Source organism: Tasmannia lanceolata, unplaced genomic scaffold (genome assembly GCF_043159265.1).
Source record: "Tasmannia lanceolata isolate RefF3 unplaced genomic scaffold, GAP_Taslan_0.1 ptg000007l, whole genome shotgun sequence".
NCBI classification, from domain to species: Eukaryota; Viridiplantae; Streptophyta; class Magnoliopsida; order Canellales; family Winteraceae; genus Tasmannia; species Tasmannia lanceolata.
In genome coordinates, this window is record NW_027518684.1 from 9,734,656 (window position 1) to 9,798,198 (window position 63,543).

The 63,543-nt window shown below is 39.3% G+C and overlaps 6 protein-coding genes and 1 non-coding gene across 8 annotated transcripts in view; 4 read left to right on the top strand and 3 right to left on the bottom strand.

Moving 5' to 3' along the window:
* Positions 1-11,084, top strand: part of LOC143881799 (aldehyde dehydrogenase family 3 member F1-like) — a 12,344-nt gene extending 1,260 nt beyond the window's left edge. Inside the window, exons 3-10 of one of the 2 annotated variants that reach the window (XM_077385086.1) lie at positions 5,020-5,116; positions 6,116-6,322; positions 6,667-6,791; positions 7,559-7,663; positions 7,975-8,144; positions 9,907-9,997; positions 10,184-10,333; positions 10,433-11,084. In XM_077385086.1, the coding sequence (XP_077241201.1) occupies positions 5,020-5,116; positions 6,116-6,322; positions 6,667-6,791; positions 7,559-7,663; positions 7,975-8,144; positions 9,907-9,997; positions 10,184-10,333; positions 10,433-10,672 (1,185 nt within the window). In that variant the 3' untranslated portion in view covers positions 10,673-11,084. The remainder of the gene's footprint in view (positions 1-5,019; positions 5,117-6,115; positions 6,323-6,666; positions 6,792-7,558; positions 7,664-7,974; positions 8,145-9,906; positions 9,998-10,183; positions 10,334-10,432) is intronic. The other variant, XM_077385087.1, reaches the window with a different exon arrangement.
* Positions 11,085-11,390: 306 nt separating this feature from the next.
* On the bottom strand, positions 11,391-12,808 carry LOC143880941 (putative homeobox-leucine zipper protein ATHB-51). The gene is made up of 2 exons (XM_077383921.1): positions 12,486-12,808; positions 11,391-11,678 (listed from the first exon to the last, which is right to left on the bottom strand). The coding sequence occupies exons 1-2, from the start codon at positions 12,786-12,788 to the stop codon at positions 11,448-11,450; spliced, it is 534 nt and encodes a 177-aa protein (XP_077240036.1). The 5' UTR covers positions 12,789-12,808; the 3' UTR covers positions 11,391-11,447.
* A 2,750-nt stretch (positions 12,809-15,558) lies between these two features.
* Positions 15,559-24,535, bottom strand: LOC143881800 (F-box protein PP2-A15-like). The gene is made up of 3 exons (XM_077385088.1): positions 24,046-24,535; positions 23,185-23,303; positions 15,559-16,250 (listed from the first exon to the last, which is right to left on the bottom strand). The coding sequence occupies exons 1-3, from the start codon at positions 24,361-24,363 to the stop codon at positions 15,800-15,802; spliced, it is 888 nt and encodes a 295-aa protein (XP_077241203.1). The 5' UTR covers positions 24,364-24,535; the 3' UTR covers positions 15,559-15,799.
* A 6,722-nt stretch (positions 24,536-31,257) lies between these two features.
* LOC143880559 (protein ANTAGONIST OF LIKE HETEROCHROMATIN PROTEIN 1-like) lies at positions 31,258-32,163 on the top strand. Its single transcript, XM_077383557.1, has 3 exons — positions 31,258-31,554; positions 31,647-31,872; positions 31,964-32,163. Exons 1-3 carry the CDS (start codon positions 31,258-31,260, stop codon positions 32,161-32,163), a joined length of 723 nt encoding a protein of 240 aa, XP_077239672.1.
* Positions 32,164-34,390: 2,227 nt separating this feature from the next.
* LOC143881801 (uncharacterized) lies at positions 34,391-51,728 on the top strand. Its single transcript, XM_077385089.1, has 7 exons — positions 34,391-34,564; positions 38,253-38,384; positions 39,393-39,634; positions 40,697-40,779; positions 42,340-42,451; positions 51,028-51,102; positions 51,195-51,728. The coding sequence occupies exons 2-7, from the start codon at positions 38,264-38,266 to the stop codon at positions 51,369-51,371; spliced, it is 810 nt and encodes a 269-aa protein (XP_077241204.1). The 5' UTR covers positions 34,391-34,564; positions 38,253-38,263; the 3' UTR covers positions 51,372-51,728.
* Positions 51,729-54,948: 3,220 nt separating this feature from the next.
* On the top strand, positions 54,949-60,257 carry LOC143881802 (UDP-D-apiose/UDP-D-xylose synthase 2-like). Its single transcript, XM_077385090.1, has 9 exons — positions 54,949-55,365; positions 55,786-55,878; positions 56,002-56,109; positions 57,996-58,110; positions 58,345-58,478; positions 58,565-58,666; positions 58,753-58,845; positions 58,931-59,066; positions 59,931-60,257. Exons 1-9 carry the CDS (start codon positions 55,081-55,083, stop codon positions 60,044-60,046), a joined length of 1,182 nt encoding a protein of 393 aa, XP_077241205.1. The 5' UTR covers positions 54,949-55,080; the 3' UTR covers positions 60,047-60,257.
* Positions 60,258-61,605: 1,348 nt separating this feature from the next.
* TRNAR-UCU (transfer RNA arginine (anticodon UCU)) lies at positions 61,606-61,678 on the bottom strand. The gene has a single exon. It is a non-coding gene; the product is annotated as a tRNA-Arg (tRNA).
* Positions 61,679-63,543: the final 1,865 nt, after the last annotated feature.

Genomic DNA, 63,543 nt, shown 5'->3' on the forward strand with positions numbered 1-63,543 from the left:
GGGATGTGAAAATCTAATTAAGAAAGTATATAAAAAGTGACTAGTGCCATTATAAAAAAAAAGTCATAGTGAGGATATCAGTCTCTTAAAGAAATTTTCATTTCTGAAGTAATCAATAGCTAAAGAAAAGATTGTGTTTTAATTAACTAGGAGATTTGTCTATACACACCCAAGTTTTTCCATTATATCTAGGGAGTTTCTATGCAGTTTAGCAGGAAGTCATTTCAAGGCTCACTTTTATAGAGTTGCTAGGCAAAGTTTTTCACTTTTTCATTTGGATGTTCTCTCCTAATAAAGTGAGTAGGGAAATCCATGAAATGTCACCCAAACTAACTTACAGAATTCTTGTGATTTCTTTTAAAAGGTCTCCTTGACTTTTTAAGAACTGAAAAAAAAAAAAAAAAGGCATGGATATTTTGGTAATCTATAAATTAGATGCAAATCAAAATAATGAATAATTAAATTAGGAAATAAAATAAATTAGGTCGTTTTATTTTGTAATAAGTATTCATGTCGAAGGACTTGCCCGATGCACGTGGTTTACGGGCGATTGCATGCATCCGTAGGGAATAGTCCTACTCCCGAAGGGCGTGGGGACACCCTACGTTATCAAAAAAAAAAAAAAAAAAAGAAGAAAAAAAAAAGTATTCATGTCGATGCTTAGAATCAAACATGAAAGGATCACTAGATGGGGCCCACTTGGATCAATGCAACAACAAATGGTCACAATCACAATCAATTGAACCTACACCCAATTAAATACAATAGATCTTCAATAACTAGGTTATTAATGAGTATATAGGACCCAGGACCCAAAAGTCATTTAAACAAAGAGTTTTTATATGGTGCCAGATTGTCAAGTCCCGTGAAGCCAGGACCACCCTTGATATTTGATAGACCTGGCAAATGGGTGTGCCAAGCCAGGTTTGACCCGAACCATACGGGTTCGGGTCAAAATGACCCGGAAAAATTTATGGGTCGGCCAGGTCAACCTGCAGGTGACCTGTGTTTTTAGTAAATTTTTGTTTTTTCTGTTTTTTTTTTTATGTTTTTATAGTTATTTGCTGGCCAGCTTCGCCAAAGGCTACTTCTCACCCATCCTTTGCAATTGTATGTGTTAAGAGATTTGTCTTATTAGGCGTGGTGAAAACTGCACGGAAATAGTATTTCTGGAAAGGTGGCTAGCTACTAAAGTTTTGGAGGAAAATTACAGAAAACTGTTGTAAAGTAGAAAAATTACGGAAAAAAGTACCGAAAAGGCACATTTATATGACAACTGCGGAAAAAACTACAAAGAAGAGGTGTAGAAATATGACAATTACATAAAAACTACTTTGTTTCGCTTCTACCGGCATCCACGGATCCACCCAGACCCGCCCAGTTTTGACGGGCCGGGTTGACCCGCGGCTCAACTTAGAAACGGGTCACAAAATGTTAACCCGAACCCGGAAATTATGGGAGGGCCGGGTCGACCCGCGGGTCCAAGTCAATTCTTGCCGGGTCTAATATTTGATCAAATCCCACATTGGATAGGTGAATGGATGTGGATGTGCTCATAAGGGATAGAGCACCCTCCCTCTAACAGCTAGCTTTTAGGTGTGAGTTCTACCTGGTTAAATTCCCTATAAATGATATCAAAGCTCAGGGTGTGGTAACCCCGGTTTGCCTCCGAGGGCAGAAATGTCCCTTGGGGAAGATCTCGGAAACTCCGGTGTATATCTCATGGTTCCCATGTTGCCGATGTGTGAAGGGGTGAGATTGTCCACGGTGCTTCCACGTGAAGGGGGAGATTGTTGGGAGTTCCACGTGAAAGCAAAAATCCCACATCGGGTAGGTGAATGGATGTGGATGTGCTAATAAGGGAATGGCACCCTCCCTCTGATGGCTAGCTTTTATGCTCTGTTTGGTTGGCTATTTTTAAGGAGATTGAGGGGAGAACATCTTCTTGAGATCTTCTTGAGATTGTTTGGTTGCCTTTTAAGGTCTTTGACCACTAGTACTGTCCGGCGACGGTCAGGTGATGTGGCGCGCTCGAGATCTTCTCTCCAAATTTCTTAAAATCAAAGAAATTTGTGGAGAAGATCTTGGGGAGATCTTTTTTTCCTTATCCCAAACCCCCCCCCCCCCCCTCCCAATATTTGCAAGACAAACCAAACAATGTTTCTTTCTTCCACCCTTAATCTCCCCGTTGACTGATCTGCTTTAGATCTCCCCTTTAATCTCCCCTTTGACAGCTGGGATATAGATCTCTCAACGAATTAATGGCATCCAAACAGAGCATTAGGGGTGAGTTCTACATGGTTAAATTCCCTATAATTTTCTTCTCTCCCTCTTTTGTTCTCTCCCTATTTTTCTTCACCTACGCAAATTGTCACCGCCCTGTGTCTTTACTCACGAAAAACGTTAAACCGGGGAATTTTATCCATTTGGGGGGGGTGAGGATATCACTGCCCTAAACATATGCTAAAATTCGAGGTAAGGATATATAGACTAAAAGTTACGATAAATTAGTTAGAAGTAGGGATAAATTGGCTACCAGTCAAGATAAATCGACCAAAATTCTACTTATGGTCCGTCACATGTAGAGCCCACTTAAATAATTTTTTGGAGCCCCTTAATAAGATGGTATGAGGTGTACCATATGTAGGTCTCATTATAGACGTTTGGAAGGCTCCTATCACATGTGGGCCTACACAAGGTATACCTCATATATATCGTACTGTGAGGATCCAAAATAATGGACCCTCAACTATAGAAAGACTTTCAAACAATTATTGTGATACCCCACAGAAAGTATACCCTCATACATATGTAGGGCCCAAAAATAATAGACCATCAATAATAGTCCCCACACGAGATGAACGCTCATCTAAAGCTCTTCATAGGCATACTGGATACATTTATGGGACCCCTTATGCATCATGCTGTGGTAATAGACCCTCAGCTAAAGTGGGCCACACGTGACAAAAGCTCATATAAAGACTTCAAACACCTAAGCAGGCCTTTTTTGCCTATCTTTAGTATTATATTAAAAGGAGATGATATTTTCACCCCTCTGCAGTACACAGTCGCCCCTTTATAGCTGAACATTGGGCTACTTTAACCTTTTTTTTACGTCAAATCACGTTAAAAGCGGGGCGAATGCGTACAGCAGGGGATGAAAATATCATCGCCCATATTCAAACACGCTCTTTTCGTCTCTTTATTATATTCCACACAGGCTCACTATTTAGTAGATTTTGTCTTCATTGGCGAGGTGGCTGCTGTCACATGCAAGCATGGTTTTAAATTTCGACCGAATTCTGAAATTTCGGGTTTCGGTGGAGACCGAAACCGAAATGGTACCTACCTGAAACGTGTTAATATTTCGTACGAAATTTTGATTTTGAAATTTTGGTCCTGCGAAATTTTAGGGATTTCGACCTATTTTTTCAACTTTTTAATTATTTTATAATTATCCCAAATTTTCAACCCAAATTACCAAAATTTCTGGGATTTCAACCAAAATTTCTGGGATTTCAACCGAAATTTCTGGGATTTCGATAACGAATAAAATATTCTTTTCATTAGTCGTCGGATTTCAACCAAAATTTCAATTTTTGTGGTGTCCGAAACCTGTACCGAAACCGAAATTTAAAACCTTGCATGCAAGCAGACCATCCGCGAAATGCCTTCTACACTAGGGGAGGCATTTATAATAGGGATATGATTTTTTCATCACCCATATGTAGGATTAGGCGCCCCCGTTTTACTGTGAATTGTGGGCAGACTTTAACGCTTTTTACCATCAAATCACTTTAAGAGTGGGATGCATAATCCTTAGGGGGGGGGGGGGAGGGGTGTGAAAAAACCATCTCCCTTATAATAGCACCAAAAAATGATAAAAGTCAAAGATATTAAATGCACTTTTGTGACTTTAGACCAATGGTCGGGGGGGGGGGGGGGGGGGGGCGCGGCTGAGCTTAGCATTCCTCTAATTACAATTGTCTTAGCAACGGTTCGGTTTCGGTTTGATCCTCAAACCAAACTGAACCGAACCGAAATTTGAATATGTTTGGTTCTAGTGAACTGAAACCAAACCAAACTGAACCAAATTTTCGGTTTCGGTTTGGGTTCAGTTCGGCCAATTTTGCCACCCCTTACTCATACTAATTGAAAATCAGGGGCAACTATTGGGTTTCGGTTCGGTTTTGAGCCCAAACTGAACCAAACCGAAATTTGAATCGGTTTGGTTTACCCAAACCGAAACGGAACTTTCGGTTCGGTTTCAGTTCAGTTCGTCCAATTTTACCACGTACACCTAATTGTCTTATCAATACAAATGGTAAAATTCATAGATGGTCTGTTGCATGTGACAGCTGCTACCTCGTGAATGAAAACAAAATCTACTAAAAAGTGAGCCTGTGTGGCTGCACTCACATGCAACAGACCATCCACGAAATGCCTTCTGCGATGGATGCTAGCAAATCCAATTATTAAAAAGGATTCTACTACCCAAAAATTTAAGGTTCTGTTTGTTTTACAAGGCTCTGTTTGTTTTTCAAGGCTCTGTTTATTTTGTCTCAGATTATTAAACAGATTATAAGGCTCTGTTTGTTTTGGATTCTAATTCCCTAATCGGCTAATCCCTATTTGTTAAGACGTTAAAAAAATATAAAAGACCCAAATATAAAAGAAGGATATTGATGTTGGCAGTGGCACTTCCATGTTTTGATGTTGGCAGTGGCACTTCCATATTCATCACTAGCCTAAAAGAAATGTTTACTGTTCACAGAAAAAAAAACAACCAAACACATTACTGAAATAAGATGAGACTGGCCGGGCCAAGCCCAGCTCCATTCCCGTCCCCAGCCCGAGGAATATTTTAAATCCCCGCCCCCACCTAACACGGGGTGGGACAAGGCGGATCCCCGTTTTCACTGGTGAAACAGACCTACACAACATATAAAAACTCATATATTGTTGATAGAAAAACTGCTTGAACTTTCATAATGTTGATTGTAAGAATCCGGTTGGCAGGTTCGGGTGCCCATCATCGCATTCCCAACAAGTGGTGAAGTTGTGCCTGAACCTCTTGGTGTGGTTCTCATAATCTCCTCCTGGAATTGCCCATTTGGTAAGTCAAAAGTATCTTTGTTTATTACATTTTCTTTTTATCAATAATATCTATTGTTATTCAACAAATTACAAATACCATAGTAAGACTACAACAAATTCGACCTTCAATGAGCCAAATCTGATCCAATCATATGTAAAGCAATGGAAAAATAATGCAAACACACGAGTACAGAAAGATTACATGGTTTGGTATAAAATTCCGACTACGAGAAAGATCACGATCATCCACTATGAAAGAATATACGAAGATTACAGTAGGATTCAACCAAATTCTAAACACAATCCTCTCCTTCTCTTTACTAAGAAGCTTTGTGAGTTCTTGATTTAACTTGATATTCAAAAGAAACCTTTTATATTTGGTTTTCACTAAAAATCTAACTACCCACTCTCTCCCTCTAGTTTAACGAGTAGATAAGTGAGAAACCCCACAAGCAGTGTGAAACTAAACACAAAACCCGACGGGTGGAAATGTTGAGAAAGGGGTTGGAAGTATCATATTTTCCTATTGGATTGATATTAGAATTGTTATATCAAATGGACGGCCTGATCCACCAAAGGTGGGACCTACAATGTAAATATTGGCTTTGTTTCATTATATTACAATCAGGTAGGTCCCTAATGAAGGATTCCTCCCAATATCCCGAAAATAAACAAAATAAACAGAGAAGATCCTGTTTTTGCTAAAATGGGATGACTAGGGAGACGGGCTTTGTGTTGGGGTTCCACACAAAAAGCAAATAGACACACATCGGATAAAGTGAAATGAATGTGGTCGGGTTATAAGGGAATGGTGGCACCCTCCCTCTAATGGCTAGCTTTTAGGGGTGAGTTCTACCCGTTAAATTCGATCCCCTACACTTTGGACCTTCTAACAATAAGATGATCAAGTTGGGGCTACATGTGAGGGGGAGTGTTGAAGTATAAATGATTAAATAATACCGACTCTAACAGCTTTAGCTTTTGGAGTAACTTGAATTGTGTATGGGTGTGTGTGCAGGGTTGTCCTTGGATCCATTGGTAGGAGCAATAGCTGCAGGAAATGCAGCAGTGGTTAAACCTTCAGAGCTCGCTCCTGCAAGCTCTGCTTTTATGGCAAACAACCTCCCCAACTACTTGGACAATAAGGCTGTGAAGGTCATCCAAGGTGGGGTGTCTGTAACAGAACAACTCCTTGACAAGAAATGGGACAAGATCTTGTTCACAGGTAACTTCATTGCTATGTTCTTCTATCCAACATCCAAACAATTCATTTTATTTTCGTTCTCCTTGTAGTATCATGTAGAACGTTTGGTTTTTTATTTGGTGGTTACTTCTTTCGAACTCCAAAACGGTTGTTGTGAAAAAACCAAATTACTCCAAAAGCTTAAGCTCTCATGGGTTTGCTGTACATGTGAATTTTTATTGAACCCAGGACCTACCGTAAGGCAATAGCTCTATACCATGTGAAACAACCAATTACTCTAAAAGCTTAAGCTATTAGAGTTGTGTTATTTAATCATTTATACTTCAACTGTTATTAATCAAATACTAATTCATTGATAACTTCAGGTAGTGCAAGAGTTGGGCGTATCGTTATGACTGCAGCGGCGAAGCATCTCACGCCTGTTATTTTGGAGTTAGGGGGGAAATGCCCAGCTATCTACGATACCCTTTCCAGTTCGATGGATACAAGGGTAGGTAGTTCATCGTCGTTTCTTACTCATGAATTTGGTCATATGAACTGAAGCACCTATATATATATATATATATATATATATATATATATATATATATATATATATATATATATATATATGATATCGGCACTCCCTTGTTCTAATTGGGGCACTTTGAGCACGGGGATAGCAATCGATGGATGATTCCAGAGGATTGGGGTGTTTGGGAGATCGTGACATGGAGATTTCTGAAATTGGGTGTTGCCGCTAAAATCTGACCTAAGGTTGGATGTGGTCGCAGCTGGAATCACTCCTGAGGTGATGGCCTGCACTCACGAAAGCACCTGGAGTTAAGATTAAGACTCAAATGGGCTCTCCGATGCTTAAGTCAAAACCGACAACAATAATTATGTGCGCATGAGCTGAGCCCTCATATGAGAATTCTAGAATTGAATAAATGCAAAATTAATTAAGTGCGTACCTTGGAGATTGTGTCCCTATTTATAGAAAGGATTAGAGCCCTTGCTTGTTAGTGTTTGGGCGCCCACTACATGTCTATTTCTGACTGGGTATCAATTTTTACACCCAACAATGGATATTTGGGGGAGATGGAGCGCGAGCCTACAGAACAAAATAATCTATGACTGGATATTGAAAACATGGGGCTGAACTACGATACCAATCCACCCTACTATTCCAATATCCCCTTCTCTTTTCTTCTACTTTCGACCTTTCTTACCTCTTTCCCCTTCTCATAATTGTCACAAACTTTTTTCTATGTGAAGGTTGCCATGAACAGGATAGCGTTGGGGAAATGGGGGCTTTGCAGCGGCCAAATATGCATAGGAATCGATTATCTGCTAGTGGAGGAAAGAAATGCTTCTTCTTTGGTATTACTCCTTTTACAGAACATGAGCCCTTTTGGTCTCTTTGGATACCTCTAAAAGTTATTTCTTTATGGTCCTATATGCAAATGGCTTGAAATTAAGTATGATTATTTACAAATAATAGTTTCAATAATTGATTATCTACTTGCAAACAAGTACTAATTTGGGTGGCATTCAAAGAGGCCTTTAACTTACTAATAGAATAACAGCCTAATAGCAAACACACATCATTCAGCTTTCTTATGGCTTCTTTTAATCTGGATGTAATTAACAACAGTAATCTACAGCTTAATCTCCCTTTTCTCCTTTCACAGGTCAATTTGTTGAAGGATCAGATCAAGAAGAGCTATGGCGATAATCCACGAGAAATCAGCATGACAAGGATTATCAACAAGCACCATTTTCAGAGACTCAGAAGTATCCTAAAAGATCCAAAGGTGGCAGCTTCTGTTGTCCATGGCGGTTCCATGGATGAGGACAATCTGTAAGTCTAAGCTTTTCTTCTTCTGCCTTCATGGAGGAAATGATATAAAGTGAGACGGATTTTGCAACACCGGAATATCCTCTTCTCAATTAGTGAAACCAAAGTTTATACTATCCACAATCAAAATAAAAGAAGAAAAAAATACCAACATGATGTACTACACAATATGATAGAAGAACAATAATACAAGGTAAGAACAATAAAACGAAGCCTTCAAAACTTAGAAAAAATGGGGGCAAGTTGACACTTTGCTTTAAAGACAAGCTTGAACACAATGGAGCTTCAATGGAGGTCTTTCTAGTTGCGAATCACTAGAAAAAATCCCAACAAAAAGAAGTAAATGAAGCCTTGGTCAATGAAAAATAGAAAGTCGGTAGCTTAGAAAAGTGGTAGTGGTTATGGAAAAATGAAGACTTGATAGTTTAGGAAAGTGGTGGTGGGTTTAGAGCTTCAAGGGTTTGAATTTGAAATAGGAGGGAAGAAGGTAGGGAAAAGATGGAGCGATGCACGTTAGGCTAACAAAATGACCAAAATGCCCTTGTAAACAAAAATACATTTTTGTCAAAAAAATAAAATTAAAATAAATATGCTTTCAAAAAGTACACTTTAGAATTTAACACGATATAGCGAGACATCTCATTGGATATTTAGAAAGACGGCCACGATGTATTCACCATTGTATGGAAGTTGCTTTGATCAAATGTTCCAAACAGTCAACCCATTTGCAATCTAGAGTTGAATAATGTAATTAATTAGAAAACAGGTTAACTTTCAAGAAAAAAAAATTATAAAACGGGTTGGCTCGATCTCGATGTAAGTTGAGTTGACCCCAGTTGATTGCATTGGATGACTCAGTGGATAGTTTTCTAATGAAAATTATCAGGAAAGAGATGTCAATTTCTCTATTTAAATGGCAAAACTCCTTGAGAGTTTCTAATTTTCTTTTGAGTATTGAATGAGGGTAGCGCTGACCCACTCTCGAGTCAACAAAGTTTTTGAATTATGCTTATTAATCATTTAATTAATGTGATTTTTGTGTCACCAGCATTTTTTTTTTTTTGGATGGTAAAGATTTCATTAAAGAAGGAGACCATGATAGTCCAAACAATTCAAGATACAGGCATACGAGAAAGGGAGAAGGAAAAGAATCCCAAAGGGGAGAAATACAAAAATTAAGGGGGAAGAAAATCAAAAAGCTCCAACTCCTCTTTCGAGGCCCCTCCCATAGCTAACCTATCGGCCACTTTGTTAGTTGACCTACTCACATGACATAAAAGAGGAGGAGCCAAACCCTCTCAGTCTTGAACTTCCTCAGAGAATCTAGCGAACCTCCAAGGATAACGGTGGGCACCACTATGCCATCTTTTACCGTTGAGAGAGTCCCCTTCTACTATTACCCTAAGATTATTTAACATTTCTCTAATTTACCACTAATATGAAAAGAATTCAGAACAATTCAAAAATTGAAGATTGGATTGGCGATTCCTCAATCATCTTCAACTATATTAGGACATCGGCCAATTATGTGGCAGATAGTCTAGCTCGTGGGGGTGTGGGGAGCCCGGCCTGGAAATGTTCGATTTCCTCCCCCCGTGATTGATTGTATTTTTTTATTCTGCTGTATCTCTTTTGCTTTTTATCTTGTACATTTGGGGTCGAGTTGTTGACTGTCTTGGTCTCCCCCTTTCTTCTCTAAATGAAATTGCAACCATTCAAAAAAAAATTCAGAACTTTTATGAATCCCTCTAATTCTGTTTTGTAGGTTCATAGAACCGACAATCTTGATGAATCCACCTCTTGATTCAGATATCATGACCGAGGAGATCTTCGGTCCCCTTCTTCCCATAATCACAGTGAGAAATCTTCTAACATCCACTGTTTTTACATCATTCAAAGTATCCATATCTATATGGCAATTTTTATTTTTAATTTTATAGTATCTTTTTCCTCTTGATCAAGTGAAGTGTAAATGCAACAAAAGCACAATTGAATGCTAAGCCTGTTAAGTATAACATAGAAATTTTTCCTTGTTTTCACAGTTGGAGAAAATTGAAGATAGTATAGAGTTTATAAGCTCGAGGCCTCAGCCTCTTGCCATCTATGTCTTCACGAAAAATGAAACTCTGAAGAAAAGAGTCATATCGGAGACATCTTCAGGAAGCGTCACGTTTAATGATTGTATTATTCAAGTAATTCTCCAATTATCCTTTTCATTTTCCATATTTTTATTTTACTGGTTCTTACAGAATTGTCTGAATCGTTTCTACATTGTCTTCTCAAACTTGTAGTATGTGTTGGATACGTTACCATTTGGAGGTGTTGGTCAGAGTGGTTTTGGTAAGTACCATGGAAAATTCTCCTTCGACGCATTTAGCCATGAAAAGGCAGTGCTTAGAAGAAGCTTCATTACTGAGTTTAGCTTTGGTTATCCACCATGGAATGATTACAAGCTCCGATTCATCAGAGCAGCTTTCAGTTTCGATTATATTGCACTGTTCCTACTGTTTGTGGGCTTGAAGAGATCATAAACAGATTGCCTTCCTTGTGTATAACTTCTTGTATTATTGCAAAATAAAATGCTTGGCATTCGCGAAGGATCAAGATGGGATCAAAAGTTGGAATAAGATGTGCTTTGTGCTTGCCCAAGGTTACCGTCAAGAAGCTCTTTGCACCTGTTTTCCTTTTTCTTTCTTCTTCTTTTTTTCATTCTGGTTACAGCATAGTTTCATGTGTTGTGAGACCTGTTTAATGTATCTGTTAGAACGTTTTCTTGTCGTAAAGGTGTGTATGTTATTTCTGTTAGAACGTTCTTCTCTTGGGCCCCAATAATCGGAATGCGTTGTAGAGAAGGTTCCAATGGAAAAGCTCTATTAGAGGTCCGAATCTATTTTATATGTATGACTCAATTTTCATAATTATAGGTCTTGCTTGTAGACTGTATCTCTTGAACTTAGTAATCTTTGCATATAGTGGAGTCACGCTCTTGAATTGTCTCCGCTCAGGGATGTAGTCAAAGAATGTGGCGAACCATGTGAATCTTTTGTGTTGTTTGGTTAATGTCTTTTTATTTGCACTTCCATCAAACCATAGATTTGATGTTTTGAGGGCATATCATTGTCCTGCAAAGCCAAGGTAATCAATCTTAAAAGAAAAAAGAACATAAGCACAAACACACAGATGTAAAGTACAAAATTCCCTTTCTTTTTTACTCCCATGTCATAATCCATGCATTAGCTAACTTAAAAATCGTAATCAACTCACTGATGACTGAAATAGTCTATGAAAAGGTGTAATTAAGTAAACCTAGGGGAAACCTGGCAAAATGCCCCAATAAGGTGGAGTGGGGGGGTTGTAGTTATAATCTTCCACGTTGATGGTATAGTTACAGTCGGCAATGTGCTGGTAACTGCTTCCTTGTAACTTGTTACAATTGTTGCGGATGACAACTGAGCTTTCAACAGTCTCTTCGGCGGAGGCCTCCATCAAGCCTTGTTTATCAACTTTTTCTTTGAGCTGGGCTTTCAGCTTCATCACCTGAAACAGCATATAGAACACAAATTACTTGCTGAAAGTTGGAGATGGAGTCAAGCTGATTTTATCACTTGTTCTTCGCATGAATGTTATATGAAATTTACTACAAGAAAAAACCCCTTTGGGCAATGGATTTACAATGCATTGCATACGGTTGCAACGGAATTTCCTTTTCCCTTCCATCGAAGAAAGAGAGACAAATAGAATCCATCAGACCCAGATCGCTAAATGATCCATTTACCTTGGTTTCTTTATGATCCCATCAAATAAGGATTAAATGATCTTTCTTTTTTTCATTTTCGTCTTCCTCATAAATCCGTCCCAAGAAAAAAAAATTAACAACAGAAATCATGTCTATCTCCATTAATGGAATATTAGTGATGGACTCTTAAAATCAGTCGCCTAAAATAAACAGATTTTCAGAATGCGAAACAACAAAAAAAAGTCTCTATATTCGCCCAATCATAGCATCGCCAGGCATTGCATTTTCACTACCGGTATTAATCCGTTGTTAATAATATTTTATTTTTTAAAACTTTTTTAATATATTCAAAAATTATGATTTTAGCCACGGAAATTGAAATCATGGATGTCTACTAGAATTCAAAGAAATTTGTTGCCGTTGCACTACTTATGAAATTGATATTTACAACCCTTCCTACTTTTGAGGGTTTTGTTAAAGTTGCTAAAATTCTTAATTTGCACGTTGGGAGGCTCTGAAAATCTTTAAGATAGCCGCAATATTGCACAAAGCCTCTACGGTAGTTACACCACAAGTGTCTTTTTTTAGACTGGGCAATGGTTTCTGACCTCATCTTGGAGCTTCTGCTTTTCTTTGTATACAGCATCAAACTCTTGCTTCAAGGCACCATAGACGCACTCGAGTTGCTTGGCCTTCCATCTTGCACGCCTGTTCTGGAACCACACAGCCACTTGGCGTGGTTGGAGGCCTAGATCCTGAGCCAGCTTCATCTTTCTCTCTGGTTCGAGCTTAATCTCTTCTTGGAAGCTCCTCTCCAGTAAGTCGATTTGGTCTGTTGTTAACCTTCTCTTTCTCTCCTGATTTTGACTCGTGTTGCTTGTTGTAGTGATGGGCTCGTCTGGGCTTTCCATCGCCGGAAAATACTTGAGCTCCATCCCTGATAAAAAGGACCAAAGGATTAGAGAATCAAGTCCATGTTGTTATATACACCCAGAGTAAAAAATACTCAAAACTCAACTCGAAAGTTGGTCGAGTGATCTCGAACGGGTCAGTAGCGAGTTGATAATAAAAAATTCTACTCAACTCAACAAAGCCTTTGTCCCAACTCCGCCTGTGTTTTTCACAGCCTCTCCCAAGCCAGGATAAAGGAGGAGGGTTGGTATCAGGTTGGCAGCCGGCCATAAAATTTACCACTCTTCTATGAGTTGATAATAAAAACTTATATTCTACTAATAATATGCATCTATTCTTTCTTTTTTGAAATAGCATAATATGCATCTATTCTGTATATAATTAGTTATTTTTCATATATATCAAGATTCAGGTTGTGGTTTGGTGTGGTGTTGTTGAAAATGGAAACCGAAGAAATTAGGTTGTGTACGTGTTCTCAAGTCTTAAAGGCATAGGTTCAAAACTCCCCCCCATCATTTTGGACTCCCTTGAGTCGACTCCCTTTTACATTGGCTGCATTATGCTCTAAGTCCGCATTTTTCCCTACAAAATCATTCAAAACTCTTTCGACTCTTCAGAGTTATGACTGTGTCAATCGAGTACTCGGCCGCGTCAACCAAGTATTTGACCCTGTCATGCCTAGTCGACTAGGAATTGCTTTGGCCGCATTCTGACCAGCATCCACTTTTCTTGAAACGCTGCTTAGAGGTTTGTTTTTCGTTTTTTTAACACCTGACAAGTTATATGCGAGTTCACTCATTTTGCTCGCGAGTGGAAAAGTTTTAATATATATATATTCGCGAGTGGAAAAGTTTTAATATATATATATATATTAGAGAGAGAGAGAGAGAGAGAGAGAGAGACCTGGAAAAGGGTCGAAGTCATAGTAGATAGTAAAGTTGCTATTCCAAGCCATGCCTGATGCTTCTCCTTCTTCTGCTACTACTACAAGTAGCAAAAAAAGTAGAAGAAAATGCAGTCTATTTAACAGTGCTCTCCTTGGTCCAGGAAATGGTAGTAGTAGTAGTAGTACTGTAGTAGGTTAGGAAGCGAAACCATCTTCTTATATACAATACTTGATAAGAAAATTAATAGAGAGAAAGAGAAAGCAAATGACAGTGTAGCTGTGTTTGTCGAGTTGTGGGGCGTAGTAGTAGTAGTAGTAGTAGTAGTAGTAGTAGTAGTAGTTAATAGAGGTCTGAAGAAGCAGACAGAAAATAAGAAGACTTTTGAGTTGTAAGCTTTTTGTATCCACGCGAGACGAAGGGGGGAGTTGGAATATATACGCACGCTGTCTCGTGTACGTGGTGTGTTTGAATGATGGAGAGAGATGCCTAAGCTTTGATCTGAACCGTCGCTTTCTGGTCCCATCCATCTGCCAAAAATTCCTTTCTACGTACTCCTTCCTAAACAAGTCTACTCTAGGCACGTCCAAGGACTAGAAGCAATGCATATCTCATGTGGGGTTAACCAAATCAAAGAAAGGACGAACTTCTCTGCAAAATTAATATCTTTTCTCTCTGAATTTGGCAGCAAGAGGAAGATAAAAAAAGCTTATAATTTTTAATTGAAAACAAAAGCTGGGGAAGGAAGAAGAGGAACCTTCTCTATCTCTCTCTACGTGGTCCTTCACTGTTCTCGCTAAAACCACAGCATTTAATGATCTCTCTATTCGAAAGGGATAAGGGCTCAGGCCTTTAAGCCGCAAATTTCAGAAGAGAGAGACTGAGATGTCAACCTCGTTTGTTAGGCTTGCATTAATTAAACATACAAATCGCCACGCTAGCTATTCTCGTTTAATTCCTGCTCAGTCAAAAACAAAAGGAATTGATGATATATCCACCCTATTTTCTTACCTGGGCCACCACCCTGTAGGCTTGTAGTGTAGTTATGTCACTATTTTTTTTACATTTTTAATAGCGGATGGCCCAGGGAAGAAAGAGGGGCAAATATATAACATAGCTAGGACCTAAGGATGCTCCGATAGATATTCGGATTCAAAATGCATTGTGAGCCAAAAAGCACTTGGAAAAAGATCCAGCCGATAAGAAATCCGAACGGACTGTGACCGAGACATAGGTGGAACCGATCCAAAGTGGATCCATGACACCCTAGCAATTAGGCAATCTTAGCAGCCTCATCTTAACCATCCGAAGATCAGTGAAATTTATTGCTCCAGGGAGCACTGAATGGATGGACGGTCCAGATCGCAGAGTGTGGCCAGGTGTATAACGGAGACAGCAATATTGAAGTGGTCTTGGCACGAATAACATGTTTGGTGTCAAACTAATGTCTCATTGAACTTACAGGATTAGTGATAAGGTATATGAGAGCTGCAGGGAAAATTGGAACCATTTTTGCCTGAAGATGCAGCAACAGTACATGAAGACAAGAAAAAGGACCATCATCCTGGTTTTGGCTTCCAACAAAATGACTAAAATACCCATATTGAATGAGCAAATTTCCAAAATATAGTTTAGAGTTTAGACTTTAGAGTTTAGACCTGCGTATTGATCCGATATCTCTACCTAACCAATAAGCCAAAAGCCCCAGATGGAACGCCTTAGGCCAGGCCATTAAAACAACTTAAGATCATAACAAATTGACTCATGTGCATAAGCTAATTATGAAAGGCCAAAAGCATCTCAGTTAATATAGAGACAAAAGAATTTTGAGCATCTTAGAGAGATTGGTAGATACAAAAGGGAGATTACAATATCTATGACAATATACGAAACAAAAATGGCTCATATATTGGGAGAAACAAAAATAAATTACAGAATGATTACAACACATTTGAAGGCAGCAATTCATAATGTGAAATTAACAAAGACCCAAAAACAGCTAAACCCTTCATCGACAAAATGACGCAAAATCCTTGTACAGGCAAGACATGTATCACATTCACAAATCAGTATTCCTGGATTACAAGTTTACAACTCATGACTAACAGCGGTATACATTGCTGTGGCTACTTCAGAACTGCTTTCTTTTTTAAGTTGCTGGGTATAATAGATACAGAGTCTACACAGAGTCCTCCTTTAGAATGTGTGCAATCAATTTGTTTCATGGAAAATCTTATTTCTGTCTCTGTGTCTGAGTTAGTGACGATAAAATCACCTACCTGGTACTCTATCCAGCACCCACGTCTATAGTTGCCGACAGCATCATTTTCGGGTTCATCCAAACATAACTCCCACGATGCTTGCTGACCATCTGAAGTAGAGAGATCGAACCGAACGGGTTTTATATCCCAACCATGAACATGTTCAAAATTACAGACACGGCGACCTAGTCTTTTCGAGAATTTTCCAAGATGAAGCCTGAATGACAGCGTGTACACACCGGCAGGGAAGCGAAACTTCACCGACCCGTCTACTTCAAACCACCATATTTGATGCAAATAAGCTACCACAGGGAACCTGCAAAGAAAGAAGAACATAGGTGTAGCTAAGGTCATGTTTATATGCATTAGATATGCCATGAAGAAACAAAAGAGAACTAATATTTAATCTCGTTGATAACAATGGATGGTCAACAATTTCAGTGGAACAACCTCTATAAAAGCCACAGCCGGTAGAAAGTTCAGCAAAAAAGAAATCAGAAGCTCTCCTATCATACTGTAGGCTGTAGGTTTCATAGGAAACCATGATGGAATGTAATATGTACTTCGACAAAAGTTCCACAAGCAGAAAGACAGCTGAGTTCAAACCAGTTGAACATAAATCAGAAAATAAAAAATGTGAATTTTTATTTTTATCTTTTTTATTACGAAGATAACAAAGATTAATAACAAGGAAAAAGATTACAAATGCACATTGGAGGGCAGAGAATGAACAGAATACAGGGAACCTCTAGAAGCACCAAGTTCGGACAAACGATCGCCAAATAGTTAGCACTTCTGGGGATAAGGGCAAAAGATAATTCCCTATACTTACACATTTCTCTGGCATCACAATAAATTCGGCTAACCTCCATGGACACTGTTACCCATGGCGTGCGGCATGACAATAGAAAAGTCACCTTCCACTTCACAATTTCCTTCCATCTAGCTGAGGAAGATAATGATGCCCCAGTGGAGAGCATGAACCTCAGCCTCCATCAAATATGTAGAGCCAATCAGGCCAGAGAAAAAGTAGACGACAGTACCCCTGAATTCACAGAAAACACCTTCATAATCCACGATGTCGGAACTGCCAAGAGAGTAACCATCAAAATTGAGTCTCAGAACGATAGCAGGTGGGGGCTTCCATCTGGCGACCACCTTCATTTTAGGAGTTGTCCCTGTCCACGCAATATCCCCAAATGGCACTGTGTTGCAGGGCCCAACTAGCCATTTTGATCCTGATTTTCCACGCCACCCAATCTGGGTGAGAGCACATATCCTCAAAAGTCCGTAAATTCCTCTTCCTCAAAATTTCTCACATATACTTCATGCCCTTATTTAAGATCCAGGTGGTTGTGGAAAAAATGTAACTTTAAGGGGCCGTTTGGATAAGTGGATTTTAGAATCCAGGTTTTAGTTTGAAAGCGATGTAGAATTCTGGATTTTAAAATCCGTTATCCTGGATTTTAAGTAAGAAATCCAAGTTTTAGAAATCTCTCCCCAATACTAAGATTTCTAAAACCTGGAAACACGGGACGATCTCCTACTCTCTCTCTCAACGGAAAGAAGGGCGAGAAATCAGAAAACGGCGGACGGTCCCCTTCTTCTCTTGTCTCCCATCCAAGAATTTGAGGAAATCCAAGATTCTAATTTCTGCGTATACAAACGGGCCCCTAAAGGGATTTCCTTTGGGAAGGCAGAGATGAAGGGAATAAAGTGAAGCACTTAGTTAGATGGGAGATGGGAGACGGGAGGAGGTGTGTGACACATTGTTACCTAAGAGGGGCATCATTATCTTCTATCATGGAGTGCATGAACCTCAGCCTCAAAAGTCAGCAAATTCCTACCATCATGGACTGTCACTGTTACCTAAGAGGGAAGGTGATGAACTACAACTTCACATTGTGGTTGAGGAGGAAGTGGAGCAACATGTGCAACAATTAGAACACTCTAAGATCGTTAACACACATACAATAAGAGGTAAACAAGGGACTGATCGTGACCAAAAGTTGGACCAACGACATTAGCCCAAGAAGAGAAAAGAAGTGGTTGCTCGTGAGGAGGATCTTTATGATGATGGGGCCCACTACAAGGCTACTGTTCATGAGGAGGCTATTTGATGCCACTGGGGCCCACTCTTAAGTGTCACAGCTTTAGTTTATTGCTTTATTTATTTTTTATTTTTTATTTTTGTCATTAAGTTTTATGTTACATTCTCAGTGTGGACTAACTGTTACGTTTTATGTTTTATTTTTAGTCGGGACCATCAGTCCTGAAAGTTGTGGGTTTTGGTTTTTATTTTTTTTTATGTGTGAAGTTATAACTATATTAGAACACTGGAAAGCTCTAAGAGAGGTTATGGTTATATACGTAATTGTGACTGGGTTTTTTAAATGGTATAATTGGGACTGGGTTTTAGAGGCATTTTTCAAGACTTTTGGAATAAGAGAAGGAAAAAAAAGTTTCACACATGTTTTGTGGGCTGTTTCTGATTGTTTGTGGGGTCTTCTTAGAAAAAAAAAATTACATACGAATTGCAGTAGTATTTTGTAGGATTTTCATCAGATATGACTATGGTTGTAAATTTGTAATCAACCAAACTTGTGATTTATTTTTGCAACAGTTCATCTCCTCGATCTGTTAACGACAAAAGGTGAATGGTGTAATTTTTTTCTGTTGAGAATTATTTCCTAATTAAATCAAGACTGGGTTATCTTGTTAAATTCTGAAACCAAAAGCTACCCATCACCTTTTGGACCTTATTCTTGGTAAAGTTTCATCATAATTCATATCGGAGTTAAGATGACTCCTCCAAAGTCCTCCAGTCCTAACTCTAGTAAAGAGATTCAAGAAAACAAGAATCTAGAGGAGGTTAGGAAATTAATTCAAAGGGGGATTTAATCTGACAACACGGGTAGAAGCATGACCGGGAGATGAGAGAGCAATTTGCTCTTACTCAACTCATATGTAATCGAGAGATGAATCAAACTCAAGGTGTGTTAGAATATGTCAAGACCAATTTGGGAGGAATTAAAAAGAGACAAACCCTAAATATCAAGCCCCACGCAAGAATTATCTCCCTCAACAACAATTTCAGCCCATGAATAGAGTTCCACACAAAAATAATCGATTGGAGTAAGGAATTAAGATTTAAATTCTCAAATTATGAGGAGCCAGCAATTAAGATTGGAATTAAGAGTATCTTGATTGGGTAACCACGGTGAAGGAAGTTCTTGATTTCAAAGAAGCGCCAATGGATGAGAGGGTGTCGTGTGGTGGCATAGTGTCAATCAATAAAATTTCAAAGGGCTCAATTGATCCAACCGACAATCACTACTTGGGTGAGATGAAACGATTAATGGGAGAGGAGTTCCTACTCTTCAATTATCAGGATAACTTAAATGAAGCACTCCATAAGGTACGAAAATGGTTGCTCAATATATGAAGTCCTATAAATTGTTTGTTAGAAATCAGTTGGGAGTCACCCAAGAGCAATTAATTGCGAGGCACTTGAGCAGGTTGAAGCCATCTACTCATGATGCTTTACACATCCATACTTTTGGGACCATTTCTGGGGCCCAATAAAAAGCTCAAGCTGTTGAGGAAAATCAAAAGAAGACATTGTTTTGATTGATATTCCCGGACAGCAGTAGGCCATCCTTCTCATCGACCTCTAATGTGGGTTAACATGGTCTTAATGAAGGTAAGTTTTAATCCGCTAACCTTACACTATTGCTTCCATGGCTCCACAAATGACTCCATCCGAAACAACCCAAATAAAGCCAACCTGAAGTTTTTTCGGCGTGGAAAAATGGGACACATTTCATCTGAAGTCCTCAAGCACAAGAACAGCTCCTATTACAAGAAGAAATGAGACAACAAGATTATGAGGAAGGATTTGATAAAGGAAATGGAGGGGTTCCAAAAGAGGAGGGTGATATTCTTTATGAAGACTCTAATAGCCCTTGCTTGGTTAGTAAAAGACTATACTCCTAAGCATGAGGAAGGACACCGATTGAGACATAATACATTCACTACCTTGTGTTATATTGCAGGATATAGAGCCAAGCTAATCATCGACTCATGAAGTTGCGAGAATGTGATATCCCATGAAGCGGTAAAAAAGCCCAAGTTGAAGACGGAAGCACGCCCTCAACCTTACGAACTAGCATTGCATTGATGTGACAGACATGATGTTGACAAAGGTCCTGTTGCAGCCAGTTGTTCTTGGAAACAGCAACCCAACCTCAATAAGCATGTTTGAATTTGAATACCCAACAGCACTGCTAGTGGGCCGCGCTGATGCCATCCAAGCGTCTGAAGAGGATGCACCGCTTGGAAAACCACCAGAAAAGGCTGGTTGGCCCCACCATCATCGAACAACCATGTGGGGCCGCCTCAATCTGAAGAGGATGGGTCCCACAGCTTGGGAAACTGCAAAAGTTGGCTGGTTGGCCCCACCATCATTGAACAATCATCTTGACGTCAAAGTTGCAGGGCTGCCTCCATAGAAACTGCGAAAGGAGCATGAACCCCTGCAACCAGATAATCGTCGTCTCTTGCCGCCAAACCACAGATCGGAAAAGCACCCAACAAAAATTGTTTGTAATCCCCACCGACGTTGCCCAAATGATCAAACAACGATTAAGAACCGTGATGCCGCATCCTGTCCATCTGAGCAGGAGACGAAAGGATCCGTCCACCACCCTCTTCAGTCGTGGCCCAAAAAGCCAACTCCTTACATCAAAGCCTTCTTCAATAGTGTGAATTTTAAATACCTTCCACCACAAAGATCGGCATGGAATACTCCAATGGATTGGCCCATATGTACAAATGCATAATCTACCCACCTCGCAGCCCTAGCCAGAGCCATAAGAACAATTGAAGAACACAATCTTCTCCAAACAGCTTCCAAACTCCAAAAAGGCATCCACCAACCAAGCGTGAGGAAATACTCCTCTGATTTGTCACCAAAACTCTCCAGAAGACCTGCCACATTTATCATTCCACGAAGCAAGTTCTGAGAAAGGGATCCAGGTTTATCCTTTCATATCCGAACGATGTCCAACCTATTAATCTCCCATGGCAGTTCGATGGTAACTTCTCTCTTACTGACCCGGCGCACTTGAGCCTTTACCCTCATCACACTGGTTCTCTCGAGCAACACCTCTAGCATCTTGGAGGAAGTTTGTACAATCTATCTTCAACGACGCCACAAATGCTATTTTAAAAGTGGCTAAATGATCGGAGGTAAACACCTCCTCCATCAGACCCAAGGTCGGCTCGATTTGTTATCGATGATGATGAACCCAGGGGACAGCAAAGTACGGCCTGGAAACCACTTGATGATTGGCTGACAGAATCCAACTTATCCCCGTCTAATATTGCTTGTCCTTCACTGGTCCGCCTTCCAATCTACGCAACTAAGAAGGAATGTTTATATCCCAGTTGTTCCAAATCTTGTTGCATATTCTACAAGCCACCTATCTCCTGAAGTTTAGAAAATTGCATTTGCAACCCAACTGGTCACAAAGCAATCATTATTGTCTCTCTTCTACTGCTTTGGCATACCTCTGGCCTTCTTTGTTTCTTTGCACACCCCACCAGTCAACTTTGTTATCCTCAGCATGTCCATTTTCAACTGTGGCCCCGCCTCTCTCCACAACCAACGAGCTGCGTAACAATGGGCCTCTAGGTCTAGAAGCCATTAATCCATGTACTAATCGACATTTGCTCTTGCAAATCTACCAAGCTCCTAACCAGACTTCGTCTATTAGAATAAATGAGAGAAGGACTGCTTGTTCAACTAGATCTATTCATGGATGAACTCTTTTTCTCAAAGGGTTTTGTTTCCCCGTCGATTCTCAATGGTCTCTCCATTGTTTTCGAATCACCTCCCCTTTGTTTCCAACTTTCCCTATCATCTCTTCCTAATTTCTTGTTCTTTTCAGCATGGCCTCAATATCGTTTTATATGCAGCACGGATCCATGTCACAAATGTTTCTGATTCATATTTCAGAAAAATTGCAAACGTTTTCATACAGTATTTTGAAAAAGTTGGGAACATTTCCACATGTTTCCGAAATGTTTCCCAAAAACAATTTCCCCCAAATTGTTTTCACTAAAATACATCCCCCTCCAGGCGTTTCCAATAACTAAGGGGTAGACTGAACAAGGCAGACTTGGCCCGCCTGACATAGTTTAAGATTACTTGTCTTAGGTAAGTGTTGACCCATTATGTCTAAAGGAAAACAAACCATTATACATATACATAATCTACAAAACTCAGCTAGGAAGCCCACTGTGACAATAAATCTAGTCAAAATTATGTTCCTAACAAGAACAAAGTTGGTCCGACTTCAGAAATTCAACTCAAGTTGACTAGGACCCGAGATCAGCTCGAACATAAACTCATTTTAGCTCAACACTTTCACTTAACAGCTAGACCAGATTCAAGATCAATACACCCAAGTTCGAGGTAAACAAGTTGATTTGCACGTGTAACATTTAGATATTGAATAATCTACACAATTGATCTACCAAGAAACTGGGAAAATAATCCAAATGAACTTATGTTTATAACAAGGCCAAGTAAAAACTGAGTTGGCAACCAACTCAACAAGAACCAAGGTTTTTGAATTTTCCTTTTCCTATTTTCAAAATTCAATAAGAACCAAATGCAGTTTTGAGAAGGAAATTAGACCGATAGCTCAAAATGCAGTCCAAAGATTGTCAAGATTGACATAAGTAATGAGGTGTCAGCACACATAAAAAAAATTGCAACTGCAACTCAGAAGACTTGGTTACCCGTGCAATATGACCTCAAGAATCCAATAATAGGGGCTCCAAACTCAGAGACAATGATTTGCAATGCATGAGCAATTTGGTCAGGCATGAGTAATTTGACCAGAGATTATCATCATAACTAGGAAAAAACAATAAAGCACAAGCATAAAAAACACTCCGCATTTCAAGAAAATTATTAAGCAATGCAATCAAAATCTACAGTTAAACAATCTAACAACCAAAATAAGCTAGCACAAACATCTCCAATAGAAAACAACGGCATATGAATATGTTACATCGATGATAAGCAATGCCCCCAAAACACAGAATTCTGTCATGGAGTCTCTAAGATAAATGAGTATACATCCACCAAGTACAAAAGATATTCAGTGTCGCTCTTGTGTTGCTCGCTAAGAATGCCAAAATACAATTCTTTGGCAAAACTGAGAAACTGAGAAATATACCTAGATTCTTCTGTAGGAATCCAATTCCAGTATCTCCTATCTTCAATCCCTGTTATCAACATAGCTTTTGCCGAAATACACATGCAAATCCCACCTGTAACTCTGTCCAGCCAAACCTCCTGAACAAGCAATGCATCAACCTAACTGCCATATAGAAAAAAGCAAAAGCTAATTCTAACTCAACAACTTCTAAAACCAAAACCTAATCCTAACTCAACAACCACCAAGAAACAAATTCACATAAGCTGGACATCTCGCAAGTTAGGGATTTAAAACTACACAATGTTGTACTTCTATTTCAGTTTTCCTCCAATAAAATCAATTGATTCGCCAAAAAATAACAAAAAGTAAAAAAGGCATATTGCTTGAAAATTCAAGAGGTAGAGCCAAACAACAGCATATGGCAAGCGCAAAAGAAAACAGAACGAAGTAAGGCTGTGTTTGGATTGCAAGAAAAAACATTCTTGGAATTTTTTTTCTTTACAAGATATAGAGGGAAATGATATGATTATGGTCAATTTGGTGGGATATTATCATAAATTGAAAGTCTCTCAAAATAAAATAAAATAAATTATAAAGTGTTTGTTCTAAATTTCTAATTAGCTTTTTTAGTGTACAAAAAGTAGTAAATTTAAGAAATATTTTTCCTTTCCAAACTTTTCCAAAAAAATTCTTACTTCAGTACCAATGTCGAAGAAAAACATAGGGTTCTACAGAGATAGATCCTTGGTCGCCTAATTAGTAAGCTAGGGTTATAAATAAAATAACATGAAATTAAGATTCTTGTTCTGATGCAAATCTAAAACAGTCATTGATCTACGGAAGAATAACCTAATTTTGATGATCCAATGCAAAAATTACCTTGGTGCCATCCTCAAAGGGAACTGGACGAGAGAGGAGGGCAAAGATGTCTTTTTTAGAGAGGTTTTGGTAACGATGGGGTGGGAATTTATCGAGCAAATCTTGGTAATTTGGGGGGAGCTTCGAAACCCAAACGGAGTCAGAAGAGGAGGCACCACGGAAGGACCTATTGAGTCGAGCCAAGTTGCATATTTCAGGAGGGGTCAGGTGTAAGAAGACACAAGCCACGCAGTTTTCTGGTATGTCTCCAAGCCCTGGTCCAATCGAACAAATGTTGTTCCCTCCATTATCTGTAAGGTTCGAGAGCGAAACCCCCATCTTACTCCTCTTTCTACCTCTCTCTCTATGTAACTCCCTCCTTTTCTTATTCCCCCATTCATTCGCAATAACACTTTTTTTTCTATACCTCTCTGCGTGAGGGATGAAACGAATCCACTTTCTTTCTGGTAACCGCAGACTGAAGAAAAAAGCAATCTCTCTCTCTCTTGTCTGAAACATTCCGGTTATTTAAAAATGTAGTAATTTATCATGGGCGGTGATGAATTCGCCCCTTTCTAGGATGAATTCACCCAGTATTTTTTAAAATGGCCTGTACAGTCCACACCATAGGATGATCGACACCGCTCATTTGATGGGGCCACAACGTAAATATGTTGTGGTCCAGAAATCATTTCCATAGGATGATTCTAACACTCCGATCTAAAGAGGGATTCAGATAATGGAAACTTATATAGATAGGATGGTTTGGATCATCCTATGGAAATGATTTTTGGGGAGGAACCTATTTACGTTGTGGGCCATCAAATGGACGGTTCTGTTCATCTTACGGTGTGAGAATAAAATTAGATTAAGATCAAATCTCCTCGGATTTGACTTGAATGGGCTATATTGAGTAGTTGGGTTAGATTAAGCTAGTGAATTAGATTAGGTTTATCTCTTTCCCTTCGTATCACGGTCTCTTTCTATATTTATCCATATGGTTGTTTTATATAAACACACATTAGGGCTCTTTATAAAGCATCTAAGAAATCCAAGTTTAGTGAAAATCTCCTAAATTTATCATGGTATCTAAGCCAACGGTGTAGACCTTGATAACAACGCTATATAGTCCATTTTTTAAAATACGGGATGATTTCATCCTAGAAGGGGGTGAATTTATCATGGCAAGTAAGATATATTATCTCGTACGTACGAGGAAAGGATTATGTTGGTGTAAATCAAGACAACTTGTCAAATACTCTCTTGTAGTAAATGGCTGTTAGGCTCTTTCGTAACAGCCATCTTTTTTTTGAAAAGGATTTCGTAACAGCCATCTTAGAAGTCTTTTTAGTCTTTTACGAACCATGAATCAAGTGACTAGGTTTTGGTTCAAAATGCTTCTCTGAATACTTTAAGCAAAGAATTTTCATAGAATATTTAGGGGAGTGATGTCTTCCCCCTAACAGTTTTCATTAACTTTTATGCTTTTGGAGTTAACGGTTGCTTCTCCACCCCTTCATAAAGGTTAACGAAAACTGTTAAAGGGAGGGGAAATAGCCATCAGGGGGGGCGCCCAATATTTATTATCTAATTAGAGGGTGAGATGGTCGGTTTGTCCAGCGCTCCATGGTCGGTTTGTCCACCCCTCGACCTGAAACTTAAGAAATTGATTGTATAGAAACCAAAAAAAAAACCAAAGTACATAAACCAACAAGTAGGACTGTAGGAGAGGGGTTGGCTTTATATATAGTAAAGACAATTCCTCTAAGTATATGAACTAAAATAAGATAAGATTGCAAATTTGTAATTATCTAATTTAAGTGTGTATATTTTTAGGCTATTATAATCAAAATGATCCACTCAGAATCAATCCTAATGCTCAACTTTTGAGTCCTGCTCAGGGACAGATGATTCAGATCATTGATCTATTAGATTATCATAACTGCAGCTCACAATCCTAGTCCCACGCCGAATGGACATTTCGTGTCTAAGATTAAGAAATAAAAAATCAATGATTAAGTTTTCTCAGCAGAACCCTAAACAAGGCTTGATCTATTGAGAAACTAGGATCAGGCAGGGTCAACAGCAGCAACAGGTCAAACTTGTAAACTTAACCTCTGTAGAAAATAAAACCCTAAACATCTGATCAAGGTGGGACCAACGGTAATGTGCCAGACTTGTGCTTGCTGGTAAAATCAACCGACAGGATCATATCCATGGGGAACGTGTGGGACCCAAAATAAGACTACACCATCGTCATTTTATCATTTCCTTTTTGTATTATTGACAACCTGAGAATTCCCCATCCCATTATTTCAAAGAGGAAAATGATTGTGCGCTCGAGCGCATATAAGTTTATATGCACTTGAGGGCCCAAACACATGGGTCCCACATTTTTTATGGTGATCCAAACCATTCATTTGCAAGGCCTTACATAGATAGGCTGTATAAAAAATCAGCTCCATAGGATATTCCTAACCCTGGCCCACTTTTGGATGGGTTAGGATGATCCTATGGAGCTGCTTTTTTGTACACACCCTATCTATGTAAGAGCCTTTCAAATGAATGCTCTGGGTCATCCTAACAATGTGGTCCCACATGAGTTTTGTGCTCTCGAGCGCATATATTGTGCTCTCGAGCGCATATAAGCTATAATTGCTCGAGCACGCATCATTTTCCTATATTTCAAATGTATACAAACGTATTTTATTCCACAAATTGCATCCAAAGTCCAATTAGATTGTACTGAGAAACTAGTCACTAATAATTTTGCAATAAAACGGAGGGCAACTTCTTAATAAAGTACCCCACACAAACTAATAAATTTCCTACAACTTTGAAAAAAAAGCCCCTTTTATTAAGTAGCCCTATTGTTGGATAATGACATCCCAAATCCCAATCACTCCAACGGTGGTTCCGTTGCTTGATTGTCGCCCTCTTAGATGTCTTATCAGGTCAAGGTACACCCATTATCTATGGTTTGCTTTCTTTGAAGGAGACCATTTTAACCAGCTTTACTACAACATCAACATCATCAATAACAACATGGTATTATGCATGCAACTAAGGACTTATTATTCTATTAGTGACCGGATTTTGATTTAATCATAATGAAGCCAACAACAGAATATATAAATAAATGTGGTGATTATATGGCAATTATTTTAAGCTTGTTCGTTGAGAACAACTACGAACTTGTTTTTTTGACTGCCAATGAAAAACAACTACAAACTATAGGTTATGTTATGCATTTTATAGCATGAGCAGTGAAATTCCCACCTCCCTATTTTCCTCTTTGCTCAACGGGACTTTGATTTGCTAGGTTCTTAATATAATCAAGCATTTCTGACTTCAAGGGTGCACTAATGGTTGAGGGGTTGCATGGACAATTCCTAAATATCGATAGAATGTTGATCAATATTCAGGACGAGAACAAGGACTTCGAGCCCCCTCTCAAAGGGTAATCATTAGGGTCCTTAGGGGCGGGGGCTGGGGATCATTTCCCTAAACATCACTAAAATTTTCGAGGACCCCAGAACTTTATGGATTGAAGGAGACTCCCCGTGGTGGTCAGCAGATGCATCAATAGGTTGACGGATTATAGTTTTAGTCTTGTAGATGAGACTACCAGACGAGAGCATGCTACTGGCTTATATATCTAGAAGATTGGAGACCCTCATACACATGTAAGGGATGGAAATGAAGTGACTGATTCTCCAATGAAATATGAGAGCCCACCCGTGTGTCAGTGTGTGCCCAACCTTGATCCTTTGGCTCACGTTTGTTAGTTATCGAGACACCAAAGAAGCTAAGACTAATTACTGTCTATTTTGACTTCTTAGATCAGCAAATCTCTTTTTGGCTGAACTTCAATTTCCTAATCAGTGCCATTTTTGTTTGATTGCAGGACTTTTAGGCATGAAAAACATATTCCATAGAATATTCGTAGGCTCAGTTGTGAGAGAGTGGAGGACAGGGTGGGATAGAGACCCAAAAAATTGAAAAATAGGTTAGGAGACCCTAAAATAATAGAGACACAACATAGGCTGTTTTACATCCGTCGTGTCTACTTGTGAGACATTATGTGAAGGGCAGAGAACGATGATTTAGAAATCAGCCCTTATACTTTTTTGTAAAGAAGGCTAAGATTGAAAAACACATTTTTTTATTGAGATTGATGCCAACCCTTGATAAAAAAAAAGAAGGAAAGATGATTTCGAAATCAGCCTTTTATGTTTTTGTGAAGGGCTGAGATTAAAAAAACACTGTCGTATTTTTTAGAATGATCGCAGAATTTCACAAATAAGTGAAACGTTGGTGATTTGTGGGTGAGGCAATTAGCGGATGAAACAGTCTCAACAAGCTACTAAAAAGCTTTTCATGCTCCCCTCACTCCCAGCCTCCCGAGTAGACCTGGCAAACGGGTGGGCCGGGCCAGGTTTCACCCGACCCGTATGGGTCCGGGTTTCACCCCACCAGTACGAGTCTAGGTCAAACGGGCCGGGTAAAAAATACACGGAAAATTTACGGTTCACTAATTGGTTGACCGAATCCCAACTGTGCAGGCCTGGTGGACCAGCGGGTCACCCGTTTTTTTTTTTTTTATAATGATTTTTTTTTTTTTCCTCTTTCTAAAGATTTTTTTCTACTTGGCGAAGAAAAATTACGGGAAAGACTTAAAATTAAAAAAACTACTTAAAAAAGGTACCTCTACGGAAAAACTATGAGAACAAATCATAAAAATCTATAAACTACGGAAAAAGGTTATTTCACTTCACAGGCACCCGTGGTAACACCCAGACCGGCCCAGTTTTTACGAGCCGGGTGGACCCACAGGTCATTTTCAAACGGGTCACAAAAATGAGTGACCAGGACCCGAAAAATACAAGAGGGCCCGAATCACTTCTTGCGAGGTCTACTTCCGAGCCTTCTTCCTCTCCACCATTCTCTTGCAACTGGCCCCACAAATATTCCATGGAATATGTTTTCATGCTTACACAATATGCCATAGATGCAACACTCATATACAAAAGAATGATAAAATTAAGAGAATTTCTATTAATCATGGATTAATTACAAAGAGTCGAGTCGGTCAGTACTTATACTAAGCACTTACATGATGAGAATTTATATCACGAAGGGCTGTATAAACACGTAAAGGTCGTACGGCACAAGTACCACACTTGATATTTGATCAAACAGCAGCTCCCCAAAAACATGAGCTACTGTTTTCCTTTAGGCTCTGTTCAGTTGCGTTCTCGGGAAAACGAATCCCGGGAAAACACCCCATTTTTTCCCGACAAACCTGAAGTAACGATGTTCACTTGCTATCCTGAGAAAATCCCCCAACCTAGGTGGAAAGTGCCAAAAATTACGTGGATATGACGTGGCTAGAAATCGTTTCTCACATCTGTGGAAACCAAATCCCAGTAATTTAGTGCGATTTCGCTTCCAGGGTGGTGAGAAAAAGAAAACAACTCTTCTCATTTTCGTGGGAGAAAAACCCAGCCTTGTTCGTGGGCTAAAAAACCCACCGTCTTCTTCCTCGGGACGACGAACGGCTCTCCCCTTCAGCCATCTCAGGTAGGCCACCTCCATCTTCTTCTTCCTCTCTTCTTTTTCCATTTTTTGGATTGTGCCATGTGCTCTGTAACAAGGGGATTCGTTTTTTTCCTTTTTTGCTCTCTATTTGATATTTCAAGGGTTTCAGTTGGGTTTGGGTTCAGATTTCTAGGGTTAGGGTTTTCCTTTCAGATTTGTAAGGTTAGGGTTGGAGCTACGTATCTTTTCTCACATCTGTGGGAAACCAAATCCCACATTTAGTGCGATTTCGCTTCCGACGGTGGTGAGAAAAAAAAGAACATCTCTTCTCATTTTCGTGGGAGAAAAAAGCCAGCCTTGTTCGTGGGCTAAAAAACCCACCGTCTTCTTCCTCAGGACGACGAACGGCTCTCCCCTTCAGTCATCTCAGGTAGGCCACCTCCATCGTCTTCTTCCTCTCTTCTTTTTCCATTTTTTTGGATTGTGCCATGTGCTCTGTAACAAGGGGATTCGTTTTTTTTCCTTTTTTGCTTTTTATTTGAAATTTCTAGGGTTTCAGTTGGGTTTGGGTTCAGATTTGTAGGGTTAGGGTTTCATTTTAGATTTCTAGGGTTAGGGTTTTCCTTTCAGATTTGTAAGGTTAGGGTTTGAGCTTACTTTTATAGGAGTAGGGTTTGATTTATGTTTCGTAGGGCTCTCTCCTTCAGCCTTGAATTTGAAGTTGAAGGGTTTGTAAGGTTAAGGTCTGATTTCTGCACTTTTTTTGCTTTTGTAAAGTTAGATTTTCACTAGTGAAAATTGTGAGCAGATGGGCCAATTGGTAGGTATAATTTGAGCAGATGGGCCAATTGCTTGTTGAAAAATGCCAAAGTTCTGTATTAGAAGCTTTGGCCTGAGAATAGTTTATTTGTGGCTGATCCATGTAAAGAACCAGCACTAGCAGAATATTGTAGTGATGTGCCATTTGCGTGTGTTGGTTTCATGTTTTTGATGAGGTGTTGCTGACCATCCATCTAAGCTTAACCTTCACATTGGAATTTAACCTCTTTAGGAAAAGAAAATTGCCTTTGTTCATTTCCTACTGATTATCACCGGTCATCTTGTTTTCCTTTTGGTTATGATGTTTGATAGTTTAAAATTATATATTGTTTAATAGCAATTTGTTCATTACTTTCATATGTGTTGTGTTGTTTCAAAAGTCCCTTCTCATACATCTTTCTTCTTTTTTTGGTAGACTCTTCTCTCCGGCACCAAACGGCTTTTCTGTTTTCTCTCCCTCTTTCAGTCTTACTACTACTGTTCGGATCTTGAGATATATTTTCTCCTATAAGCCCCATTCCATGTCGTGTTTGGGGCTTCTTATTATCTATGCTTGGGATTGCTTTCTATGTGGTGCCTATGTTTGAATGGGTGGTTGTGGGTCTTTTGGTGGTTGGGAGCTTCGATGTTTTGTCTGAAAGGGGATTGTGGGTGTTGTAGGGCTACCATCATGCCGCGAGAAACAGTAAATAGGAGGATGATGATTGTTCGAGCAGCAGCGGTAGTTATGGCTACGGCGTCTGCATTGTTATTTAGGATTAGACGAAACCTTCAGCGCAGGACAAGAGCCCCTTACGAATCAGGGTATCTAACCCACAGGGAATATGTTACACGTATCACACATGCAGAGAATCACTGTGTCGCTGTGCTTCTATGGATGTTCGCTGCTTCCGCACTTTTGTGGCCATCTTAAGAAACACGGCCCTACTCGAAGACACAATCCACTGTTGTGTCGAGGAACAAGTGGCCATTTTCTTACAAATACTTGGTCACAGCGATAGGAACCGCCGTGTTAGGGCAGTAATTAGACGGTCAGGGGCGACGGTTTCGAAGTATTTTAACAAGGTTTTGGATGCCGTGTTAAATATCCGCCACTTGTTCATCTTACCTCCTTCAACGGAGACACCACATCAAATCGCTGGAAATCAGAACTGGATGCCCTACTTTAAGGTAGCAAGCATTACCTCTGTATTTCTTAGTAATTGATTAGGGCCTTAGGTTCATATGCTGACGTATCTTGATGTTTAATGTGTACATTGTAGGATTGCATTGGTGCAATCGACGGGACTCACATACATGCAAGAGTAAGTGCAGAGTTGAATGGCAGATTTTGGTGTTGTAAGGGATACCCATCTCAGAATTTGCTCGCTGCATGTGACTTCGACATGAAGTTCACTTACGTGTTAGCTGGGTGGGAGGGGTCGGCATTAAACTCACGGGTCTTGGCATCCGCTTTATCACTCGCGAAACCCATTCCGTGTCCACCCGGTACTTAAGACTTTATTTTTTACACTTGACCTTACCTTTAGTTTATGGTCTGAGTTATGAAACTTAGACATAATCCTTTTTGTGAGTGCAGGAAAATACTACCTTGCCGATGCTGGGTACCCTTGCCTGGCTCATTTTATAACTCCATTCCGCGGCCCTAGTTACCACTTGAACGAGATTAGGGGGCGCAGGTCTCGATCTCCTGAGGAGTTATATAATCAGAGGCATTCAGGGGTTAGGAATGTAATCGAGCGAACTTTTGGGGTGCTGAATCAGAAGGAATGTGTATAAGCATAGCTATGATAACAACTTCAGAATCAGAAGGAAAACTTGTAATTCAGACAGTTATTCTGTGATCAAATTTCTAATTTGAATTAATTGAAGCCATGCCCATGCTTTTAAAAAAGGTTTTATAGATTTACTCAATTATGAATGCAAGTGTGCTCTGTTATAATTTTCCTTTTATTCTGCCTCAACAAATGGGCTTCTCTTAAATGGATGGAAAGTGCCATTCATAATGCTATTTTGTGTTGTAAAATAAATTTGCACATAAGCTGAACGCATTCTATGTCTTGATGGAGGCACCATAGGTGTGGTTTGAATAGTTTGATAGAGCTGTTGAACTGATTGTTTTCAAGAACTTAAGCTGAGCACTGTATGTATTTTAAATAAAAGTAGTTGAAACAACAGAGATAGGCAACATATAAAGATGGCATGAATCAACAAATTGACCATATGCTTCTATGTTTTCATTGCATTACGTATTACTCTGTTGCCCGCTTCATTCAGTTATATGTATTATTCTTGTTATATTACAACTTATTAAGGCCTTCCATTTTTTGGGCCTCCTAGTTTGTGAGCATATCATGATTCACAGGCATCAAGGCATCAATAACTACTACACAAAACATAATAGCACTGGTCATTAAAGCCTTGAGCCTCATCAGTTGGAACTCTACCAATAAGAATTTTTTTTTCTTTCTGAATGGTACTACCAATAAGATTCTTAGATATTTGAAAACCATCATGAAGAGAAAGTCCCTAAGGCTAACACACTGATGAGATGGTTATCCCCCCACCCACACGTAACTCGATTAAACTGAATGCCGACAGGGCTCTCTTGGCAGCCCCGGTCCTATAGCTGGAGTCTTTCGTGACAGTGACAGTCACAGCCTCTCGACATTATCTAGGCCGATTGATCATGCATATTTGTCAGGGGCGGAGGGTTGAGCCATGCATCTCCAGTTACATATTTGCATTAACCCGTCTGCCAATTTCTATGTTTTCCATTTTTTGTGGTGGCCAAATGATGAGGATTTAGAATACCTCGCAGATGCCTTTCACGGCTCGTGTAGAGATGCTTACTATATTATCATCATCTTATACAAACTAGAATTGCAATCGTTGATTCATCATGTATTGAGACAGAAACAATTAGGCCTTGAATATTCGGACTTAGACTTTCAGTTGTAGTTTAAGACCATAAACAATATGTTCAAGTTGCAATAGGTATTCTTGCTTGTTTATATCAAGTGGCTCAAGTTGATTGTTTATATCAATCAACACTATGCTATAGTGAGTGCAAGGCCTATCAAGTTGATGGTTTATATCAAAGGTTGACCCACTATACTATAGTGGGGACGTCTGGTGGAAGCATTCCTCAAAAGTAAAATATGTCAGTTAGGCTCGATCTTTCGACGTAAAATGGGTGTAAAACAAAACTTACACCCATCTGAATGTAAATATGAGTGTAAAATTTGTTTTAAGCCCTTTTTACATTGAAAAAATGGAGCCTTGGGAAAAACTGAGATGATTGGAAATACGTATTCTTCTAGTGGTTTTAAATATCAGCGGTTGACCCATTTATGTTGTAATCCAAATGGACGGTTTGGATCATCCGTGGTGCAACGTAATTTTGAAAAATATTGGTTTATATGCATTAATTCTTTAACAATCTATGGAAAAGTAGGAAGGAAAATGAGAACATGTATCTTACAAAAATGATTAAAATGTTTAAAATGATTTTTTATGTTTAGGTTTCCCACCAATGTTTAATTGGCAAGTGAACAGGCGTGGGAAACCTTTTCCTGCACAATTTCCCGGGATTTCCTGCGCAAGTGAACTGGTGTGAGAAACCTTTTCCTGCACAGTTTCTCAGGATTTCTTTTCCTTTTGCCACGTCAGATTCTCGGGAAACCTTTTCTTTTCCTTTCCCGGGAAAACAAGTGAACAGAGCCTTAATATATTCTATAGGGAAACATTATCAGCACTACTGTATTTTGATGAGGGCACTCCTCACTCTATTAAAAGTACGGTATGGCCCGCACCATAGGATGATCCAACCCGTACATTAGATGGGCCACAGCCTGAATAGGTTGTGCCCGAAAAATCATTTCCGTTGGTTGATCCTAACCCTGCGATCAGGGGTAGGATCAACCCTCAAAATACAGTAGTGCTGATAACATTTCCCATTCTATAAAAAGCCTTTCGTATTTCATTTCTTTACCTTTACAAACTTCAGCGCCTAAAAAAGTGGGAATGCCGTGTGTTGACTTTGCATAAATCAACCAATAGGTCGCCCTTGGAGCTGATTTTTGCAAAGGCGCCCTTCATTCTATCATTCCTCTTACTATACATAGAGCTTTATCGAGCTAGGGCATCTCATTCCAAATTTTGAGAGTGTCTCACGAAGGTATTGATCTTCTTTTTCTTTTTTTTGTATCTATTTTTTTTTGTTTTTCTTTCATGATTAGAAACGATTGCAGTTTGTTTATCAATTATTTGATGCTTTGCAACGATTGTATTTATTTTTCCCTAGAGGTTTCTTATCTTAGTTGCCGATTAGGGTTTCTTTGATTTTTAGGATTTTCTATTTTGCAGTTGAATATGTCTATTTTCTTCTCTTTAATGTGCGCTGTTTGTATTTGATTCCCTATCTTATCTCCCCCTGTTTTGCCTTTTGGTTGGTTAGATTTCGTTTTGGCTGATAATAGATCCTGCATCAGTAAAATCAGCTTAGTTTCACTACACTTTTAGTGATTTTTTCTTCTATTGTAGTGGAATTTTCTTGTTTTTTTTTATTTCTTTGCTAAAATTCTTTGGTCTTCTCATTTTCTTTCTTGTATCTCCTTCATTTAATATATGTTTTATATCTGCATAAAACGAGTCTAGCTGTTTTTAGGATAGATAGATCCTTGATAATGGCTGCAGTGATGATTAAATATGCTAAGGCCCTGTTTGGGCCCTGTTTGGATTCCAAGAAAAATATTTCTTGAGGAAAAAAATTTCCTAGGAATTTTTTTTCCCACAATTTAGAGGCAAATGATAAATCTTAAAGTTATCATTATAAATTAAAGGTATTTGTAAATAAAAAATTGCACTGCGGTGGTTCAAATTACATTTTGTTTCGTATGTAATCAAGCAATGGAAAATCATGAAAAATTGGAAAAGTTTTCTTTTCCAATTTTTCCAAACAATTCCTGCAAATCCAAACAGGGCCTAAGGGTCCTCAGACTATTCATGTTGGAAATGTCAATCCAGTTTTAAAGTTAATCTAATGTCTCTCTCTTAAGGCCCAATCTAGGAATAATTTCATCCTGCACTTAGATGATTAAAGTAGGACAAGGGTCCTGGCTCCATGTTTTCTTTATTTCCATGAGAAACCTTCATATCCGTGGCTACTAGCCAGCTAAATGTTACCATTTCAGGCAGTCATTTGTTCCTTCATAGCGCAACTTACATTAAGGTAACTTTGATGGTCAAAATAGATGACATGCTATGGAGATGGCAAACAATGGGTGGAATACTATGATAAATTTTTTAAGACTATCTTGAGCTAAGCATGGGATTGTTACAGCACGGATATGTGAAATCTTGGAATCTCATTTTTGTGGAGTGATTTGGAGAAAACTCAGTATAATCAATGGTAACATCAATAGGCGTGATTAGAGCTTTTTGATGAGATTCGCTCCGCTCTTTGATGAGATCCAGGGCCTAGCCCATAGGTTGAGTATGGATTTTCCGCATATAAGGAAGACCGTAAACGGCAAAGCTGTCTGGTTAGCCAGGGAAGGGGTGTTTAGGGCGGCATAAGAGCCTTTTGACTTTCTTCCACCCTGATTCTTCTTTGTTCTTAGCCCTCCTCTACGCTTTTGAAGGGGGTTTTCTTTTTCTGTTTTGTGTTTCTATATCCTCTTATATTGTGTCCATATAGGTCCTGGGCATTTCCCCGTTTTATTAATAATATCTCGCATCCATTGAAAAAAAACATCAGTTGGCATAACCGGCTATGACTGATAAGAAGAATCTTAAGAAGAATCTCGGGGTGGTGAAAATGATGTCGAAAGGTTTGATAAAGGAAGAATGATTGAAAGCATTTTTAAGACATAGTAGTAAAGACCAAGTTGCTAGAGGGTGTGCTGCTTGGGCAGTTAGTATTCATAACTTAGTTATTAAGTATAGAGGAATATTAGATATTGCTTCTCCTGGCATCCCTCTTCCTATCAGGTTTGTTGGTCTAGTGGGTTGTCCCTAGTTTGTTTCATTTCCATTGTTTCCACCATATTTGGATGATTATGAGCCATTACTTAAACCTTGTATCACCATGCAACACATTATTACTCATCTTTGTTTTGAACAGTGTGGTGTTATCTTTCATGGAAGTCGAATATCATTCGACAAATATCCCTCTCTTTTTAACCATGTGGGTGTGGTATTCGCGACTATCATCTTGTGGGTCAATTATACCAAACCCTTCTCTTTTTAACCTTGTGTATCTTGTGACTATCTAACATACCAAACCATTGTATTTTGGAAATCTTAGCCATTTAATTATGAAATGGGGTTTCGCAAGCCTTTTCCTACCAATTTGGCTCATTTATAATTGCAAGCCTTGATTGAGCATCTTTTTGGTGGCTCACAGTTTGTATGGTCCTTATCTCCATGCCCACTTGACACATGTATGCACTAACTGAGGAGAAGCATGAGAAGGATACTTTGGCAAATTATATTAGAACCAATAACTACCTGATGGATGCGGAGATAAAGAGAGAGATAATATGAATGAATCTTAAGGGAGAATGAAAAAAATCAATTCCCTATAACCAGTGAGTAGACTATAAATGGACGAACCAGTGAACGGACTGGTTAATCTTGAACAAGAATGATGAGAAATGGGACAATGATAGGATTATAAGAAAGTCAAACTAAAATATTCTCATTAATTAACGAAGCTGATTAGAAAACTCACCAGAAGCGTGATTCCTACCCCCCATGGGTGTTTCTGGCAACTTTAGTTACTATGGGAAACTAGCAATTGGTTTTGTTACCCATTAACAATAAATGAAAATAGCAATAGGAATATCCACTTTTGATACGCCTCAAGAACTAACTAATGTCATATGTCTGAATTATAGAATGTTTCCGGAAATCGAAATCTAGAATGTTCTAAATTCTAATAAAGATTTAATTTGGATGTTGGGGGGGATGTGCGACGGTGCGACCCAAATAAGAGAACCCCTAGGGAAAGGTAATCTAGAAGCATAAGTTAAAATCTGTGACTTTACAAGAGAAATTTAGCTCCATGGATGCATCAACAATGAAAAATATGCGTGTTGGTGGTTGTGTATGTGTTTGTTTGGCGTGGGTGGGAGTGGGTCGGTAGCATAAATGCGAATGGACTGTCATCAAGTCTCGAGAGACCTTCGATGGGTTGTGATCATCTAGGATATTTCTTTCAACGCTCATCATAAAATAGCAAAAAAAAAAAAGATACCTCTCAACTAAACTCAAGTATTGCTTACACATGGGATCTGATTACTAGCTCACAAGATAAAGTCATTCCTACGAGGATTGTGGCGAGGTCCTCCAAAACAGAGACAGACCTGCCAAAAAGTAGTGATAAAAAGAGTCATGTTCATGTAATTGCTGCGAGGTTACATAGTTTATAAAAGGATGGTAACATTTCTGTTGTTGTCGCATATGGAATTCTAGCCAATCCGCAGTTCAATATATTCGAGGTGACTGGTACCAGGGAGGAAATTTTCATAACCACTGGTGTTGAAACCTCAGTTTCTGAAACCATTACGGGGACTTTCCTAGAAAACATGGATCCCGAAGCAAAAGGTAGAAAAAAAGAATTTACAACGGTGGTTTACATGTAATCATCATCTGCCCATGCATTTCTGATACACCCACTTGCTATTACCACCTCTTTCTACCGTACTAAAATGCCATTTTCAGCAGTGCCGCAATTTCTGTTAACTCTAGTGATCTACTAAGCATGTACATAATACATGCATGTACAGATGAACATTCTTAAAATCAGTCATTCTGTTGTGCTGTGCTTTTCTCCTAATTGTTGTCTACTTTATTGGTTGCAGTAAACATAGGCATGGGTCTCGGTGATCCCGAGTTCGAAGCAATGGCTGCTCCTAGCGAAAAGAAAAGAAGGAAAAAGAAGAGAACATTATCTGATCCAGATCTTGTTAATGGAGGGAATATTATTGCTTCTGGTAAGTTGGATTTTTTCAATTAAACATGGTTTCTTTAAACTTTGTTCTCCCAACATTACCAACTTCATAGGTAGACGTCTAAGGAATATCTCTGCACCTTGTGTGCTCTGACGACTGTTAAGGAACAAAACCAGGCACGCATGTAAATGGTTTCTGGAACGATTTTGTGTTGGTTCACCCTCCATATGAATAAGACAAATAGAAGGCTTTCTTTGGTTAATGTAAACCCACTCACCCACTACTTATGTAATGTATGATGCTTTTTTCTAATCAAAAGCTGCAAGCTACACACTCTTGTAAGTATGAAAAGATATTAAAAAATAATGCTTTTTTATTCAAGAGGTGCAAACCATACATAACCCTTGAACTTACTTAAATGCGATAATTAATTGTGTTCATGCAGATTTGCTGCACAGTCTGTGATAGCCCTTGTCAAACTTGGAATGGGGTGGGATGTGTTGGCCACCTTAGGTTGGCCTCTCTCTTTTTCACAACATCTTGGTTGTATACATCCACAGACCTAACTTCCATAGACAAAAAAACACAATACCTAGAATGAGATATGGACAACCTCACTATTGAGTCAAGTTTATTGGATTGATTTTTGAGTACTTGATAGTTTTTTAAAACACAGCTCCAATTGTCCTAAAATGTTACATGACTTTGAATGCATAAAATGGATGTCTTTTGTTACATGATTATAACAGTATAACCTTTTAACAAATGTTCAAGATTCCAAAAAGAAGCCTCTTTTTTTTGCGAAAAAGATTGAAGTTATTCAATTCACTCTATCTATCTTTTATCCATACCAAGACATTTCTCACTCATACATAATTTTTATGTTAATTTTGTTGTATTTATTGGCTTCAGTATGCTTTTGTATTTGTATTCTCATGATACATCCTGCATCCATCTTCTAGAATCAACTATTTGGTTGGAATTTGATCAATATAACAAAAATTTGAAGGTGCACTCCGATTGTGACCACTCTTTTGTTTTCCTGGATAGATAATCCAGAGGTTACAGATGGGCTGGAAATCAACTATAATGTGAATGAGCCAACTATGGGCGAAAAGCTTGAAAGTCTAAGCCTACTTGATGATACTACAATTACGAGCCACAAAAAACAAGAACTCTCCTCTGATGTGAAGCCCCCAAGTGCAGATTCAGTTCACATTTTGCTGAAGCAAGCACTACATGCCGATGATCGCGCACTCTTGTTAGATTGCTTGTACACACAAGATGAAAAGGTACCCCCCAACAAATTTATTTTGATTAGTTAACATTGTAAAAGCATAGCATGCATGGGTATATCGTAAGAATATTTTATTTTCAAAATTTTCCATGTTAGACACATCAACTTGGGAAGTGGGATTTAGGAGAACTGGACCCCTTCATTTATCCGTTTACTTCTTTTTTGGTTTTGTACATACACGAAGCAATATTTATATAATAGCATTTCTTCTAATTTGTAACTATATGGGTAATGGATGTAATACAGTTCCATGTTTTCTACATTAGTGTGCTAACAGCCTAACACCATGTGTCAACATCTGATGCATACTTGTATCTGCGAGTTACATTCAACTTGACTGATTCACTAAGGTATTGTCTGGATTGCAAGAAAAAATTTTCCGATGGGAAAATTTTCTTGCTTCCCATAATTTAGAGGGAAATGATATGATTATGGCTAATTTAGAAGGATATCAGCATATAATCGAAGGCCCCTCTAAATAAAAATTGAAAAGGGTTGGTTCATATTATGTTTATTCGTGGCAAAAAAGTATGAACTTTCAGAAAAAAAATTTCTTCAACCCAAACGGGTGGTAACTGACAGAGAAATATTTTTCATATTTTTTTTAACACACACACACACACACACACACACACAAGCATATCGAATATGTATCTGCTGGTATGCTGGATCTATTATTTTGGCTTCCATCTCCTACATATTCTGGTAATAATATTATTATGTAATACCTTGATGCAACAAGATTAAGCATGGCAGTGCACATATGTTATACTTTGATAATCATATAATATAAATAGAAACATTGCTGCATCTTTGTAGTTGATGTTTATGGTCTTGTAATTAGCAGGGTATGATTTTCGCTTGCAGGTTATTGCAAACTCAACCTTTCTGTTAAATCCATGAGATATCCTCAAGAACTTGAAGTCTCTTGTATCCATGATGAAAAGCTTGGGATACTTAAAACCTCAGATTTATTAAATTAGACGTATCAATGCACCCATTTTTTCCAGCGATGATTATGGATTTGTAATCATCATGGTATGATACTGGCTTGCAGGTTATTTCAAACTCGACCTCACTGTTAAATCCATCAGATGTCCTCAAGCTTTTGAACTCCCTCATATCTATGATCCAGTCAAGGTAGAAACTTATTATCTAATTTTTTTAAGGGAGATGATATTTTCACCCCCTCTGCAGTACACATTCGTCCCCCTTATAATGTGAACACTGGGCAACTTTAACGTTGACGTCAAATCACATTAAAAGGGGGGGGGGGGTGGGGCGGGTGTTGGAAAATTTCATCACCCTTTTTTTAATTATTTGGAAATTTTCAATTTCTTTATGGCCTTGCATATTTATTCCGTAATCAATGTTCAATTACTCAGAAATAGAGTGAAAAAAGTTCAGGAATAAGTCTATTTCTGAATTTGGCTAGGAAAGTTCATCAAACTCCCTGACTTAATGAAAAAACTGTCCAGGTTACTGTTAGCTCAGATATTCTTTTATAACATTGAAGTCTAAACTCGATACTCAAGTGCGGCCAGACCAAGTCAATTTACCTGAGTCCCGTATCAATCGACTATAGCGGAACATTGGCTGTAAATTTGTCTGTAAGTGATGAGAGAACAAAAACTCAAAACCTTCTCAAAGTCTTATACAATTTTGTTCAAAATTGGGTTTCTCTGCGAGGAATGCTGGCGTCAAATGTGTACTGACATGGACCTAAAATAAGTGGTCTTAGTGTTTTACTTGGTTGTCTAGAAAGAGTGCTGATCAGTCAATTTAGAACTTAGAACCTTAATCAACAGTGTGTTGGGTCAAAGGGATTAATGTTGGTCTGTGGAGATTCTCCAATCTATTGGATGAGATTAGAGATCTTTGTATGCATGGTGCTTTCATTTTTTTTCTCTCATACCTAGTAGAAGTGCCAACGATTTGACTGATTACCTTGCTAAATTGGGAGCTTCTATATGGGGCACTCTCATTCCCCCCGAAATGCACTTGTAATCATCTTTAATTTAATAAATGTTATCTTTTTTTCAAAAAGGGTCAAGTTAGAACCTTAATTTCTTGTTATTTTGGAAATTTGTATTTTTCTTGGCAGCCTTGCATATTTATTCCCTGATCAATTTTCGAAATCTCAGAATATATTGAACATTCAGGAATAGGGCATTATTTAGAGTTTGGCTCAGGAAATTTATGGACACCTCCCTGACTGAACAAAAAAAATCTAGGTAACAGTCAGCACAGGCGTTATTTATTGAAGTTTGAAGGCTGGTATTCAGAGTGTAGGCAGACCAATTCAACTCACCTGACTCCTGAGTTGGTCGACAATTTTCTGAAAATTGGCTGTCAATTTTGTATACGATGATGAAAGTATGAAACAACTAATAGGAATTCCTCAATTATTTGTCGACTCTTAAATAATTTTATTAGAGTTTGTGCTTGTCTTGAAAGAGTGTTGATATTAAGTGCACATTGACATAGTGGTTTTAGTGATCCAATTAGGTTTCTGATCTTTTTCTGTTTCAGGAGTAATTAAGATTTAAAACAGTTAAAAAAAATCATCACATGATAAAGTTCAGCAGGCACACCTTACTTAATCAAGACAATCCCATTTAAATCTTGAGTTCTACACCTTACTTAATCAAGACAATCCCATTTAAACTTCTTTGGTTTAATGTTGCATTCTTACAACAGGGGTGCGGTATTAGTTTGTGTCATCCCATGGCTAAGAAGTTTGCTGCTTCAACATGCGGGTGGCATTACATCCCAGGAGTCTTCTCTACATGCCCTAAATTCTCTATACCAGGTCAGAACTAATAAGTTTAACAGATTCGACTATGCCAGTCATAGATGAGCCTCATGTATTTTTACAGTTGTGTATATCTTAAATTTTATGAATATGGTCTGGCATTTGTAATTATTATTCACTATTGAGTTATTCTATTCGTCATTCATTCATAGCCTCCACGGAAATACCTTGAATCAAGATTATTATAATATGCAATGTTTAGAAAGCTACATTAGTGATCTACAATATTTAGAGAGGTACTTTAGACAACAAATTTGGGTGAGTTAATCGGGTTGGCCATGGCTTGTAATGGATCCCAAAACATGGTGTTATTTGGTTTCCTGAAATATTGATTGGCAATATATTGATTCAGTATAACTTGGAAATGCATGGACAATTTCTGGCTTGATTTCGATTTTAAAACATTGATTGGAATTTCAACATTGCCACTAAGTTTAGCACACTCGTATTCGAACATTAAGAGCTGAAGTTGCTGAGGGGAATTCTTATTTTATGTTAGAAGAATGTCGGCTTTGGAATTGAGAGACTTCCTCAATGTCATTAGAAATGCTCCTTGCCTAGAAATTAAGAGACTCCCTCAATGTCATTAGAAATGCTCCAGGAAGGGTTGTGTTAAATGTAATATACCCTTAGAGGGGTGTACTTGTCCAAAGATATATATATATATATATGAGAGAACGGTTCCTACACACATGTGTAGATAAGTTATCTACACACTAGCTTAAAATACAGTGGGGGCCACATTATTTGGGTGATCCAAACCATTCATTTTTAAGGCCCTCACATAGATAGGGTGTCCACAAAAAATCAGATCCATAGGATCATCCTAACGATTCAAACTGTGGAGGCAAAAAATGGACTAATTTGTGAAGGTTTAAAGACATCCATTTTACCTCCACAAATCGTAGGGTTGGGATGATCCTATGGATCTGATTTTTTGTAGACACCCTATCTATGTGAGGGCCTTTAAAATGGATGGCTTGGATCACCCAAACAATGTGGGCCCCCACTGTATTTTAAGCTAGTGTGTAGAAAACTCTCTACACATATGTGTAGGAACCGTTCTCTCTCTCTCTCTCTCTCTCTCTCTCTATATATATAGGGGAAAGTGATTGTGAGCGGCCCCTCATATAAGCTTATATGAGGTGACTGCTAAAAACATGGTGGGCCCACATTTTTGGGGTGATCCAAACCGGTCATTTGATAGGCCCTGACATAGATAGGGGGTGCCCAAAAAATCCGTTCCATAGGATCATCCCAACCCTTCGAACTGTGGAGGAGAAAGAGGGGGAAATGGGTGGGTATAAATTTGCCCACTTACCCGTCCATTTTCCCCTCTTTCACCTCCACAGTTCGAAGGGTTGGGATGATCCTATGGAGCTGATTTTTTGGGCACCCCCTATCTATGTCAGGGCCTATCAAATGACTGGTTCGGATCACCCCAAAAATGTGGGCCCACCATGATTTTAGCAATCACCTCATATAAGCTTATATGAGGGGCCGCTCCCAATCACTTTCCCCATATATATATATATATATATATATATATATATATATATATATATATGAGGTATATGATTGTACGCTCGACCGTACCTAAAGTTAGGTGCGGTAGAGTGCCAAATCACATGGGTCCCACATTTTTGGTGGGCATCTAAACCATTCATTTGCAAGGCCCCATCATAGATAGGGTGCATACCAAAAATCAGCTCCATAGGATCATCCTAACCCATCCATTTGTGGAGGCCAAAATGGACAGACAGTGTTTGTCCACAAATCTGCCCATTTTGGCCTCCAGTTTTGGAGGGGTTAGGATGATTCAATGGTGCTGATTTTTGGTCTGCACCCTATCTATGATGGGGCCTTGCAAATGAATGGTTTAGATGCCCACCAAAAATGGGGGACCCATGTGATTTGGCACTCTACCGTACCTAACTTTAGGTACGGTCGAGCGTACAATCCTTTTGCTCTATATATATATATATATATATATATATATATATATATATATATATAGTGGTTCGTATGGGAGAGGTTGCTTAACGCAACTCTCAACCATACGACTTGTTCGCCCCTCCATCGTCTCTCATTGACTCTCTCTCTCTCTCTCTCTCTGCACCATGTAGTTATCTAACATGGTATCAGAGCTTCAAGGTTGAAGATCGGACCACCCATCCTTGAAGAAACCCAAAACCTAGAACTTTTAAACTAACCATGAAAACGCGACTAGACGAGACGAACACAATCCCTTCTCTTTCTTTTCTTTTTTTTTTTGTTTTTGATTTTAGCCCTAACCGTTTAGGGTTTCCAACCCAAGCTTTGCACAAATCTCTCATACCCTATTCTCTTTATTTTCGCCCAACTCTTCCTTCCATTTTTTTTTCATTTTTCGTCTTATTCACAAAACCCTAGTTTTTGTCCTATTAAAAAATCAGCACCTTCGGTCCCCTTTCTCCATACCCTAAACCCATCTTTTCTTGTCTTTCTTCCTCGATTGTGATTCCAATTCTTCGGTGCCTTTACCCATGATCTAAATCATTCTTTTTCCCTTATTGCGAAACTTGTGCTTCGTATCGTGGTGGTTTACTTGAGGATGGTTGGCTACATGTGTTATAGCCTCTCCTTGGTCGTTTCATCTTGGGGATGCTGTGGTGGTTATTGTGGGTGGTGATCTTCTTACGTTTGTTGGCTGAGGAGGTGTTACTTCGTTGTGGTTGTTGTTAGTGCTACCATGGTTTTGCAGTAGGTTGTTGAGTGCCGTGTGGAATTTTCTGTTTTATTTTTCAGTGCTGATTGTGGTATTCTTGGTGGTTGTTCATGGAGTCTGTGGAGCCATCTGCCCGGCAACTCTCTACCCTCAAGGTTGATGAGGGCCATTCTTTGTCGTCTCCTGCTCAGTCTAGCTATTCCTATGTTGAGCCTCCTCTTCAGATGACTTCAGTAAAATTGGATGGCACAAATTATCCCCCGTGGAAGATGGTAGTTTATACTTATCTGCTTGGTCATAGGAAAATTAGTTTTCTTGAGCGCTCTCCTCCGCGTAACACTGATCCGACATATGATCAGTGGCGTGAGGATGATGTTGTGGTTCACTCCTTTCTATGGGGCTGTATGGATTCCCATATCGCTACATCCATGATGTATCTACTCCTCGAAGGAAATCTGGGAGCATGTGGCTACGATGTATTCACGGGTGGATAATTTGACTCGTATCTATGATCGGTTTTCAGATTGGTTTAGTCTTGAGCAAGGAGACAAATCTGTAGGATCCCACTACAATGATTATCTTGCCCTCTGTCAGGAGCTTGACTTGTTGTTGCCATTTACTGTTGATCCTGAGGTTCTCAAAAAGTGTCAAGAAGAGATGAGGGTGGTTCGGTTTATTGATTCTTTTGGCCTTGACTATCTCTAGATCCGTCAGCAGATTGTTAGTTCTGGTTCGCTTCCCACACTCGCAGAGGCCTTCTCCAGTTTCCAGCGTATGCGAGTACCTCAGTCTGGTGAACCTCTTGTTGATGGATCTGCTCATGTCTCATATGGTGGGGGTGATCATGGCCGGGGTGGTGGTCGCAGTGGACGCGGCCGTTATGGTGGTTGGCGTGGTCGTGGCCGTGGTCGTGAGTCATGGGGAGGCAGAGATGGTGGTGGACGAGGCCGTGGGGGCCGTCATTGCACACACTGTCATCTGGATGGTCATACTGTTGACTATTGCTATGACTTACATCCCGAGCTTCGTCCACACAGGCCTGCGAATGCTTCTGCTGCTGCTTCTGATGGTATTTCTTCTTCTGTGGCTCCTTCTACATCTGAGTCCTTGATTATCCCTCGTGCTGAATATGAGGAGCTGCTCCGTATTAGGGACAAGGGAAAAGAGCCAGCTGCCACGTTTGCACATAAAGGTAGTCCCTCCTATTTTCTCTCTGGTACTTCTTCTGGGACATGGCTCATTGATTCAGAGCATCCCACCATATGACCGGTAACCCTGCAATTCTTTCCTCTTTCCAGTCTATTCCTTCTGTGGGACCTCGTACTGTTACATTGGCAGATGGGACTACATCCCCTGTTTTTGGCATGGGTGTAGTCTCCATCTCGACGGAACTTCAATTGTCTTCTGTTCTTGATGTTCCGTCATTTCCTGTTAACTTATTATCTGTTCACCAATTAACGAAATCATTGAACTGTACTGTTTCCTTTTTTTCTTCCTATTGTATTTTTCAAGACATGAAGACTGGGACGAGGATTGGAGTGGGCCGTGAGATTGATGGTCTTTATTACCTTGACCAGGCCGGTGCTGGTGTAGCTCTTCGTTCCTCTGTCGATGCCTATCAATGGCATTGTCGTTTGGGACATCCACCTGCAGATATGCTTAGGAAGTCTTCTTTTATTTCGGATCATGTTCCGTCTTTTCATTGCGAGTCGTGTGAGTTTGGGAAACACCATCGTATGTCCTTCCCTTCTCGAGTTAGTAGTAGAGTGTCTCGTCCATTTGAACTTATTCATTCTAATGTTTGGGATCCAGCAAGAACTACTTCATTAAATGGATATCGATATTTTATTATCTTTGTTGATGATTATTCGAGGGCCACATGGTTGTTTTTACTTAAAGATAGATCTCAAGTGTTTAATGCATTTCGTCATTTTTATTTTGAGGTAACCAACCAGTTTCAATGTTCTATTAATTGCTTACGTACTGATGATAATGCTAAAGAATATTTCTCTGTATCTAATGGTTTTCATTATTTTCTATCAACTCGTGGTATTATTCATCAGTCATCTTGTGCACACACTTCACAATAGAATGGTGTAGCTGAAAGAAAAATTCGGTATTTGCTGGATATGACTCGTACACTTATGTTTCAGATAAAGGTTCCCAAAGTTCATTGGGGCGATGCTGCTCTCACAACATGCTTCCTCAGTAACCGTCTTCCTTCTTCAGTTTTATCTGGGAAAACACATTTTTCGGTTTTGTATCCTCTAGGTGATCCATTTCCATTAGTACAACGTGTCTTTGGCTGTACATGCTTTGTCCATCACCTGTCTCCAGGGCTTGGCAAGTTGGACCCTAGGGCAGAAAAGTGCATTTTCTTGGGTTACTCACGTACCCAAAAAGGCTATAAATGTTATAGTCCTCGTCTTAGGAAGACATATGTCTCTGCTGATGTCACATTCTTTGAGGACCAGCCTTACTTCTCTATCTTAGGTTCACAGCTTCATGTTGATATCCCTAGCGTGGATGCCCCAACCATGATGAGTCAACCTGTGCTAGCGCCTATCATGATGGATCCTGCTACGCCAGCCCCTGTGGCTACCACTGAACCTCAAAATGATACCATTATGACTTCTAAGGATTCGGAACTGAAGACTTATACTCGGGGACCTCACCAGGTTGTTCATTCTATGACTAAAGATCCATCATCTCCGCCTACTGATCCTCTTCCACAGTCGGATTGTCCGTCATCACGTATTTGTCCTCCACCTCATGATTCACCTATTGCCTCTCGTACTAGATCTCGTAATGTTGATCATCCTATATCGAATTTTGTCTCTTATGACCATCTCTTACCTTCCTTTCGGTCCTTTGTGTCTAGCATGTCTTCGATTACTTTGCCTAAGTCTATTGCAGATGCCCTACGTCATCCGGGATGGTGAGCTGCTATGGATGTTGAGATGGGCTCTTCACTCGAATAAAACGTGGCGGTTGGTTCCCCTCCCTTCTGGTGCCTAACCGGTTGGTTGTCGTTGGGTGTTTGCCATTAAGTACCTTTCAGATGGGTCTGTTGAGTGTCTCAAAGTCCGCCTTGTTGCTAAGGGGTACACTCAAACATTTGGTGTTGATTATCAGGAAACGTTCTTGGCGGTTGCTAAGATTCTATCGGTTCGTGTGCTAATCTCGTTGGCTGTTAATCGTGGTTGGCCTCTTTATCAATTGGATGTCAAGAATGCATTTCTTCACGGTGATCTGACTGAAGTGTATATGGAGCAACCACCTGGATATGTTGCTCAAGGGGAGATGTGCTCATCAGTATGCCGTCTTCAGAAGGCCATTTATGGACTCAAACAATCACCCAGGGCTTGGTTTTGACGATTTAGTGTTGCGGTTCTGCCTTTTGGGTTGAAGCAATGTGCTGTTGATAATTCTGTGTTTAGTCACAAATCTAGTTCTGGATATATTCTCCTCATTGTATATGTTGATGATATTGTAATTACAGGAGATGACAAGTCTGTCGTACATATTCTGAAGTCTTTTCTCCAAGGAGAATTTTCTACGAAAGATCTGGGTCAACTCAGATATTTCCTTAGTATTGAGGTTGCTCGCTCTCGTCATGGTCTCTCCTTGTCCCAAAGGAAATATGTGTTGGGCATCTTAGAGGAGACAGGCTCAATGGGGGTAAAACCTGCTGCTATTCCTATGGATCCAAATGTTAAACTTCTTCCCGATCAAGGAGAGTTGCTGGATGATCCTGGTCGATATAGAAGATTGGTTGAGAGACTAATTTATTTGACTGTCACCTGTCCAGACGTATCATTTGCAATTGGTATGGTTAGTCGCTTTATGAGTGCTCCACGTATTTCCCACTGGGCCGCTGTCATCCAGATCATCAAATATTTGAAAGGTACACCAGGTAAAGGTCTATGCTTCAGAAAATAAGGACATGAAAAGGTAGAAGGATTCAGTGATGCAGGTTGGACAGGATCTCCCGCTGACAGGAGATCAACGACGGGGTATTGCACGTTTGTCGGAGGTAATTTGGTGTCGTGGAGAAGTAAAAAGCAAGATGTCGTGTCTAAGTCAAGTGCAGAGGCCAAGTATACAGCTATGTCATATACCAGTGGGGAGCTCGTATGGCTTCGCTCATTCTTATCAGAGATTGGGTTCACATCAACATCTTCAGCACAGTCGTATTGTGACAATAGAGCAGCAATCCATCTTGCAATGAATCCAGTATTCCATGAGCGAACCAAGCATATTGAAGTTGATTGTCACTTCGTTCGTCATCGGATTTAGAGTGATGAGATTTGCATAGTGTTTACTTGATCTGCAGATCAACTTGCAGATATTTTTTACCAAACCATTAGGATGTGCAAAATTGAAAGATTCTTGTAACAAGCTTGGAATGTATGATATATACATTCCAGCTTGAGGGGGAGTGCTAAATGTAATATATCCAAAGATATATATATATATATATATATATATATATATATATATATATATATATATATATATATATGAGGAAAAGGATTGTACGCTCGAGTGTACCTAACCTTAGGTACGCTCGAGTGCCAAATCACATGGGTCCCACATTTTTTTTTGGTCATCTAAACCATTCATTTGCAAGGCCCCATCATAGATAGGGTGTGTACCAAAAATCAGCACCATTGAATCATCCTAACCCCTCCAAAACTGGAGTGCAAAATGGGCAGATTTGTGGACAAACAGTGTCTGTCCATTTTGACCTCCACCAATGGATGGGGTAGGATGATCCTATGGAGCTGATTTTTGGTATGCACCCTATCTATGATGGGGCCTTGCAAATGAATGGTTTAGATGACCAAAAAAAATGTGGGACCCATGTGATTTGGCACTCGAGCGTACCTAAGGTTAGGTACACTCTAGCGTACAATCCTTTTCTTCTCTCTCTCTCTCTCTCTCTCTCTCTCTCTCTCTATATATATATATATATATATATATATATATATATATATATATATATAGTGGTTCGTATGGGAGAGATTGCTTAATGCAACTCTCAACCATACGACTTGTTCTCCCTTCCATCGTCTCTCATTAACTCTCTCTCTCTCTCTCTCTCTCTCTCTCTGCACCATGTAGTTATCTAACATGTTGCAATTACTTAGAGGATTTCTAATGTCTTAACTTGAACCTTGGGTTTTATTGAGGTGTTCAAGTTCGTTTAGATTGTGCGTGTACCTTCAGGGAGGTGAGCTCTTTTTTGTGTACTTTGGAATTCTAACCTTGCTTGAACTCCAAATCTACTTTATATTTGATTTAGCTTCTGTTGTATTGTTCAAGGTTTTAAATTTCGGTTTCGGTGTCAGTTTTGGCCACATTCAGTTTCGTCTGAAATCATGATGATGATTTCATTTAAAAAAAAAATCGACCGAAATGTCTAAAATTTCGGTGGAAATTTTGGCTATTTTGGTGGGCATTTTTAAAATTTAGGTGGAAATTTTGGTTAAATTTCGGCGACATTTCAGAATTTCGGCGAAATTTCATCTTCTAAAGAAACGACTTCATGTAAATTCCTTTTCGGCCGTGGCCAAAACCTAAATATTTCGGTCATTTCGTTTCGTTTCGGGCGAAATTATAACCATGGTATTGTTGTTGTATTTTTTTTTGAGAAAGGAAACCATGGTATTGTTTGTGTTATCATAAGGATTGTCTGAGTTATCAATAAGGAAAGAGGGGAATTGAAGTTGTTGATGGGGTTTAGAATTAAAAGCGGACTAAAATTTTCACCTTACAGTTTTTTCGCAATCTCTGGCGGCAATCTTCCATAAATTTGAGGTATTTGAATATTTTCCTAACGGTAACAAACGACCTATTGCAGCTCATCAATTCTCGGATTTCGACCTTTGGGTCTGCGATCCAACTATCCAGTTCCTTAGACTACCTTTTTGCCGGGGTGAGTTTTTTGGTTGTGTTCTGTATATGGATTTTCATTTGACTGGGAGCTTCTTTCAGACTCGGAATTTCATGGCTCTTCTTTTCCCACAGATTTCCGATGACAAAGAAGACGAGCAGAGTGTGCTTCCACCTGTTATCTTTGAGGACATGGACAGTGACGATGATGATTCGGGAGGAGATGCAATGGAAGCTGATGAAGAGAGTGAAGAAGTAGATGCTGGTGAGACTCTTCATGATTCCGAAGAACTTGATGGCATTAGTGATTGAATGATAATATTATCAAAAGATCATTATTTAATTAGTTTGGGTTTCATGATGCAAATTGCCTTATGATCTTTAATGGATTTCAATGCTGGCAATCTATAGCTATTACAAATGCTGTATCGAGCCCTGGTGGCAGTTGCTCAAATTTTGAATTTGCCCACATTTACCAATGTGGGATTAAAATCTAGTGTTAAGTTTAGATCACTAATTTGATTGGAGACCATCCTAACATTTGGAAACAGATGAAATTCATAGCGGTAGACATGAATTCTTTCTTGACCCAAGGCCTCAATATCCAATGTAAAACGTAATCTATTTGTTTCTCTATTTTAGGTGAATCAAAATTGTTGGTTTGAAGAAGTACGAGCTATCAAGTTGTTAGTAATTGGGTGCCTTTTACAATTCATTGATAGCCTTGTTTAGTTTGCACATGTAGTTATTTCGCCTTTTTGTGTCCTACTTTGAAGCCTTCTGATTCTTCAGTATACAATTCATGAAGATGCTTATGTCTACAACTGGGAAGCATTTCTAATTTTTCCCTATAAATACTTAAGCTGGAAAAATGGATTCTTCACATCCAACCAAAGGTCTTAACCATAAATGTTGGCCATAGCACGGATGAACTCTGTTGTAATGCTTGTAACTATTGGTGGAATGCCTCATCATAGTCTTTGACCCTCAAGATCGTGTACCTGTCTACTATTACATCAAACTTGTTTATATCGTAAAAACTCTTTTTTTTTATGGGTATAAATACTCATTTGCAACCATGCACAAATGCCTCAGCTTATTGTGTTGAGTTGTTAGCGACGGTAAGTACTTGTGCTGGTAGCAGCACATGCTTATGCTTATTTTCAGAAGAGACTTGCAACCCCACCCAGATAAACAAGGCTTTAGAAAGGGCAGATAACAATGCATTTTATTTTTAACATTTATGAAACACTAGGCGCAGTTTGGATACGTGGATTTTAGAATGCAGGTTTTTAGTTTGAAAACAGTGTAAAAGAGGGTTCATAATCAAGCTGCTGTATGTTGTCCTGACAGCGTTTCTTGGATTTTAAGTGAGAAATACAGGTTTTATAAATCTCTCCCGCGTCTTGAGATTTCTAAAACCTGAAAATATGGGAGGATCTGCTACTCTCTTGCTAACAAATAGAAGTGTGAGAAGGCAAAGAGGAGTAAAAAACGACAGCTGGTCCGCTTCTTTTCTTGTCTCTTAACTACAATTTTGAAGAAATCCCGGATTCTAAAATCCGCGTATCCAAAAGGCCCTAATGTAGTGGAAATACAAAGAGTTACATTCCCATTACACATTTTCAGCCCACAAAGGCATTTTCCCTCCTACCCTCTTCCTTTCCAGTTAAACCCAACACGACCTATGAAAGCAAATAAAGATAGATAGTTCCAGAATAATTAATTTCGTCATCTATTCTAGTTAGGGCTGCAACTCGGGTCGGGTGGGTCGGGTTTTGGAGAACCCAACCCTACCCGAGAAATATCTCGGGTCGGGTCGGGTCGGGTTTTTTTTCGGAAAACCCACGATTCCCAAACCCGGCCCTACCCATGATAAATCTCGGGTCGGTTCGGGTCGGGTCGGGTTTTTTCACGTTGACGCAAATTTTAAAGGAAAATTCTTGTTTGGCAAGGCAACTCAACTCATAGAAGCAGAAATTACACTCACATTACACTTGAATCAAACGATGATGTAATTACACTCACATCACACTTGAATCAAACAATGTTGTAATTACAATCAAACAATGCTGAATCAAACACTTGAATCAACTCAACTCATAGAAGCAGAAATTACACTCACATACAGTAACAGTGGGTGCATGGTTTTTCACTTTTAACTTTGGGATAATTACATTTACACCCCCTCTAGTTTCTGACACATCCACTTCCACCCCTATAGTTTAAAACGTGACAAATACACCCCTGTAGTTTCAATTTGTTTAAGGTTTGCCTCCTCAGCTGAAGGTTCGTCCATAGATTGAAGGGTTAGGATGATCCGACGGAGCTGATTTTTTGGGCACACCATATCTATGTCAGGACCCATCAAATGAACGCTTTGGATCATCCAAATAATGTGGGCCCCTACCCGAATCCAAACACTACCAAAAAATCTTCCAAATAATGTGGGACCACATTGTTTGGATGATCCAAAGCGTTCATTTGATGGGTCTTGACATAGTTAGGGTGTGCCAAAAAAATCTGCTCCATCGGATCATCCTAACCCTTCAATCTATGGACGAACCTTCAGCTGAGGGGGCCTACCTTAAACAAATTGAAACTACAAGGGTGTATTTGTCACGTTTTAAACTATAGGGGTGGAAGTGGATGTGTCAGAAACTAGAGGGGGTGTAAATGTAATTATCCCTTTAACTTTTAACTAACAATAGAAAAAATGTACATACTATAACTTATGTAACTCGGGTCGGGTCGGGTCGGGCCCCTTCAAACCCGGCTCGACCCGAGATTCATGCGGGCTTTTGAATGCTGAACCCGGCTCGACCCGAAACCCATGAAACCTGAACCCGACCCAGGCTATTTTCGGGTCGGGTCGATGCGGGTCGGGTTTTACCCGGCTCGAGTTGCAGCCCTAATTCTAGTTGTTGGTGTCATCTCTTGGTTGGATGTGAAGAATAATTAATTTCGTCAGCAAAAAGTAAGGGCGATGATAAATGCGCACCCCTGTAGGATAATTCGTACCACTGTAAAGGACTGTATGTAGTAGACCTTTGTTTTTTTTGAGGGGGTAATGTCGTAGACTTTAACGCTTCTTTATCTCAATTCACGTTAAAGGGGGTGGGAATTATCCTACAGGGAGGTGCGAATTTATCATAAAATAAAATGAAGAAGGCATATGATTCACATGGACAGTCACCCGCTATTATTGGTGGGTCCCCGACATACTCACATTAGTTGTACCAATAGAAAGAGCCATAAATTTTATTGACGCTTCAAAGGCTGTAAGTGATATATTCGTCCCCTTTTCTTCCCCGTCATCCCCTCTAGTGTATTTATGACTCTTCTTTTTACACTAGAACTCTAGAAGGAGGTGGCCCGGGGAAGAAAAAGGATGGATATATGAATATATCATTTCCCTTTGAAACGTGTAAATTATTTAGACATCCATTTTACAGAATTATAGGTCATAGATCGGATGGCTAGGATTTGTCCAATCGAATTGAAAAATGGACCGTGCATCTCCACCGTGGCACTTACTACAACTCTATAATTATACAAGTGGGCCCTATCTCTACTTTTTGCTCCATTATTTACACTTCAGTCTGTCACGATTTCCACGTCGGTTCCATTGCTTACGCTTCGAAGTAGATCATTTTTCCCGTCGGTGCATAAAAGCCCACGACAGACCCTACTAACCATCCTATTCCTCGATGGTAATCTCCGTAAATTTTACGAAACTCCAGGACTATAAGCTCAAACGAAAAACACACGGAGAAAAAAATCCACGTGAGCCTGATCCCCAACAGCTCATCCCCATCGGACCTCTCACGTAGATCTCTAAGGTGGGCCCCAAGAAAGTGCCCATTCTCTCTCCATTTAACACTCAACGGAAAATCTCCTTTCTTCTCTGCCTCTGAAACCCCAAACATCAAACCCTCCAACACAGAAACATCTCTCCTTGTCTTATTTCCATTCTAGAGAGAGAGAGAGAGAGAGAGAAAGAAGTCTGTACGGAATTCCGATGGATTCTCCGGCGAGAGTAGATCTGGACGGAAATCCGATCAAGACGATAACGATTTGTATGATCGGAGCAGGAGGCTTCATCGGATCTCATCTATGTGAGAAGCTAATGGCTGAAACTACTCACAAGGTTTTGGCCGTTGATGTGTACAATGACAAGATCAAGCACTTGATCGAGCCTACTCCTTCAAATCATAACCTTCCATGGGGAGATCGTATCCAGTTCCACCGGATCAACATCAAGAACGATTCTAGGCTCGAAGGTCTCATCAAGATGTCAGATCTGGTCTGAATCTCTTTCTTTCTATCGAATTTTCTTGTAATTTTCTCTGAGCTTTATATGCAGATCTGTTTCTGATCTTCCATGTTTTCTTTCTTTCTTTCTCTCTTTCGTCTTTTCTTGTAATTTTTCTTCGTTTTGATTCATAGGAAAATGCAGTTCTGTTTCTGATTCTCTATGTTTTCTTTCTCTCTTTCGTCCTTTCTTGTAATTTTTCTTCGTTGCGCATTTATAAGAAAATACAGATCTGTTTCTGATTTTTCACTGTTTTCTTTCTTTCTTTCGTCCGTTCTTATAATATTTCTTCGTTTCGCTTCATAGGAAAATGCAGATCTGTTTGCGATTCTCCATGTTTTCTTTGCTTCTTTCGTCTTTTCTTGTAATTTTTCTTTGTTTTGTGCGTTAATGTGGATTCTTGTTTTGCAGACGATCAACCTCGCGGCTATCTGCACGCCCGCGGATTACAACACGAGGCCTCTCGACACTATTTATAGCAATTTCATTGACGCTCTTCCGGTGGTAGGGTTTTTTTTTTCCTGAATTTTCTTGTTTTTTGCGGATTAGGCTCTGCTTGTTTGATGAGTCATGTTTTGTGTTTTTATTATTCATGACGTTGATGGGTGAATGGATCTTGTTGTTTAGGTCAAGTATTGTTCTGAAAACAACAAGCGTCTCATTCACTTCTCTACTTGTGAAGTCTATGGGAAAACGGTTGGAAGCTTTCTTCCCAAGGATCATCCTTTACGACAGGTAATGCTTGCCTCTCTCTCTCTCTCTCTCTCTCTCTCTGAAATTTCCACTAGGAGGGATTTGGGGTTGGGTTCTTTTCACACTTCAAATGCTGTTGCATACAGCATTTTCTTACACAATTATTCATTTATTTGTTTTGTTCTGCCATGTTAAATGTGTCACTATCTTTTTTTTTTCTTTTTTTACCACGTGACCCAATCCTTTCAGTGGACTAAACCACAAATATATGTATGTCAAAGAAAATGGCAATTGTTGCAATTTACCTTTCTCTGATTATGTAAATCTAATGACATTTTTACCCACAAGTTAAGGTCTATGTCTACCTGTTGATGTGTATAGCATGGGTTGATTTAATAATCATGATTTCTCCATTTAGACAATTCCGGGTGCGATCTCTTTTGAATGCCCACTTATTTGAAGTTGACTGTCTCCCTAGTTCTGATGCAAATATGGCAATGTTGAGCTGATAGTTTCAATTCCTCTCTACCCACCCAAAAACAATGACCCTCTAGAGAGAGTTGATTAGGTAAGCAAAACAGAGATTTAAGTCCATTTTAAGGTGGGAGAAAATCACCCATTCTATTTGTGGATCCTGATATCTGGACTTGTAACCTATGTTATCTATATATGGCACAGACATGTCTTGTGTATGCATTTTATACTGAACAGCATGGTGTCAGATATGGATGAGGCACACATTATTCTACTTTCTTGTTCTTGGAAGGAAAGCTGTATTCTCCTCCCAAGTTCTCATGGAACCTGGAAATTTGATTAGAGGTATCAATCTTGAAGTTTCCGAAAGATTTCTGCAACAACCATGCTTCATCAGATCTCACTTCAATAAATTTACAGTTGAATGGAGTCTTGCGGGCTTCATTCTTCCTTGATCAGACTGGGTAATGTTTGTCGCATCCTGTTTTGAGATTGGTTGAAAACTTCAAATGAATTTCTAAGGAAGGCAACTCTAGACTTTGTTTAGTTCTGAAACTTTGATGGGTTTGGGGGTTACTTACGAGAATGATTGGGTATGGGAGTATCACCAGGGGATCTGGTGCTGCTGAGTACAGTCAAAGCGAAAGTGCCCTGCCATTTTAATCTGGGTGAAGCATCTTTAGGTTGCCCTAGGATCATCTAGATTGAGGGAAATTCTGAGGCATGTATCACTTCCCTTTTAGCACAGGGAGATTCCTCTAACATTATAGCTTGGGCAAGCGATTCGGCATCCCGTCCATGGAAATTGTCAAGTCACAGAAATTTGTGACTGTTGTAGGACAATTCGTCCTCAATTCTCTCACATGCTCCTATCCGCAAACGAGGAAGCAGATAAACTCACCAAAGCAGGAGTGGATAAACCTGACATGGAAGTGATCTTGGCAAATCCTAGAGTAGCGGTTCGTTTCTTGTAGCAGGTGCAGTAGTTGGTTGTTCGGTGATTGTAACCGGGACAGTCAGGCAACATCTTGTCTCCTGTACCAAATTGAAAACAGCTGTATCGAACATTGGGAACCAATAAAGTTACTGTTTCTCAAAAGAAGAAGAAGAAAGGATTCTGTAGGCGTGATTTGATGTTTGAAGTCGGCCCCTTTTCCTTGGTGGTGGCTAGGGAACTTCTATATATTAATTTATTAAACTGATATATCATCATCTGGTCGGTTTTTATCACATGTATTTGGCAGATATGCTTGTAAACTATAGTGTGGAATGCACTTGAGTCAATGATTTAGCATTGTATGCTAGATTTGTAGTGATTTTTGTGTTATTTTTTTAGAATGTCTGTTGTGTTTTACCTGAAGGGGTAATTTTCTATATTTTATCCTTTCTCTAGTTTCTCAAACCTTCTTAACATTTATACTAACCTCCATGTATTTGGTGCTTTCTAATTATAGGACCCTGCCCTCTATGTCCTCAAAGAAGATCATTCACCATGCATTTTTGGTCCTATTGAGAAACAAAGATGGTCATATGCATGCGCAAAGCAACTGATTGAAAGGCTAGTATACGGTAGGCACACATTGATCTCAATATATTTTTTTGACTTGCATTTGCAGTATTCTTCTATACTTTTGATTGGTAACTGGTATGGGTAAATACTGAACCCTGACAACTAATGGTAGTGAAGCCCCTGGCCTCTCTCACTGGTGGGGGGTGGCTTCATCTACTTTCCTCCTTTGGGTATTTGTGCCTTTATAGTACGCTCTTCTTGATAATTTCGTGTTAATTTTGAACTAATTATAGCGGAGGGTGCGGAAAATGGCCTTGAGTTCACCATAGTGAGGCCTTTCAATTGGATTGGACCGAGGATGGATTTCATCCCTGGTGTTGATGGTCCTAGTGAAGGCGTTCCAAGGGTTCTGGCATGCTTCAGTAATGTAAGTTACATTTCTTGCATAGTTGGTGGATAAGATGCTAATAGTGTCCATACTTTCCTGGAGATTCAAACTCTTCTTTTATGCAGAATCTTCTACGCGGCGAGCCATTAAAGCTTGTGGACGGTGGCGTGTCCCAAAGAACCTTTGTTTATATCAAAGATGCCATTGAAGCTGTTCTGTTGATGATTGTATGTGATTTTATTTAGTTATTTTTTTATCCTTACATTCGCTTCCCATTTCTAAAGTAAAGTGACTGACCAATCCATTTCTTCAGGAAAATCCTGCCAGGGCTAATGGTCATATTTTCAATGTTGGAAATCCTAACAATGAAGTTACTGTGAAGCAACTTGCTGAAATGATGACACAGGTATGTTAGAGAGCGGCAGCAGTTTTATCATGTCCATTTTGTTTTCTTCCCTTCCCTTTATCACCAATAAATTATTCTCTTTCAGGTTTATGCAAAAGTAAGTGGAGAATCCTCATTAGAGGTACCAACCATCGATGTAAGCTCCCAGGAGTTCTATGGTGAAGGATATGATGACAGCGATAAACGAATTCCTGACATGACCATAATCAACAAACAGCTCGGTACTTTCTTACTCTATATTGTCCTCCCCCTCTAGCCTTCTCTCTTGGAATGAAAGATCAACATTAAAAAAACAGTCCTAGACCAAGTTAATCAGTTTGGCCAGAGACTTATCACTTTTCTTTGTGAAAAATTGGACGAGTCTATGTCATGAGTCAACTAAGTGATTGATTTGGCCAATATTTTCATAACCTCAGCTGAGTTCTTGTAGAAACGGAAACCACCTAATTTTCAGTTCTCTCTCTCTCTCTCTGCCAAGTTGTTTAACAGTTGTGAGACTACTCTTCTGCCTTCTTTCTCTCCCTAATCTAACAACAGCTCCTTCGTATAAAACTCTCAATCATTCTTTACTTATTCCCCCAGTCTCTTTCTAAAATGTTGAACTCCAAATCGAACCTTAATATTTTTCGGTCCTCGAGTCCAAAACCCAATGCCCTTGTAGTTGACCCTAGATGTCTCTTGTGTAGATGCTAAGTAATCAATCAGCGAAGGCAACATCAAACATCTAGTAGCAGATTGTGTTAGTTTTCCCTTTTTCTATTTTTCATGGTCTTTGCTCCCATTTTGTCAATTTGTTAGTAGTTTTTCATGGACTTTTTTTTTGAATGGTAGTTTTTCATGGACATGAATTGTGTTTCTTGGAAATCACAATCTAAGGCTCATCTCTGAGTCAGATTCATTTTCTTGAACAATAAAGTTTGTTTCTCTTTGACTGTGCAATCTAATTCATTTTCTTGAACAATAAAGTTTGTTTCTCTTTGACAGTGCAATCTCAGGATGGTGGTCAGAGTCAATTTCATTTTCTTGAACAATAAAGACAACAATTACAATTCTTATTTTTTTCCCTAACCCACTCTTCCACGCAGGTTGGAATCCGAAAACATCACTGTGGGACTTGCTGGAATCAACATTAACTTACCAGCACACTACTTACTCAGAGGCTGTTAAGCGGGCAATTGCCAAAACTGTTGCGTCCAGCTAACACCGCATCCAGCATTAAGGAGGTTAGTTTTTACTCGGCACTGTTTGAGGCCCTTATTCTTCTGAGAAGAAATCACATATATCTTAGCAACTGGGATATTGTTCTCCGGCATTAGTAGCCATTGCTTAGTGCTTGCTGCCCATACATTTGTATTCTACATATATGTTATCTAAAAGTATCTGAAGAAAGTCTAGACCTTGGGGATTTCTTATGTTGTGGTCGTGTTTTACTGGAGCAGTGGCCGCTAACTGGGTTGGGTGAGGAATTTTGCATGGGGACCTTATCTTGTTGCTTGGTGTTTTGCTTCTTTTTCTTCTTCTTTTTTTCATGTTTTCCCCCCTCCTGTAAGCATTTGCTAACGTCCATCGCAAAAGGCATTTCACAGCTTGTCTGTCGCATGTCAGACCAGCCACCATCCGACAGACCAGCCACGAAATGCCGTTTGCGAGGCTAGCAATTCCCTTTATCCATTATACAAAAACTGACATTTATAAAGTTTTAAATAACATAAGTGAGTTGGCATGTCAACCCAAGTTTGCCCATTACTATATTCTAGGAAAAACTTGGGTGGCCTCATGAAACATTGGGGATTTGCTAGGGACCATCGCAGAAGGCATTTCACAGACTAGCTGTTGCATTAGAGAGCAGCCACATAGGCTCATTTTTCCACAGATTGTCTTTTTCATTTAAATCATCTGAGGTGGATCCTCTCTCATGCAACATGTGGCCCGTGAAATGCAAATGCCTCCTCCAATGGCACCTAGCAAATCCCCTGGAATAAATATCAATATTCAGACAATATCAGAAAAGAAAGATTAGATTACCTCACTTGGTAGATCGCTCTGTTTGGTTGCTTGTAGATGGGTGGGAAATAGGAGAAAAATAAGTCAAAGAGAATTTGACAAGAATGGAAGAGAATGGAAGATGGGGAGAATATTAGGAGGGAGATTTGCGAGTAGTGTTTGGTTGCGCGAGGAAATTAGCGAAAGATGTAGGCTCAGGATAAAAACCAATAATGATGTCTAGAAGTTGTCTAGTGGTTAAAGGTGTAAATGACAATCAAACATGCTTTGGAGAGATCTCTGGGAGATCTTATGCATTTGAAACTCCTACAATCTCCCCAAAACAAGTAACCAAACAGAGCAGGTTTTTGAAAGAGGCATGCTGAAATTCCCTTTCACATCAGCTCATGGAACCACGCACAAATATGTGTGGGACTCCAAGTCAAAAAAAGCATTTGGTCCCACGAAAACAGTAGTCATAAAAAACAACAGCATTGGGTTGGAAATGATATAAGAATGTGAGAGAGGCAAATCATATTCCACCACCTTCACAGTCTATCTTCCTCCTAAGTTGACGAGGGGAGACCCAAACACTCTTTCCTTTTAAGCACCAAAATTTTGGATTGATTTCCCAACCCCGTTGTTTTTTAAAGTGGCATACTGCAATTTAAAAGGGACGTAGATGGTTTTCCCCCATGGTTTGTAGCACTGAAATCCCAAATGTGAAAATATAGAATCCTCTAAAGCAGGTTTGGAAAATAAAAAGTTAAAAAAACACACGCCCGGTGGGACTCGAACCCACAATCGCCTGATTAGAAGTCAGACGCCTTATCCATTAGGCCACGGGCGCCTTGTTGTTCTTACATTGTCTAAAATTGGAAAAATAAATAAGTGTTTCATTTTTTTTTCCCCACTTCTTTTTTAAGAAACACAGCTACAGATGTTTCCACAATTTTCGGGGATTGGCTTATGTGATCATGTTTCTATATTGTATGGGAAATGCGAGTTTTTATACTGTGAAAGGCCTTATAGCCCATTCTTTTTCAAAAAGTCCCACACCATACGATGATCCAAACCGTCCATAAGATGGGCCCCCAAAAATCATTTCCATATGTTGATCCTAACCATCCGATCTATATAGGGTTAGGATCAACCCTCTAATGTGGAGTCCCTCTATTGATCGGAGGGTTAGGATCAACCTATGGAAATAATTTTTAGGGGCCCATGTAATGGACGGTTTGGATCATCCTATAGCGTGTACCTTTTGAAAAGTAATGGACTATAAGGCCTTTCATCATATAAAAACTCAGTGCCTTTTGGTTGGCTTTATCCAATAAGAGGTTTGCTACCGACCATTGCGAAAGGCATTTTGCTGACTGGCTGTTGCATGAGAGAGCAGCCACATAGGCTTACTTCTGTCCTTATTCATTTAATCATATGATTATGTTGCTCTCTCATGCAACAGCCAGTTCGCAAAATGCCTTCTGCGATGGTCCCTAGCAAATCCCATCTAATAAAAAAACACATTTCCAAGATATTTCAAATAAAAGGGATGGAAATTAATGCATCATTTTTAGGATAAGGGAAACAACTAGGGGTGGGGATACCAATTCCCAAAATCAATTCTGGGAACCTTTTCAGTGATTTGTATTTCAATGAGGGCTTGAAAAAAATCCAGTGAATATCAGCCCATACCAGCCGAGATCAATTGAAAACGTTATCGATTGTTGGGCAGTTGTTATCTTTAATTTACTCGAGCCAGGTAACATTTCTCGGGCATTAGCTTTATCGATCAGTCTGGGAGGATAAGTTGACAATGGCCCATTTGGAATACAGGTTATAGAGGTAAATTCTTATTATAATCTCCAATTATTTTATAATCAAATCTTTTCCGGCAAATGCATTTCTAATTCATTTACTAATTTCCCCACTTACGTGTAATTTTTCTTAAAGGGTGATGATATAAGCCGTTTCAATCAGATATTCTCTCCACGACTATGGAAAAAATATGTCTTCATCCTATCAAATTTGAAAGGGAAATTAATGATAACTGATACTTTAGACTTCATAGTGCATTCGATCATTGACGTAGATTACTCAGAAGAGAGTCATGCACTACTTCACTTAATTGATGGTATTCTCAGTACAGTTAACATTTCATTATTGCGTAAGATTTTGTACGTACACACTATATGCGAATAGAATAATTTCACTTATTTTTAGCTGCAACACCTGAAGTGGGAAATTATCACTCTCCAATTGAATCAGTCACAATGCATTCCTCACTATCAAGTTCAAGCACTCTTTCTCATGATGTACACTCTTCCTCATCAGTAGTTGGAGTAGCCACTCATCAATCCCTAATTGAAACAATCACAACACATTCTTCAATAGCAAGTTCAATCACTCAGCTCACAAACACAGAAGGTACCATTACACATATGTTAAAGTCAAATGCAGTCGTACTTAAATCATATTGCTTACAATTTGCATTATTATTTATTTAGGGTAATAAGAGTTTCACCCCCTGCATTACATGCACACTCCCCTCATAACCTGATTTGACGTGAAAATATCATCTCCCTTTATTTATTTTAATTTCCAAATTTTCAACCCAATTCATATTTACTATTACATTTAACAAATCACATAATTAAATATTACATTGTTATAGGAGATGTTTTGTCCTCTACGGAAGGGAGAGGCAAGGAAAAA

What these genes read in the sequence shown, in the direction of transcription:
- LOC143880941 (XM_077383921.1), bottom strand. Translation starts at nt 12,788, where the DNA reads ATGGAAAGCCCAGACGAGCCCATCACTACAACAAGCAACACGAGTCAA. An exon ending in AGCAGAAGCTCCAAGATGAG is followed by an intron (nt 11,679 to 12,485) that starts GTCAGAAACCAT and finishes ATGCTGTTTCAG; the next exon opens with GTGATGAAGCTGAAAGCCCA.
- LOC143881800 (XM_077385088.1), bottom strand. Translation starts at nt 24,363, where the DNA reads ATGGGGGTTTCGCTCTCGAACCTTACAGATAATGGAGGGAACAACATT. An exon ending in CCTTTGAGGATGGCACCAAG is followed by an intron (nt 23,304 to 24,045) that starts GTAATTTTTGCA and finishes TTGCTTGTTCAG; the next exon opens with GAGGTTTGGCTGGACAGAGT. An exon ending in ATTCCTACAGAAGAATCTAG is followed by an intron (nt 16,251 to 23,184) that starts GTATATTTCTCA and finishes CTTTCTTTGCAG; the next exon opens with GTTCCCTGTGGTAGCTTATT.
- LOC143880559 (XM_077383557.1), top strand. Translation starts at nt 31,258, where the DNA reads ATGGATGTTCGCTGCTTCCGCACTTTTGTGGCCATCTTAAGAAACACG. An exon ending in ACTGGATGCCCTACTTTAAG is followed by an intron (nt 31,555 to 31,646) that starts GTAGCAAGCATT and finishes TGTACATTGTAG; the next exon opens with GATTGCATTGGTGCAATCGA. An exon ending in ACCCATTCCGTGTCCACCCG is followed by an intron (nt 31,873 to 31,963) that starts GTACTTAAGACT and finishes TTGTGAGTGCAG; the next exon opens with GAAAATACTACCTTGCCGAT.
- LOC143881801 (XM_077385089.1), top strand. Translation starts at nt 38,264, where the DNA reads ATGGGTCTCGGTGATCCCGAGTTCGAAGCAATGGCTGCTCCTAGCGAA. An exon ending in AGGGAATATTATTGCTTCTG is followed by an intron (nt 38,385 to 39,392) that starts GTAAGTTGGATT and finishes TTTCCTGGATAG; the next exon opens with ATAATCCAGAGGTTACAGAT. An exon ending in ATATCTATGATCCAGTCAAG is followed by an intron (nt 40,780 to 42,339) that starts GTAGAAACTTAT and finishes TTCTTACAACAG; the next exon opens with GGGTGCGGTATTAGTTTGTG.
- LOC143881802 (XM_077385090.1), top strand. Translation starts at nt 55,081, where the DNA reads ATGGATTCTCCGGCGAGAGTAGATCTGGACGGAAATCCGATCAAGACG. An exon ending in AAGCTGTTCTGTTGATGATT is followed by an intron (nt 58,667 to 58,752) that starts GTATGTGATTTT and finishes CCATTTCTTCAG; the next exon opens with GAAAATCCTGCCAGGGCTAA. An exon ending in TTGCTGAAATGATGACACAG is followed by an intron (nt 58,846 to 58,930) that starts GTATGTTAGAGA and finishes ATTCTCTTTCAG; the next exon opens with GTTTATGCAAAAGTAAGTGG.